The 61533-nt window shown below is 48.6% G+C and overlaps 1 protein-coding gene across 2 annotated transcripts; it reads left to right on the top strand.

Moving 5' to 3' along the window:
- The first annotated feature begins 4628 nt into the window (after nucleotides 1-4628).
- On the top strand, nucleotides 4629-37618 carry NCLN (nicalin). 2 transcript variants are annotated; one of them, XM_051972402.1, is made up of 15 exons: nucleotides 4629-4967; nucleotides 13866-14056; nucleotides 16364-16508; nucleotides 17463-17557; nucleotides 19574-19654; nucleotides 19753-19856; nucleotides 21524-21612; nucleotides 21786-21925; nucleotides 22113-22291; nucleotides 32559-32646; nucleotides 32729-32767; nucleotides 32869-33029; nucleotides 34112-34165; nucleotides 34264-34342; nucleotides 35191-37618. In XM_051972402.1, the coding sequence occupies exons 1-15, from the start codon at nucleotides 4784-4786 to the stop codon at nucleotides 35248-35250; spliced, it is 1689 nt and encodes a 562-aa protein (XP_051828362.1). In that variant the 5' UTR covers nucleotides 4629-4783; the 3' UTR covers nucleotides 35251-37618. The 2 variants fall into 2 exon arrangements, with proteins under 2 accessions (XP_051828362.1, XP_051828361.1); XM_051972401.1 differs by having other exon boundaries at nucleotides 32866-33029.
- The last annotated feature ends 23915 nt before the right edge of the window (nucleotides 37619-61533 follow it).

Below are 61533 nucleotides of genomic sequence, written 5' to 3'. Positions count from 1 at the left end.
ATGTGACTGTATGTTAAACTACTACTATTTGCGCATCTCCTTCCATTTCCCAGAAGGGAATTTCAGAGATGAGGCTCATCTACTCAGAGAAGGGGAGATGGGGCAGGTGAAGAGCCCAGGGTCATTCTGCCCACCTGCCTTTCTCCTGTCCCTTCCACCCTGGCCTCCACCTCTGTGACTTTGCCCCAGATGCTTGTCCCCTGTGTCCGAAGTACTCTCCCTTCTCGTGAAGGCCTTTGGCGTCCTCGGCTCCCCTTATGATTCACTTTGAACACTCCCTTCTTCGGGAAGTCTTTCCACCGGCCAGAGCTTCCACTCTAAGATTGTCTTCCCCGAATCTTGTATGTACCTTTTTTCCAATCGATAAAATATTTTAAGTAACTACTATGTGCCAGGCCCTGTGCAAAGTGCTGAGACAGAACAAAAAGCAAACAAATAAACCGACCAGGGAATGGGCAGGGTAGATGGGAAATAATTGACAGAAGGATGGCCCTGGCATTAAGAGGAGGAGGGGAAAGGCTTCCTCTAGAAGGTGGGATTTTAGTTAAGACTTAAAGGAAGAATCAGTGGTCGGAGTGGAGAGGGGAAGTGTTCTAGATATGGAGACAACAGAGGGAACGCCCAGATTGGAGAGATGGTCTTGTCCATGGAACAGCCAGGAGGCTGGATTTAAGAGTATGTGTCAGGAAGTAAGGCATAGGACCACTGGAAAGTTGGGGAGATGCGGTGCTAGGTTATGAAAGGCTTAGTCAAATGAGCATTTTGTATTTGATGCTGGAGGCAATAGGGAGCCCCTGGAGTTGATTGTTTGTGTGTGTGTGTGTGTGTGTGTGTGTGTGTGTGTGTGTGTGTTTGTGTGTGAGAGAAAGAGAGAGAGAGAAAGACAGAGAGAGGGAGAGACAGAGACATAGAGAAACAGAGAGACAGAGAGAGGGAGAGGCAGAGAGGGAGAGAGACAGAGACATAGAGAAACAGACCAAGAGAGGGAGAGACAGACATAGAGAAATAGAAAGACAGAGAGAGGGAGAGACAGAGAGGGAGAGAGATAGAGACAGAGAGAGACAGAGACAGAAAGACAGAGACAGAGAGACAGAGACATAGAGAGAGAAACAGAGAAACAGAGAGGCAGAGAGAGAGGCAGAGAAAGAAAGAAAGACACAGAGACAGAGACAGAGAAACATATATATCTATAGATATAGATAGATAGAGAAAGAAAGAGAGAGGAGGGAGGAGGAGGAGGAGGAGGAGGAGAAGAAGAAGAAGAAGAAGAAGAAGAAGAAGAAGAAGAAGAAGAGAGAAGATCAAACTTGTGCTTTAGGAAAATCACTTTCGTGCTGGCTGGAAGCTGGACTGGAGTAGAAAGAAGGAGCTGGACAGATCTCTCTCCCCGCAGGTTATTGCAATAGTCCAGGTGTGAGGTGATCAGGGGCTACCTGGAGGGACAACGTCAGAGGAGAGACTGGGGCATATGTGGGAGAAGCTGCAAAAGTGAAATGGGCCTGTCCAGGAAACAACTTTGTTTTGAGGAGTGAGAGTCAGTGAGCCCTCCAGAATAACCCCTAGGCTGGGAGCCTGAGGGATGGAGAGGGTGGTGATGTTCTTCATAGTCTTAGGGAAGTTAAGAAGGGGGAAGGTCTGGCGGGAAAGACACTGAGTTCTGTTTGGGATGAATGTGAGTTTAAGTCTTCGGGACATTTGATGAGAGGTCAGCAGAGAGGCTATGGCAGGGAAGGAATAGTTTAGAAACATCTGGATAAATGAATAAATAAATGATGAGATCATCAGGGGAAGTAGTGCAGAAGGAGAAGAGAAGAGCGCTCAAGTCTGTCCCCTTGGAGCACACGGTTAGAAGTTAGATCTGGAGGAGGATCCAGCAAAGGAGACAGAGAAGGTTCGGTCAGGGAGGTAGGAGGAGAACCAGCGAGGAGTTAGGTCCCAAAAACCTGAAGAGAGGAGAGTGTTGAGGAGAGAGAGAGCCACAGTGTAAAAGGCTGCAGGAGGTCAAGGAGAATGGGGACCGAGAAAAAGTCACTGAAGTGGGCCCCTAAGAGATGAGGAGAGAGCAGTTTTGTGGAATGTTGAGGTCAGAAACCCGATTCTAAGAGGCTGAGAAGAGAGTGAGAGAAAAGAAAATAAAGGTAAATAATCTAAGAGGCCTTTTGGATGAGCTTACCTATTTACAAGTCCTTTCCAGTTAGAAGAGCTCCTGGAGAGCCTATATATATATATATTACATATATAAATATATACCTGTTTGTTTTGAATATTTACATGTTCATTTGTCTTTCTTTTTATTCCCAGCGTTTAGCATAATGCCTAGAACATAGTAGACACTTAATAAATGCTTGTTGAAAGGTCCATGTTTTAGACATAAAGATTTCATAAATAAATTAAAGGAGAATGGAGAAATTACCCATCAGATTTATGGATGGGGAGAATTCATTACCAAGAGATGCAACTAGGTGGCGCAGTGGATAAAGTACCAGCCCTGAAGTCAGGAGGAAATGAGTTCAAATCTGCCCTCAGACACTTAACACTTCTAAGCTGTGTGACCCTGGGCAAGTCACTTGACCCCAATTGCCTCAGCAAAAAATAAATAAAAGAGATGGAGAGGTTCACAGGTGAAATGGGCAATTTTGGTTGTATAAAACTTAAAAGTTTTTGCCCTTTTTGAATAAAACCAATTCAATTAAAGTTAAATGAGAAACAGATAAGTGGGGGGGAAATCTTTGAAAGAAGTTTCTTTAATAAAGGTCTTATTTCTAAGACATATCAGGAATTGATTCAAATTCTTCAATCAAAAAACGGTCAAAGCACATGAACTGGAAATTTGCAGAGGAAGAAATCCAACCTATCCATAGCTATATGAAAAAGTCCTCTGAATCACTAATAATGGAGAGATGTAAATTGAAACTACTCTGAGGGATCATCTTACATCCATCAAAGTGACAAAGTTGACAAAGGAAAATGAGAAATTTTGAAAGGGCTATAGGAAAATAAGTATCACAAACTCTATTAGTGGAGATCTGAACTAGTCTAGCCATTCTGGAAAGCAATTTGGAACCATGCCCAAAAAGCTATTAATCTGTGCATACCCAGATCAATTCCTTATTAGATTTATCCCTCAGAAACAACAACAAAAAAGGAAAGGGACCCACATGTCCGAAAATACTGAAACGCGGTTCTTTTTTGTAGTGGGAAAGAATTGGCAGCTGAGGGACTGCCCACACGTGGAGAATGGCTGAAGAAGTTTTGGCACATGGAGGTGGTGCTATTGTGCTGTAACAAGTGATGGAGGGGACGGTGTCAGAGAAACTCGGGAAGACTTGTACCAACTGACGCAGGAAGAAGTTAGCGGAAGCCGAACAAGTGGTACAATAACGATGATACAAACAACTCTGAGAGACTTGGGAGCTCCGAAAAGGCGCCGATGCTCCCGAGGAAGCGCGCTCCGACCTCCTGAGAGTTCCTGGGCTCAACATGCAGACTGAGGCGCTTTTTGGGTGCGCGGGCAACGTGAGAATTTGCTTTGTTTGATCATCCCTGTTTATACGGGTTTTTCTTTTCTTGTTTTCTCTATAGAGTTTTGGGGAAGGTGGGAAGGAAAGAATATGGATGTGAAAATAAAATTGAATTTTTTTTTTAATTCATGGATTCACTGGACTCGTGGACAGGCAGGAAAGTATAAACAAATGAATTGCTTTCCAATGTTTTCTAGCCCTGCGCAAATGAGGGAACTTTTCAGTGCCCCGGGCAACGTGGGAAAGAAGTTGCCGGTTTGTACCGTTGGAGGGATTTTCCGGGCTGAGAGAATGATCCGGGGGACCCGTCTCCCACCGAAGGACGGCTTCTACACGTAAACCAGTCGTGGAATATTTCTTCAGCAGGAAGAAGGCACTTAAGCTTCTCGAGTCATTTGCCAAAATTCCTCGGCTCTTCAGCGACCGGGTTGGGAAGGGGCCCAGAGCCCTCATCCCGACACTTTGCGTTAGTTAAAAAATATGTATAAGATCTAGAAATCGGGAGGGAGGGAATGAAGCAGACCTTTATTAAGAGCGCGCTGCGTTAGTGCACTGCGAAGATTATATTTGGTTTGATCTTCAAAATAACTCTGGGAGTTGGGCGGTTGTTATTATAGGCACGTTACAGAGGAGGAAACTGAGGCAGGAAGGCGGCGGAAGCTGGTGCCCGAGGTCTCCCCCCGGACTCAGGGGGGCGCTCTCTCTACTTTGCCATCCAGACGCGCGCACCCCCTCACTTTGCCGATGAGGAAACTGAGGCCCACAGAGATTCAGTCACAGAATCGAAGGGCAGAGCGGAGTCGATCCTAAGCGCCACGTGGGCGCTCGCTCCGGAGAGCCTCTACCCCCCAACCTAAAATTAACTTTTGAAACTCCACGTGCTCGCTTGGGGCTGGGTGACCCAGCCACCTTGGCCAAGGAGACTACATCTCCCAACTGCGTTTGCGCCCGTCTGTCAACGCTTCGCCCTTCTCCACGGCCACCGTCGGCCCAGAGGACTACGACTCCCATGAGGCTAAGCGCGGCCAAAGAGCGCATTCTTTCTTCGGGGCCGCAAAGACTACATTTCCCAGGAGGTGGAGGCGGCAGCGGCGGCGGGGGTGTACGCGGCGTTGCCTGAAGGACCCCAGGGCAGTCCATGCCGCTGTGCTGCCGGCGGACCAGGAGTCCGAATTTCGGGAGCCCCAGCCCGAACCGCCGCCGCCGTCCGTGTCTGTGCCCGAGCCCCGCTGACCGCGGGCCTCCCCTGCCCGGCCGCCAGGATGCTGGAGGAGGCGGGCGAGGTGTTGGAGAACATGCTGAAGGCCTCGTGCTTGCCCCTCAGCTTCATCGTCTTTCTGCCCGCCGTGCTGCTGCTCGTGGCGCCGCCGCTGCCCACCGCCGACGCGGCGCACGAGTTCACCGTCTACCGCATGCAGCAGTACGACCTGCAGGGCCAGGCTTACGGTGCGTCCTCCCCCCGCCGCCGCACGGCCCCTCCCCCCGCCGCGACCCCCGCTCCCCCTCCCCCCCAGGTATGAATGGGCCCCGCCCCGCCAGCCCGAGGACGGCCGGCCTGAAGCCGCGGGGCCTCGGACCCGGGGTTGGAGGCCGCTCCCTCCCCCTCCTCTGTCCCCAAATCGGGACCCCCCTCTATCTTTCCCTCCCTCCCTCCCCTAGCGCGCGCCCCCTGTCCCGTTCCCTTCGCGTCTCTTCCCTACTGTGTTACAGTTGGGGCACCTCCCCCTCCCCTGTCCGGGCGCTTGCTCCCCTTTGTGACCCTCCCCACTGGTTTTAGAACTGGGGCCTCCCTGCCCCTCTCCCCTTCCCCTGCTCTAGAGCAGCCCCCCAGAACCTTGCCCCCCATTGTGTTATAGCTGGGGACCTTGTTCTAGAGCAGCCCCCCAGAACCTTGCCCCCCCATTGTGTTATAGCTGGGGACCCTGTTCTAGAGCAGCCCCCCATTGTGTTATAGCTGGGGACCCTGTTCTAGAGCAGCCCCCCATTGTGTTATAGCTGGGGACCTTGTTCTAGAGCAGCCCCCCAGAACCTTGCCCCCCATTGTGTTATAGCTGGGGACTTTGTTCTAGAGCAGCCCCCCAGAACCTTGTCCCCCTACTGTGTGAGAGCTGGGGACCCTGTTCTAGAGCAGCCCCCCATTGTGTTATAGCTGGGGACCTTGTTCTAGAGCAGCCCCCCAGAACCTTGCCCCCCCATTGTGTTATAGCTGGGGACCTTGTTCTAGAGCAGCCCCCAGAACCTTGCCCCTCTACTGTGTGAGAGCTGGGGCTCCCCCTTTCTCCCCCTCCTCCTCCTGTGTTGGGGACTCTCCCCTCCCCTGGTGTAGGCCCCCCTGTCCCCCAGCTGCCCCGACTTCTCTAACTGGAGCCGAGCCCGGCCTCCGGACCCCCTTAGGACTAGCTGGGTGGGAGCTCGGCCCCGGCCCTGGCCTGGCTCTGGGGGCCGCCCCTCCCCTCCCTGGCGCAGAGCTGGCCCCGCTTCTCTGTCCCCCGCGGTGGCCATCCCCCGCCAGTCTCCCTGGTGCCCCAAACTGCCCTCCTCTCTCCGTGACTTGGGCCCAGCCTGAGCGCTCTGGCCCGTGGCCTCCCCTCGGAGCTTCTGGGCTGGGCCCTCAGCCGTGTGGGGCCCCGGGGCCCGGGCAGTTCTCTGAGCCCCCCTGCCTGCCCCCGGCTCCGCCTGGCCTCCAGGAGCTCGTCCCGCCCTCCTTCCCCAGCCCAGAGCGAGCCCCCTGGGGGGCTGGGCGCTCGGCCCCCACTCTCCGGCGAGGCTCCGCGCTCTGGGTCTCTTCCTCAGGCTCCCCCTCCTCCCTTTCCCCAGGGTTCCCTGCAACCCACTTATTCACCTGCCCCCTCCTTTCCCCCCTGTCCCCCCATGGAAGTCGCCCTTCCTTTCCCCACAGACTCTCCTCTTTCCAGCTTCCTCTCCCCGGTCCTAGGCTCCCTGGAGGCTTTGGAGGTGCTTACTCCTTTGCCTGGACTCCAGCCTTTCCCTGGCTTGGGAGCTGTCCTTCCCTCGGGGGGTTCCGGCCCTTCCCTGGGGGGCTCCGGCCCTTCCCTCGGGGGGCTCCGGCCCTTCCCTCGGGGAGGCTCCGGCCCTTCCCTTTGGGGGCTCCGGCCCTTCCCCTTGGGGGGCTCCGGCCCTTCCCTCGGGGAGGCTCCGGCCCTTCCCTTTGGGGGCTCCGGCCCTTCCCCTTGGGGGGCTCTGGCCCTTCCCTCGGGGAGGCTCCGGCCCTTCCCTTTGGGGGCTCCGGCCCTTCCCCTTGGGGGGCTCCGGCCCTTCCCTCGGGGAGGCTCCGGCCCTTCCCTTTGGGGGCTCCGGCCCTTCCCCTTGGGGGGCTCTGGCCCTTCCCTCGGGGGGCTCTGGCTCTCCCAGAAGGGCTGAATTGCTAGCATGCCGGCTTCTCTGGGGGGAGGGGAGAGGAGGTGGGACAGCTGGCAGAGACGGGCAGGGCTTTGGATGTGCCGAGCAGGCGTGCCCAGAACCGGCCGTGTTCCTGCCCCTCGTGGCCCCGGGCTGGAGGCTGCACGTGTGTCTGTCTGTCTCCCTGGGCTCCTCCGGCTGTTGTCTTGGGCCCCCGGAGATCCCCCCGGCCTCGGGCTCCTCGGCCTGCTGCCGTGGGGCGGTAATTTGACCTTGGCCAGTTTGCGGACCGCGGCCCCGCGGCAGAGGGCGCTCCCAGGGCCTTCCTTCGAGGCTGCGGGTTCGAGGCCCCCCCCCCCCAGAAGCTAAGTGCCGCCTTCACTTCAGCCGGAGAGGCCGAGGCCCAGGGTGCCCGCGGGCAGCCGCCGTCGGGGAAGAGGCCGGGGGTGACCCGGGTCGTGGGGCAGGCGCCGGAGCTCGGGCACGTTCCTGGGCCCGCCTGGGCCTCCGGAACAGAGGCCTTCTTGCCCGGCCTTCGGGCGGCTGCTTGGCCCGGCCTGCCGAGGCCTTGGGGACGAGCCCTGGGACGCGGGGCGCCTGGAGCGGGGGCCTGGGCCCCGTCCCAGCTCTGCTGCCTGGGTGCGCTCGGACAAGTCGCCGACCCTCCGCCGGAGCGGTCGCGGGGGTCCCGACGGGCTGGCTTCTGAGGGCCCAGGCCCGGCCCCGTTGGAGCCCCCCACTCCCTCGTGCGTCCTTTGAACTAATTGGAGACTTCTTCCTCGCAGCTCCTGAGGCTGGGCCGGGCCCGCCCGAGGCCGCTGCCTCGTTTGCTTTTGGGGCCTGGGGAGCGAAGGCTCGGGAGACCTGAGGAAAAGGCAGGCTGTTTTTCTGGGCTCCGCTTAATTGGGTCTCCTGGGAGACTCCACAGCCCCGGGCTGGGAACAGGGTCCTGAGCTTGGATTTGGTTTCCTCCCCTGGGACCAGCCTGGCTCCCTCCCAGCTTTTCTGTGGCCTCTCTGGCTTCCCATCTTGTTCCCGACCAGCCCCTGGCCCCCACGGGCAGCGCCCTCCCTGAGGGGCTCCAAGTGTGCGTTGCAGTTACATTCAGCAAGCCCTCCTTGGGGAGGGCCTCCCAGTGCGTGTGGGCCCTGCGCTGCCCCCTGGGTCTCCGGGGCGCCCGCTTGCCCGGAGAGTTGCTCACTGCCTGTCCCCGCTCTCCTTGCCCTCTGACCAGAGAAGGAGAATTTGGGGTGTGCTCGGGAGAGGCCTCTGGGAAGGGGGTGCGGGTCTAAAGTCCCGGGCCCAGTGAGCGCTTCCTCTTTCTGCCCTCGCTGGGTGGCCCATGGCCCTCCTCTCTTGACTGAGTGGGAAGAAGAGGAAATGTTGAACGGTGGCGCCCGCCCGGGCCGCCCCAGGGAGGAGAGGGCCCCAGAAAGCTCGTTAGCGGCAGCCGGAGCTGGAGTGGGGGGAGGAGGCCCGGGCCATGTGTCCCCTCCCTGAGGGACTTGCCAGGGTTGCGCTCCCCGCTGCCACCTTTCCCCCATTCACCTCCTCCTCATTCCCAGGTCAGGCTGTAGTGCATCTTGGAGTGCCGGGCGTGGAGGTCAAGGTTCAGCTGCAGCTGAGTTTGAATAGAGGAGCCCAGGTGAAGTGGGCGGGGCCTAGGGCTGGGCTCTGAGTCAGGGCCCAGATTGAAAGCCGAGGCCTGCCCTCCGCACCAGATTCTAGGCTCATCCTTTCCTCCGCTTTGCCTCAGTTTCCCATTCGTAAAATGGGACGTTTAGACTTCTGAGAGACAGAGTGGCCCCAATGAGTTTTCTACCCCGTGCAGGGTCTGGTCCCTGAGGTGGCCCAGGGAGCCCGATGAGAAAAGGTTCTGGTTGCGGCCCCTTCAGAGAGGCTTGGGGGGAAGATGGCGGCTAAGGAGGGAGTTAGAGGAAGTGAGAGGCGCCCCGAGGGCTGGGAGCAGTCTCTCAGACACTGGCTGAAGCGCCCAGGCAGGCTTTGCCCCTGCGGGGCTCCGAGTCTGTTCCTCCAGGCGAAGTGAGAAAGTTCAGAAATTCTGTTACTATAAACTTGACAGAGTTTTTCTGTTTCTGAACACAAGTGGAAAGAGAAGATTGCATGTAAAACTGCAGCTCTTGGCGAAATGCTTTTAGTGAGTGGTTATTCCCATTTCTATGGCCCTGGAGAGGTGGGAAGAGCTGGGTTCAAATCCTGATTAGGCCGCATTGTGGCTGGGGGAGGGGACAGGACTGACCTGTGGGCTGGGCTCAGCAGGCGCTGGGTGGTATTTACAGATGGGGGATTTGGACGGTTGTCAGGGCAAGACAATGTCAGACCCCCTTTGCTTCTGGACTTCCATTTATCTTTACTGTCATTGTGCCCAGAGCATGGCTGGCTTCCCGATGAGCTGCTGGCAAATCCAGCTGACCAAATGCAAACAGCCTCTTTCCCCATGAATTCCCGTTGAAAAGCACCACATCATTTCCTCCTTTTCATCCCTTCCAAGTTCTTGCAATTAATATTTCATAGAATTGTTTTTGGGATTACTTTTCTCCAAGCGGAATGTTCCTTCCCACCGTCCCTGGGGTTTGCTAATGCTTGCTTGTTCCGTCTGTTGGGAGGTCAGCTGTTCTCTGCCGCCGGGGTGGCTGCCTGGGGCTGTCGGCGACAGCGCAGCCAAAGGGGACCTGGCCGAAAGCGGCCTCTTTCCATGTTTGTTCCCTGGAGGAGAGTAAAAAGGGTGTGTAGAGGAAGGGAGAATAATGATGGAGAATCCCACCTCTGTAGCCAGCCCCCTTAACTGTTTTGCACATGGTAGTCACTTAATGTTCTTAAATTCATTCTTTTACTATCTCACACCCGGATTGACTAATAAGACAAAAAGGAACATGTTGAATGTTGGAAGAATTATGGGAAAACTGACACTAATGCATTGTTGGTGGAATTGTGAACTGATCCAGCCATTCTAGAGAGCAATTTGGTACTTTGCCCAAAGGCACCACTGCCACGTCTATGTCCCGGAGAGACATCCAAGTAGAGGGAAAAGGACCTCTTTGTACAAATATTTATAGCAGCTCTTTTTGTGGTGGCTAAGAATTGGAAATTGAAAGGACTCTCCCATTAGGGAAGGGCTAAACAATCCGTGGTATATGAATGTAATGAAATATTGTTGTGCTTTAAAAAATGACAAGCAGGATGATTTCAAAAAACCTGGAAAGACTTAATGTGAACTGATACATAGTGAAATAAACAGAACCGGGAGAACATTGTACACAGTAACAGCAAAGTTGTTGAGTGAAGAATTGTGAATGACTTACTACTCAGCAATAGACTAATGATGCTATTTTTCCATTTTTTATTTTTATTTGAGGATTTTTGTGCAAAATGACTAATGTGGAAATGTTTTACACATGTATATTATTTATCACTGATTGTTTACCTCCTCAGGGAGAAGTAGGGGAGACAAGGAGGGATAGAATTTGGATCTCAAAAATAAAAATAAAAATTTTAAAACCTGTGGTGGGGGGAGGATTGACTTGCTTTACTATTTTAAAATGTACAAAATTACCTTCTTCCACAATGGCCCCAGGAAGTACTGAATACAAGTATTACTTCCCTTTTGGAAGATGAGTAAACTGAGTCTCAGGGACTTAGATTGCTATACTTGATGTTGATTAAAACATTTTTTTTTAACAAGCATTATCTCTCTTTCCTCTTCCCCTCCTCCCCCCATATTTGTTTTTATGAAAAAGCCTTCATATGCATAGTCTGGGAAAAACATTGATTATGTCTCTGTATTTTAAAGTCCACTCTTTTGGAACTAGATGGGTCTCCTGTGTCATCTTAGTTCTATGGGTTAGTGGTTTATTGTTGAATTGCTCTGAAGTCTCAAGTCTTTGAAAGTCGTTTTTCTCTATAATGTTGTTATATAAAATTTTCTAGTTCTGTTCCTTTTGCTTTACACCAATTTATAGAGATCTTCTCAGTTTTCTCTGAAACTGTCCCTCATTTCTTTTGGCCCAATTATATTCCATTTCATTCATATATCATAATTTATTTACCCATCTCCCAGTAGGAGAGCATCCTTTTAATTTCCAGTTTTGGAGTAGGCTATAAATAGTTATGTATATGTGGATTCTTTTCCTTTTTCTTTGATTTCTTTGGGATATAGACTTTGTAAATATTTTTGCTGGGTCAAAGAATATGCAGAGTTGAGTAAATTGGGGCAGTTCCAAATTGCTTTTCAGAATGGTTGGACCAGTTCAAGGCTCCAACAGTGTATTAGTGAAACTTTTTTTTTTTTTTTTTTGCAGTTCCTCCTCCTTTTATTATCTTTGTTAATCTGATAAGTTTGAAGTGGCCTCTCAGCCCTAAAATTTATTTTTTAACTTTATTTTTTAGCCCAAAGATTTAAACCCAGATCTCCTAATTCCCACCTTCTCTCTAAAGTAAGTACACATCTCTGTGAAATTCAGGGTTTTGGAGTGAACAATTTCTAAATTCCCTTCCAGTTTCTAGTAGTTTATGATTTAGTTGTACTGTTTAAAAGTTTTGAGAGACATAATTTCTGGGTGATTAATCATAAATAATATCAGCATTTTAATAGAAGAGGTCAGTGGCATTCTATTTCAAGACCGTCATGGGGCTTATATGCCCTTGGAAAAGTGGGTATTGTGAAGTGAATATTACAGTGAGAAGTGGGCTCATTAACATTAGGGGCTGAGAGAGTCACTCTTGGACAAAGCAGAATGTCTACACCCACCCCCTGCTTTGGACAATCTCACCAGACAATTTATTCCCCACCCAAACCTGAGTAGGACAGGATGAGCTTTCCCACCTTAAGTTAAATTCCTTCCAATTTTGGATGGAGTCTAACCAAGATGGAGGAGAGTTAATTTTATCTCATCAGTAATGTCCTTCAAGAGATTGAATTTTGAAATGAGGACTAGAAAAAAGGGGGAATTCTGGATTTCCCCTCATGTATTATAATCAGCATAAAGGAATGTCATGATTGGAATTCAGTAGAGGAGAATTTAAATGGAGAAAGGATCAAAGCCTGGAAAACTTTTTTTAAAATGATTTTGGCCTTCCCTGTGTGTTTGTTCCCTCTCTGGGAGGAGGGAGAGAGTGAAGAACAGTGAATGCTGTGTAATGGTGGCTACAGCAATAGCTGTTAAATGGCTAGTTAATGGTTAATGGCTAGTTAAAGCCTACAATAATGGCACTTAAAAGGCGACCCTTGCCTTCCTTTGAAGTTGTGAAGAGGCTGAACCTCTCCCGATTGGCCTCGGTGTTTAAATGCATCAGCTGGGGTGCCGGGACACCTCAAGTGATTTTATTTGGGCGTTTTTGCTTGTAGCGAACTATTGCCAGCTGCTTGTGTTAGCTCGGCCTTTGTCAGGCAGGTAGAAGTCAGTGCTGAGGGCCCCTGCTGGTCGGGGTGGTGCCCGTTTGCAGTGTCCCTGGCTAGTCGAGGTTCTAACCTCGTTCTTGGAGCAGCTGTAGCTCGTCCAGGTGGAAGGATGCTTAGAAATCATGAAGTCCAGCCGTCTTACTGGGAAGGAAATGAGTGGTCTTTGCCCTGGCCAGCAGCGAGTTAAGTTGGGTTTTCCCATGGATGTCTCAAACTCGGCGTGTCCAAAACTGAACTCACTTTTTTCTTCCACTTTCTGAAAAAGCATGACTGGTCTTCTAGACTCCCAGGTGTGTAACCCTGGCATTAACCTCAGCTTTTTACTCTCCCTCACCCCATGGAGCCAATTAGTTGCTACATCTTGTCTTCTCTGCTTCCTGGGCTTTCTCTCCTTGTCTCCACTCCAACAGCCACTGCCTTGGTGGAGGCTCTCATCATTTCTCGCCTGGGTTTGTACAGCAGCCTCCTAATTGGTCTCGCCCCGCGGCAGCCTCGTCCATGCCTTGTAGCCAGTGATTTTCTTTAAGCAGAGATTTGATCCCATGACTCTCCCGAGTCAGCTCCAATGCCTTCTTATGGCCTCACAGACCTGTGTTGGGTCAGTTTTTAGTCAGGTCCAGTTCTCTGTGATCCTGTTTGGGATTGTCAAAAACAGTGGAGCGATTTGCCGTTTCCTTCTCCAGCTCATTTTACGGATGAGGAAATTGAGACAGAGTGTGTCTGGGGTTGGATTTGAACTCGGGAAGATGAGTCTCTTTGATTCCAAGCCCAGTGCTTTATTTTCTCCGCCATCTAGAGGCTTAAGGATCAAGTATAACCTTCATAGTTTTTAGAAGTATATACAGCTTGGCCCCAACTTAATTAAAAATTAAAACAAGTTTTTTTCAGTTCCCAATTCTCCCTTTTCTATCCTTTCCCCTGCTCATAGAGAAGACAAGAAATAGGATACCCATTATATACATGCAGTCATGCAAAATATTTCTACATTAACCATGTCCAGAAAAAAAGGCAGAAAAATATATGAAGAGGCAAGTATTCTTTGGTCTGTTTCCTGAGTGCATGAGTTTGCAGTTTGGAAATGGATAACATTTTATAGTGTGAGTTCTCTGGAATTGTGTGGCTCATGGTATTGATCAGCGTCACTAAGTCCCTCCGCGATGACCTGTATAACATTGTTGCTTCTGTATGCAGTGGGCGCCTGGCTTTTGCATGGGTTCCTACAGGTGAACAGAAGCAGGTGGTTCTGAAACCTCCCAACCTCCCCTTTCCGTTTCCTGGACAGAGCTCCTTTCCTTGGGGTCTGTCTTCCAGCCAAACTGACCTTCCTTCCCCAGCACAGTCCTCTCAGCTGCGGGGCCTGGGAGCTGCCGCTCGGGCACCCCCTTCTGCAGGGAGCTTCCCTGACCCCCGTCCCCTTGTCTTTAGCTGCCTGATGTACACCTCCTGGGGGGGGAGGGTCCTGCCCCGTCAGAAGGTCTGTTCCCCATCTCGGGGTGCGTCATCCCTCCTGGGGCTCCTGGGGGCCTGGAGGCCTCTGCAGCGGCTCCTCTGCTCCCTTCCCGCAGGCACCCGGAACGCAGTGCTCAACACGGAGGCCAGGACGGTGGAGGCGGACGTGCTGAGTCGCCGCTGCGTCATGATGCGGCTGGTGGACTTCTCCTATGAGCAGTACCAGAAGGCGCTGCGGCAGTCGGCGGGGGCCGTGGTCATCATCCTGCCCCGGGCCATGGCCGCCGTGCCCCAGGACGTCATCCGGGTAGGTACCGGGACCCCGGGCGCAGGCCCAGCCCGGGCGGCCACTCCTTCCCGCTCCCCGGGTCTCCCCAGCTGTGAAGTGATGGAGTTGGACTGAGCGGCCTCCAGGGCTTGCAGCCGTCCCTTGCTTGTGGGCCGCCATCTTGTCGTCCTCGATCCCTGTTCTTCCCGGCTCCTCTCCCCCAGTCCCGTTCCCCCAGCTTGGCGCGTCAGCGTCTGTGCGCATCCTTTCTCTCTTAGTGCAGTCAGTCGGCCACAAGCAGGAAGTCGGTTAATAAATGTTTATTAGGTGCCTGATGTGCGGGGGAGACGCGTAGAAAGGCAACAGGCCGTCCCTGTGCTCATCCTTCCCTCTCCCCCCGCAGTCTGATGGGGAGCTCCATGCACAGGGCTTGGGACCCGGCGCTACGGTCATCGACAGAGGACAGGCTTTAGCTTTAAGGAGAGCGGGAAAGACTTGGGGAGACGGTAGGACTCGAAGCTGGGACTTAAGGAAACCGACCGCAGGAACAGGGAGGAGGAGAAGCGGAAGTTGGGGCTGAAATTCCCGGGCTCGGAGGGGTCTTGTTCAGGAACAGCCAGGTGGTCAGGGGCCAAGGTATAAAGGGCTTGGAAGCCCAAGTGGTCTCTGGAGGAGGCAGGGGGGTTATCAAGTCCGGGAGGGACACGTCCAGTCTGTGCTTGAGGAAAATCCCTTTAGTGGCCAACAGGAGAATGGGCAAGGGAGACCGGGGGCGGGCAGCCCATTTCTGGGGGGGTGGGGGCCTGCCTGGGGGGCCGGTGTCGCAGCAGGGAAGGGACAGTTGGCAGGCCTTGACAACAGAGTGGGTGTGGGGGGCGAGTGCCGGCATGGCTGGGGGGCTGGAGGGCAGAGACGGAGCCTGGGGGGGGCCTGGGAGGCCACCTCCCAGCCTGCTGCAAAGTCAATGCAGGGCAGTTTGCAAGGGCAGTTGCGGGCAGGGGGTGGGGGGGGGGTGGACCTCCTGGAGGTCAACCCTGGAGCTTTGGAGGAAACTAGGGGTTCTATGAGATGGGGGGAGGGGCTGCAAAATCCAGGTCTGGAGTGTGTGTGTGTGAGTGAGAGGTGAGGAGAAGGAAGGGGGTCGTGTACAGTAAGACAGGGAAGGCCGGAGGGGAGTGTGAGGGGGCAGCGCGGTCACAGAGTTTGCTAAGGCTTAGAGAGACTTGGCCGTGAGTGCAGGGAGTCAGGCTGGGGGGTGAGCAGGGGCCCGACCCCAAGCGTGTGGCGCCCACCCCTGCCCCTGCCCCTGCCCCCCGGCTGGGCCCGGCACACTTGCTTTAGCAGGCTCACTGCCCCGCTCCCCCCCCCGCCCTTGCTCTGGCCCCCTCCCTTGGTCTCTCTCCCCCGTGGAAGGCCAGCTCTCGAGGGCAGGACGCTCGCAACCTCCGCTCCTCCCCGGCAGGGCCTGCCTGGGGCTCGGGCTCTGTGCTCGGGGATCCCCCGCCTGCCCGCGGACTTCGCGGCATCCCCTCCCGCCCCGGGTGGCCCCGGTTACCCCGAGCGCCTCCGCGTCTTCAGGTCCCACGACCTGCTCCCAAGGCTACTTTGAGGAGTGAATGAGTGAACGTTGTCAGGTGAAGTGCCAACTTTTTTTTAAGGCCGTAGAAATGCCCCCCGTGGGGCCCCTGGGGGGCAGCGGGCAGACCCCCGGCTCGGGCAGGTCCAGATGTGGCCCCATCCTCACGTCCTCGTCACGCGGAGTCTGCTGCCCGGGCGTAGTCGCACCTGGTCTCCCGCCAGCCGCCCGGGAGCTCCCCCGCTCCTCCCAAGGGGTTGTGGCTCGCGGGGAGGCCCTGAAGTGCAGAGGAGCGTCGGGGTGACCTCCTCGGGGCAGTCCCTTCCCTTGGGATCCCGGCCGCGAGGCTCAGGAGCCCGGCAAGCGTCTCCCCGGGCCGCTGTCATTGGGGATTCTCGTTCTGCGAGGCCGGGGGCTCCGGGATGTGACGGTGTTTATGCCGGGCTCTGGAGAGCTGCCTTTGCCTTCCCAGCACGCAGCACACAGGAGGGGCTTAATAATTACTCGTGGGTTTGTCCTCCCAGGTCCCCATGAGGTCTGAGTGTGTACGTAAGTCACCGATAACTGAGACCAAAGCTGCCCGGGGCTGGTGACGGAGGGTTAGGACGGGGGGCGCGGCCTCTGGCTGGAACGTGGGCTCTCCTCCCGAGCCCTCGGCACTTCCCACCTCCCCTTCCTCGCCCCCCCAGCCTCTGCTCACCCCCTTTGGTGGATGTGGAAGCTCTCCGATGGGGTCTACTCTGAGCCCCGGCTTTTCCTTCTGTCCCTAGCAATTCATGGAGATTGAGCCCGAGATGCTGGCCATGGAGACCATCGTCCCCGTCTACTTTGCAGTGGAGGACGAGGCCTTGCTTTCCATCTACGAGCAGACCCAGGCGGCGTCGGCCTCCCAGGGCTCCGCCTCTGCAGCTGAAGGTAGGGGCCGTTAGGCGGGGGGTGACCTCAGGGCTCCTGGGTCTCTGTCAAGGGCATTTGGTCGTGGGGGGCGGGGTGAAGGGGCTGCTCTCTCTTCAGCTCGTGCGGAAAGCATCCGTGTGGGGGATGGTTGGACGTGTATTTATTCCAGTTCCTCCTCCTTCCATGACTCACCAATGGAACAACAATTCCATCTCTAGCTGGGAAGAATTGTTAAAGTAACGTGGACTCCTGGATTTTATATTTACTATTAATTTTACTTATTTACTTAATCAGTCAATACATTTTTAAAAAGTGACATCTTTTTATTTTATTCATTTTAAACATTTCAGTTTTATTGATGGGTTGATGGCTTTTTTTTTTTTTTAACATTAGTCTCTTTGGAGTCTTATAATCTTTTCCACATACACTCGCTGAGCTGTCCCTCTGACAAACGCAGTTAAGCGTAGCCAGCCCGCTTTGGGCGACCGCTCCTCCCAGCCGCACTGTCCCGCAGGTTCGGGGGCTTTCCCGACTCTAAGCCCCGCAGCAGCTCCCGGAGGCGCCTCCTCGCCTCCCCGCATTTGTTGTCCCTTGTGCCACGGCCACAGCGCCCAGACCACTTGCTCAGCACTTCCCGGGCGGCCCCCCTCTGGCTGCCCCGAACCTGCCGAGGCAGCATTTCTCAGTGACTGTCTCTCGCCTCTAATTAGCTGGCGGGAGCTCCGTGGGAGGCCGGGGTGTCTGTGTCCCGCGCCCCCAGGAGCCTCGCGCCCGTCTCTGGGATCCTTCGCCAGCTCCTGGCCGGGGGGGGGAACGGGGGGGGCACTGCCACATCTCAGAGGGGAGCTCTCTGTGAGGGTCTGGGGCAGAGGGGAGGGGGCCCTCCCCCCGCCAGCCGGGCAGTGGGCAGGCTTCCCGGGAGGGGGCTGGCAGAAGGGAGCACCGCGGCCTGACCCTGGGTCTCTTCCCCAGTGCTTCTGCACACGGCCACTGCCAACGGCTTCCAGATGGTGACGAGCGGGGCCCAGAGCAAGGCCGTGAGCGACTGGCTCATCACCAGCGTGGAGGTGAGTGCCCGAGATGGGCCGGAGCCGAGCCCGAGGAGAGGGGGAGGGATGTAGAAAAGGAATGCTTTTTACTGATCTAACATTTCCTGGTTTTCCTGGTGTGTTTTTGTCCCCTCTGGGAGCTGTCCCTTAAAAAGGAGAGAACAAAATCATGACGTCAGAATTTCAGGGCAGTGCCCCCACCCCCCACCGCTTGCCACCACTTTGGAGGCGGCAGCGGCGGCGGCGGCTGTCAGGGCTCCTTCTTCATTGACGGCTCTTTAGTTGCCAGAGGGACGTCCCCTTGCCAGGCATCATCCTTTGGGTCCCCCTTCCCCGCCCCCCAGTTGCAGGGGCACGTGCCCAAGAACCGCGTAGCTTGTGAATGCGAAGATAAATCTGGTGCAGACGTGTGGAGGTGACAGGTCCTGCCTGGACTCACTGGGCACAGATTCACGGAGAAGACTCGGACCCCCGTCTCCTTCCTCAGGCTCCAAATGCTCCCCTCCCTCTGCAGGGCCCCCTCCCTGCCCTCTTCTGGCGTGGAGACGAAGCTGGGCTTTCGGAGGCTCTTCGGATGGAGGGGACGGGCCGGCGGGGGGGCTGTGGGGGGGGGGGGCCGGCCCTCTGCCCCCCGTGTCTCACGTTCCTCTTTGCCTTCGCCCTTTGTGGCGGAGCCCGGAGATCAGAGGCTCCGTCAGGCCCTCCCCCGCGCGGTCTGCCTCGGCCTCCTGGGCCCCACAGCCAGGGAGCAGTGACCCTGCCGGGCCCCCCTGCTCGGGCAGATCCGTGGGCCCCGGAGGCGTCTCTCTCTGGGCCCGGCTGTTTGCTGTGAGCGGGCCCTTTGGGGGTGTGGCCGAGCGCTGCGGGGGCTTTGTGGCCAAGAAAAGGGATGCGGGAATGACTTTGTGCTGCTGGAGACGGGGCCTCCTTTAAGCTGGGAGCCCTCTCCAGGGGCCCCTGTGCCCCTCCCCGGCCGGGCCCCGCCCCTCACTCGGCTGAGATCCTGGGTGGGCCCAGAAGGGCAGCTTCCCCTCGGAGCTTCCCTGGGCGTGACCTGGGCGTGGGCCTGCCCCCCTCTCCTCCCCCTCCCGTGGTTCAGAGAAGAGCTCCCTTGGCTAGGACCGCTCCAGGGGCTGCGCCAGGGTGGTCTGTGCCAGGGGCGGGGCATGTCTGTGCCAGGGGCAGGTCTGTGCCAGGGGCAGGTCTGTGCCAGGGGCGGGGCACAGTCGGGGTGAGGCTCCATGCTCCTGAGGGTGGTTCTTCTGCAGAGGCAGGGACCTCAGGGAGTCCGGCCGCAGCCGGCGTGCCTGCCCCTCTCTCTGCCCCAGGACGCTTGGCTCTGTCCCCGCTGCACCCCGCCGCGTCTCGGGCAGCCCGAGGGCTTGGGCTCAGTGACCTCAGAGGGGGCGCCCCCGGGAGGATTCTAGGCTGGCTTGGTGGCCCTCAGGCACAGGGGTCTGGGCTCATCCTGCTTATAGAGAGTCCTTGAGGGGGCCGCGCAGGTGGGCGGGGTCAGGCGGGGAAGGCTGCGAGTGCCCGCTGTCCCGCGGTTCCCCTGCACAAGTCCCCGTGAGCCGGGGAGGTCCTGGGGCGCCCAGTGACCTCGTGGGCCCCTCACAGAGGCGGAGCCCTCGGTCCCAGAGTCGGGAGCAGAGCCGAGACGGGGCCCGGGCTCTTTGGGCTGTTTCCTCGGTGCTGGCCTGGGCAGCTGTGAGGGGGGAGGGGATGCACTAAGCCCGCGGAGGAGGGCCACAGCTGGGTGGCACCGCAGGGCACAGGACCTGGGTTCAAATCTAGCCTCCGACATGTACTAGCTGCGTCACCCCGGCAAGTCCCTCAACCCCTGCAACTTTTCCCCCAGCTCCTAAATGAGGGTGACGACAACCCCGAGGGTTGTGTGAGGAGCGAGCGAGAGACTTTGGGAAGTTAGCAGGGAGCCTGGTGGTGCGAGGACAAGCTGGGGCAGCTCGGGGTGCGGGCCCCTGGTTCCGGGGGAGCCCTGCCCCCCGCTGCTGACGGCCGTTGTCTCCACAGGGCCGGCTGACGGGCCTGGGCGGAGAGGACCTTCCCACCATTGTCATCGTGGCGCACTACGACTCCTTCGGGGTGGCTCCGGTACGTGCCCCCGCTTTCTCCCCGGCGGTTTCCCCCTCAGGGAGGGCAGGGTGGGGGCCGTGCTCCAGGCCAACCCTAAGGCACTGCCTCTGTTCTAGTGGCTCTCGCACGGCGCCGACTCCAACGGGAGCGGGATCTCTGTGCTGCTGGAGCTGGCCAGGCTCTTCTCGAGACTCTACACCTACAAACGCACCCACGCGGGGTAAGCGGCCCGAGGCTGCAGAAGCACCTTTGTGGGGAGCACGGTGGTCACTGCCTGGTGGGGGCCGCAGCCAGGAGGGCCCCCCTTTTCCTGCTCTCCCACCCTTGGCTCTCCCCGCCTTTCTCCTCTCCCTTTTTCTCTCTGCCCTCTCCTCTTCCTCCTCTCCCTGTTTTCCCACCATTAAGGCAAGCTAGATGCCCTACTCTCCTGCTTCCAGCTCTTTTGCCTCCAAGACTCCTCTTTCCCGACCCAAACCTAAAATCATAAATTCTTAGCACTGGAAGGGACCGTTGCACCCCATGCAGCAGTCTCCATGGCAACCTCCTTGACAGGTGGTCAGTGTCTGCTTGAATGCTTTTGGGGCTGAAACTTCCCTCCTTTTGGGAACCAGATAATGGGCGGGTCCCCTAGGAAGACAGGGCTTCCTAGGCTGGAGCTGAAAAGGCCTTCCCAACATTTCTCCTGCTTCTGTGCTAGCTCTGGTCTTTGGAGGTCTCTCGCTTCAGATCCAGGCTGTTATGTTATTTCTGCTACGCCAAGCTGGTTGTGTTCCCTTTTCAAACTTTACTCATGCATTCCCTTCCTTTCTCCATTAGCATATGATCTTCCTTTTAAACAGTAATAATAACTATTTTTCAAAATACATGGAGATAATTTTCAACATTTACCCTTGTAAAACCTCATGTTCCAAATATTTCTCCCTCCCTTCGCTCCTCCCCTAGACAGCAAGTAATCTAATATGGGTTAATATGTGCAGTTCTTTTAAACATATTTCCACATTTATCCTGCTTCACAAAAAAAAATCAGATCAAAAGGGGAAAAAAGTGAGAAAAAAAGAAACAAGCAAACAACCACAAAAAAGGTGAAAAGGCTGTGTTGTGACCCACCCTCAGTCCCCACAGTTCTTCTCCGGGGGCAGATGGCTCTCCATCCCAAGTCTTTTGAAATTGGCCTGAATCATCTCCCTGTTGAGAAGAGCCACGCCCATTAGCGTTATCACATGATCTTGTTGTTGCCGCCTACAGCCTTCTCTTGCTTCTACTCCTGTTCCTAATGCCCAGTGTCCACAAATACATGTAACAGGAGCTATGGGAGTCCTTAGAACACAGAACGTTAGGGCTGGGAGGGGCCCTTGGCATGGGGCCCAGCTCCTGAGAGCTCCCTTAGTGTTGGTTGACTTAAGTTGGTGGAAGAACTACTGCAGTGTCCAGACCTCTCCCCAGCTGCGGGGCACTCGGAGATTCCCATTTCCCCAGCACCACAAAGGGGCCAAACTTTTCTACTTTCAAGCACTTTCTTGGTGTCTGAATTTGGGATACTTTAGCACAAAATTCACAATAGTGGAAGAAACCCTTGAATTAGGAGGCAGTTACCCTGATGTCAGAGTCAGGTCTGCTGTTAACTCATGTCATGACCTTTATCAGGTCATTTCCTCTCTGAGACTTAGTTTCTTCATCTGTAAAATAAGGCACTTGAATTAGATTATTTCTGAGGTTCCTCTTACTTGTGACTTTCTGGGTTCTAAGGGCCCGCCCAGTCCTGACCTCCTGGGCTCTAAGGGCCCTCCCAGCTCTGACATCCTGGGTTCTGAGGGTCCTCCCAGCCCTGACCTCCTGGGTTCTAAGCTCTGACAGTCCAGTCTAATAGTTTTGTTTTTCACCTGGCAGGTACAACCTGCTGTTTTTTGCCTCAGGTGGAGGCAAGTTTAACTATCAGGGTACTAAGAGGTGGTTAGAAGACAATCTGGATCACACAGGTGAGTCGGGCCACGGTTGGGGTGGCTGAGAAAGGGGAAGGCCTGGAGGAGGGGCTGGGCAAAGGCCTGGCAGCAGTGGCCAGATGCCTCGAGAAAGCTGGTCTCCTGTTTGACCTTCTCTTGCTGGAGCTCTCTTGGCTTTTCCCTATCACCTGTGTCTCCCCATCTCTCAGACTCCAGTTTGCTGCAGGACAATGTGGCTTTTGTCCTCTGCCTCGACACTCTGGGCCGAGGGAATGGCCTGCACCTGCATGTGTCGAAGCCCCCCAAGGAGGGGACCCTGCAATATGCTTTCCTTCGAGAGCTTGAGATGGTAACTGTCTGGGCTGGGGGCATGGGTGGGGTTCCTCTTTTGCTCTGCCCCTGCCCGTCTGCCTTCTGGGTTGGTGACCAGTGCCCCCATCGCCTGGGGAGGCTCACCCCGCTGGCTGTCCGGCCCAGACGGGAGCTCTGCAGCCTGGCCCTGTCTTCAGCCACACAGCTGCCTGCTCTCTCTGCAGGTGGCTGCCAGTCAGTTCCCAGAGGTGAGGTTTTCCATGGTGCACAAGAAAATCAACTTGGCAGAGGACATGCTGGCTTGGGAACACGAGCGCTTTGCCATCCGCCGGCTCCCGGCATTCACAGTCTCCCACCTGGAGAGTCATCGCGATGGGCTGCGAAACAGCATCATGGACGTCCGGTAAGCAGGCTCGGGCCGCCGGCTCCTCTCCCTCCTCCTCCTCGCGGCGTTCTCCTGGCACAGCCCAGAGCTGGGGAGCTGGGGGCCCTTGGGAGAGGCCCAGGAAGGTTCACCAGGTCGGAGGCGGGTTGGCAGCACAGGGCTCCTCAGCGGCCCTCCCGTCCCCCCAGGGCAGCTGCTTGCGTGGCCCCTGCTGCCTCCAGCCTGGTGCAGACAGCCCCCAGAGAAAGTCCCCTTCCTTCCTGAGGGTTCTCCAGCCTCTAGCTGGCGCTTCCCTGGTGGGCGTGAAGGGGCCTGGCCGTCCTGGGGCGTGGGATTGGGGAGATCCCCAGCCCTAATGAGGAGGGGGGAAGCCTGTGGTTTGGGGCAGACGGGGTTGTTCATGTGGCCATGAGCTGGTGAAGTGAGAGGCTGAGGCTTGGCCCAGGGAGGAGTGGAAGGAGCTGCTCCCCAACCTGGCATGGAAAGATCTAGAGGGCACAGACCCCTCCTCAGATGGGGGGAACACTGCCCAGCGCCGCCTCCCCTGGGCAGAGAGGGCCTGGAGCTCCTCAGGCTGGGCTGGCAGAGAGTGGGACAGTTGGAGGAAAGAGTGTGGGACTCTAGACAGGGTGAACTTCAGCGGTTGCTCCAGGGGGCCAAGTGCCCCAGCAGATGAGGCTTCTTCCAGAAAGCCGGCTTCCTCCTCTGCCTCCCCACACGACCTCTCACTAGTGGGAAGGGAGGGCTTGCAGACCCTCCCCAGTCTGTTCCCCTGTCCCCAGGGCTTTGGGGGCAACTGCTCTGCCTGCGGGCTGCCTCGGAGCCTGCCACTAGCGTACACTGCTGGAGCTGTGGCTCCCGGACGTGCAGGTTCCCCTGCACAACCAGCTCCTCTCTGGGTCCTTGTGTCTGGGATGTCCGGAGACTCCTGGTCACCAGAGCTCTCTCCAACAGCTTTGATGAACCTGAAGCTTTTTATTCTCTACAGAGGGTGACTTTCATGGCAGAGCAGTACAGCAGCGTTGGAAGATTAGTGACGTTTAAAATAGGGTTTTTGTTTCGAAGGAAACCTGGGGTCCTTGAGGGCCGTTCTCCCGCGGCAGGCCCCCCTGCTCCCTTCTGGGCCCCCTTGTCCAGTCCCAAGTCTTTCCAGATGCACCCCCTGCATGTGGCAGGCAGTCAGCACCCTGGGGGTTTCCTGTGTAGGTGCTTCAGCCAAACACTTGGGAGAGAATCTCTCCCTCCTTTGGAAGGGTCTGCTGCTAGGAAGGGCAAACCCAGGAGCATCTGGAAGCCCTCATCGTTGCTAGGGAACCCATCCTATCTAGAGTGATGGACAGCCTCCAGGGCAGCAGCCCCGGCTGTGGGGAAGCACACTCAGGCCTTGGCCTTGGGCCTTGGCTCTCCATCAGAGGTGTCCCTCTCGCTTGTTCAGAGAGTCAAGACCTGGCTTTGACACTTCACAGGAGGTGCCTTCTTGGGGGAGAGCTTGTCCAGCAGCAAATTAAATCTCTCTTGTCAGCCAGCAGTATACAGGGTTGCGTCTTTTGGTCAGTTGTGTGACTAAAGATCTAGGAAGCAGTGGAATAGGGACTAGAAGCCGTCCTCCTCTCTGCAGTGCAGGATCACCAGCTAGCATGGCCCTGGCCGTCCTGGCTTGGAGGTCACCTCTGCCCTCCCTACTCCCTGCTGGCTCTGATGTGCGTGGAAGTTTATTTTCATGAAAGTTTGAAAAGCTGGGAAAGTAGCCATATGGGTATGTAGTTATTTGCATTTTCTTGGCCAGCTCTTTGTGGTAATGAGCTCTGTGATTCTCCTTACCTCCTGCCCCCAAGCACGTGGTGTCTTTCCTCCTTTCGGCTGTCTTGATGAGCAGTCCCTCAGCAACCTGAGAACTGGGTCCCCTGTAGCCTCCCCCACTGTGTACACCTGCTCTTTTCTTCCTGATTTTCCCCTTTTAATTTCTTTGGCATCTTTTCTGCTGCCACCCTGTACAATACTTAGGAGATCGGGACTTTAGGCTTCAGATGTGTATGAGTTTCACTGTAACTGGTGGGAAAAGGTTGTTGTAGAAATGTTGACAGGTCTTTTCCATTTCTTTGCCTTTTCTTTATTTTTCCAAATGTCTCCTCAAATATCCTCTCAACCTGTCCTGTTTTGGTTGGGTCTCTTAGCAAGCTGACTTTAAATTTATTTTTCTCTATATTGCTTCTTGATAAGTTTTATGAGGTGAGATATGACTTGTGTTCTTCCACTGTCATCCTGTCACTTTTTACACATGAGTTTATGTGGTTTGCCAGTGTTGGCTTTAGCTACCATCTTTCTCAGGTTGGTACAAAGATGGACCATTTTTTTTGGCCAAGATGATTCTTGGATACTAATGTGTGTGGTTATTGCTTTTACATCAGTTAGTGCACATCTGTTCTTTTATTTGTTTACCGTTTTTCTATAATAATAGATTGTTTAAATAGGTCAGGTTGGAGTTTCCTCATTTGCTTGTTTTATCTCCTCATTTTTAATCTTCACATTTTGTGTTTGATATTTGCTCTCACAAGTTGGTGGCCAAGAACATTGATTTGGAAATGACTCTCACTTTAGAATCTGAAGGTTTCCTGTCTTTGTTTTAATTTCAAAAATTTGTTCGTTTTGAGAACATGACATTCAGCAACAATTATTTCACTTGTAATATGGTATTTTAATTTAAAAAATTTTTTAAAAATACAATTATTAGTATCTTTCGTTTTTACATCACCTATATCCCCCCCCCCCCCACTCTCGTCCAGGGAGCCATCCCTTTTAAGATAAAAAATAGAAAAAGGAATAAGGAAAAAATGAGTTACGTACAACTAGCTGACATATGTCAAAAAACTAGTGCTTTTGCTGTGCTTCACACCCATGATCCTGCACATCTGGAAAGAAGTGGGAGTGTGTGGAGGGAGGATCCACTGTTTGGTGTTCATTCTGTCCACTCCCACCCGCCTTCTGGCTGAGAGAAAACGTTCATGATGGGTAGGGTTTTCAGTGTTGTTTACAAGCCTTTGGTATCTTTGGTTTCTTATTCCTGAAACAGGTTCCCCAACATACCTTTCACTGTTTCTTGCCCCCTCCACCTTTGCATTGAAGTCACTGAGTATAGGGGAAGGAGCACAGTTCTGAAATCAGAGGCCTTCTGTTCAAATCCTGTCTCCGATCCCCTTCTTTGTGATCTTAGGAAGATCATTTCAGCTTCCTGGGCGGCCTCGGTTTCCTCCTCTGTAAAAAGAGGGGATTGGGCTTGATGGTTTCCGAGGGTCCTCGCGGATCTGGAATTGCAGGTGCGGGTTTTATTCAGGAGGTCTTTGGAATTTCTGTGTCTCCTCGTCCTGGGCAGTAGATGTTGGCCTGTGGCTGGCAGTTATCTTTGTAGTCATCTTTTTGCTGAGGTCTGATGACCAAGATCAGATAACCAGAAATGAGATTTCTTTTGCCTTTGACTACCAGATAAAATCTAGCTCCTGGCTCTTTCCTGTGCCTTTCCACACAGAACCTTCCAGGCCCCAGGCAGCGGCTGCTTCCTTCTGTCTTTTGGTTTCATTCATGGGGGAAGATGTGATAGGTTTTAGTACCTCCCCTCTTAGGTTTAGTACCTAGTACCTAAACTGTAGGTCAGCTCTTTGTTCATTAGAGAAAGGTCTGCCATTTCGCATGTCGGGATTCTCATTAGTATTCATGGATGATTTAAAAACTGTGGGATTCTCTGCCCCCGATCATGGCTGGAGTGGGAAGGGGCTTCCTCTGTTCCCTGGGGGGTCGTGGCTGTGGGATCATCGCTCTGTGACTGACCTGCAAGTCGTCAGCCTCTTTCTACTTCAGCTGGGAGCTTGCTCTGTTTCTAGTCAGATAAGAACCGACAGGCTATGCATTCGGATGGGCTGCTCTTGGGTCGCTTCTGTGCCGTGCGAAATCCATAGCAGTCGCGGAGATTCGAACACGGAGCTGGCCTTTGTAGTGCAGGCCCGAAGTCCCTGCCGCTGGGCAGGCTGAGGCTGGGGGCCCCTGCACTCGGGAGTTCTGCCCTGGAGGAGGAGCAGCTCGGGCCCGGAATGGGCTGAGGGCTTCCTTGCTGGTCTGGCCTGAAATCCAGCCTGGGCTGCCTGCTGGGCAAGAAAGGAAGGACAGGAGAGGAGTATGTGGTACATAAGGAAAAGAAAAGGACGGTGAGAGGCTGGGATTTTACTGGTGTAGGGATGTCCTAGGGGAGGGTTCCCTCTCCCTGTGCAGGTCGGCGCCTCCTTTGCAATTTCTTCAGCTAAAGTGTCACATGGTTTGGATGGGCATGGCATATTTACATTGGTCTGGAATCAGTGAACATGTCTGCCAAATCATTCCTTCCAGTGGCAGGAATTTGAATCCGTGCAGTCATTCCAGGGTATTGTTATCTTAGCTGCCCAGAGTGCTGACAGGTGCTCTCAGCCAGCAGGGCCTTGGAGCCAGCCCTTGCGCCTCTGAGGGACTATGGAAACATGATCAGCTGAGGAAGAGACCCGGGGGCTTTGGGGCAGAGCTGGCATCCGACCCTCGGGCTTTAGCAGACCTCAGCTTGGACCAGCGAGTGGTCACCGGTTTCCTCATCTGTACTGCGAGGAGGCCGGACCAGATGGACCCCTGAGCTTCTCCAGGCCTGGCTCGAGCATCCTGGCCAGAGGCCTTCTCACACTGGGCAGCGGCTGTCACTCCTGGCCCCTGCCCGGCAGCAGCCCCCCTAGGAGCTTTGGAGAGATCTGAGTGTGAGAGCTGTGAGGGAAACAAGCTGCGCCCCCACCCTTGCCCAGAGCCGCGTGGGCCCGTCGCAGCCTGGGCAGCGATCTCATTTGGCAGTGCCCCTGGGCCTCTAGCCTGCCCTGTGCTGGAATGGCTGCGGGCAAACCTGGTTTCTGGCCAGGACCTGTATAAGACAGAGGGGTTTGAGTGAGGGGTCAGAGGTAAGGCGGGGAACCCAGAGACCAACTGGCCATGCTGTGTTCCCGTTCCTTCCCCTCTCCCCTGGAGTTAGAGCAGAAGCCAAGGTCCAGGGGAATGAAGACAGGGCTCCTCCGGAGTACAAAGCTGGCCCGAGAGGGATTGAATCACAGGCTTCCTTTTTTGGAGTTTTGTTGGTAATTGCTTGAGCTTTGGGCTTGTTGAAGGTAAAATGGGATTCTAGGGCAGGAGCGCCTCTCCTGTGGTGGGAGTTTGTTATCTCCTTGCAAGTCATGTGCACTGTTACCTGGACAGGAGGCCAGTTTAGGTGGGTAGTGTAATGGGTGTGACTGCTGGCAGCGTCAGGCTGGCCCCTCTTACCAGCATGCAAGGCCGGTGGTGACCTGAATCTCTGTGTGCACAGGTGATGTCATTCTTTTATTCTGCGGCAGAGTGCTCTCCCTCCCCCATTGCCACTGTCTCCCTCAGTCTCAATTTCTCCAGGTACCTCCTGTCCTCAAAAACCCCCACTTGTTTTATCCGTCCCCTTAGCTATTGCCCTATATCTCTTTTCTAATGCGAGCCCCCTGCAGAGATCTGGAAAATAGCTCAGACCAAGTCTTCATTGGGAAATTAAAGGGAAAAAATCCCAATATGTCATTTCCTCCCCAAGTCAGTATAGGGAGAGAGAGGTCTCTGTGGATGCTGGGCGTAGGCTCTAGCTGGAGGTGCACCTTGATGTGTTCCACCATAGAGGGACTGGAGGGGGAGGGGGCAAGCAGAGGTCCCGGGTCTATCTAGGGGACCCTGGTCTTGTGCAGGCTGCTACAGACCCAGTGTGGGCTGTGAGGAGCACTTGTGGACCCCAGGCCGAGTGCTGAGCTGGGAATAAGTCCTGTGAGCGGCCCAGGATGGAGTGGGTCTCAGTTTTGGTCTCCAGCCTAATCTGATGCCTGCAGTGGAATGTCTAGAGTGGACTCTCAGACCGACTCTGCACCCACAGAGCTTCCCAGCTGATTTGGACCACAGTGTCCTGGAATTTCTGACAGACTTCTAAGCCAGAAGTGTGGACAGACCCAGACCCAGGTCAGGGACTTGCAGGGGGAAGGGAGCACGCGTTGCTTTGGATCAGACCACTTTAGGAAGATTGACAGCTTTTGGGTCCCCACCTAAGCTCTCCCTGAGATCTTGGACTAACATAATGCTTAGGAAGCAGCAGAAGGACTCAAGAGGACAAAACCTCAGTTCAGACATTTCCCTCATGGGTGAGCAGAGCCTAGCTCTAAAATGAAGTCCAAGCTTAGGAAATAGACTGAAGGAAAGAGCAAATAGAGGGGAAAAGGGCACCATGAAGAACTATGGGTAGGTGACGGGGAAGTTCAAGACACAAGTTCATAAAAAGAGCATTCTCTAGATGATCTCCAAGCAAAGCCTTAAAAAAAAATTGCTTAGACACAAGTTCAACTACAATTTCTGGACAGATGAAGCAAATATTTTTTTTAAAAGGGCTAAAAATTATTTTAAAAACAAAATGGGAGCACAAGAGGAAAAAATAGGGGGAAAAACAAGAGCTAAGGAAGAAAGATTTGAAAAGAGAATAATTTGGAACAAGATATAAAACATAGGAAAAGAAACTAGGGGGAAAAAACTCCCATAAAACTAGAATGGACCAAATAAATAGAAGCCAGTGACTCCATGAATCAAGAAATATTAAAAGAAACTCAAATAACTGAAAAACTAGAAGAAAATGTAACATGTCTTATAGTAAAAACAATGGTTCTGGGAAACAGGAGAAATCATTAAGAATCATTGTGTACTGTACCTAAAAGCCATGGCCCAAAAAAAAAAAAAAAAAAAAAAAGAGCAGAGACGACATTTTAAGAAATTATAAAAGATGTTATTTACAGAAACAAAAAAACACCACTTGAAACAGAATTAAAATTAAAATGCTAAAGCAGAATTTAATATGATTTCAGTTGATTTAAAAATAGATACTAAATCCTGATTGCCCTCTTTATCTTCTCTTCTCCCCCCCAAAAAAAGGACACAGTGGATAAAGCACTGACCTTGACGTCAGAAAGACAAGAGTTCAAAGCTGGTCTGAGGCACTTACCATAGATAGTGAAGTAATATATTTAAAAAAAAAATTATAATAACTTTCTCTGATTAAGAAAGACATCATTTCTCAAACATAGAATGGAGTTAAATATATAAAAATAATATTTTATAATTGATAAATGGTCAAAGAATATGAACAAGTAATTTTCAGAAGAGATCAAAGCTATCCATAGCCATATGAAAGTTCTATGTCCCTATTGATAAGAGAAATGCAAATTAATTGAGATACCACCTCACATCTATCAGAAAAGACAATTGCTGGAAGGGATGTTGGGGTGGGGAGGGAAAATGATGCACTAACTCACAGTTGTTAGTAGTCTGAGTTCTGGAGAACAATTTAAACTGTACCCAAATGGCTATAAAATTGTGCATATCCTTTGAGCAACACTACAGTTAGACCTTTTTCCCAGTGACATAAAAGGAAAAGGATATATCTGTATGAAAATAAAGCTAGTTGTTTTTTATTTTGTTTTGTTTTGTTTTTGGTGATGGCAAAGAATTGGGAATCAAAGGGGGTGCTCATCAATTGGGGACTAGCCGAACAAGCTGTTGCATGTGATTGTGATGGAGTATTGTAGTGCTATGGGAAATAGAAGAGATGTGGTTTCAAGAAAAAAAATGGCAAGCTTAAATGAACCGATGCAAAATGAAGTGAGATGAACTGAAAGATCATTGTACTTAAGAACAGCAATATTGTAATGATGATCAACTTGTAATGATGATCCAAGACAATGTTAGGACTGATGATGAAAAAATGCTATCCACTTCTAGAGAGAGAACTGATGAAGTCTTGGGTACAAATTTGAAGTATAATTTTTTTTTCGCTTTTTCTTGATTCTTTTTTAACAGTATGGCTAATGTGAAAATGTTTTGCATAATTTCACATGTATAATTAATACCATATTATGTGCTTTCTCAGCTGTGAGGTAGAGGTAGGAGGGAGAGAAAGAATTTGGATCTGAAAATTACAAAAGAAAAGCATGTTAAATAAATGAAACTTATACAGAAAATTGGTTCTGTAAAGTAGAAATAGACTCTGCTGATCATCTCCTGAAAGAAATTCCAGGATGAAAATTTCCAGTAATGCTATATCCCAAATCCAGAGCTTTTAGTACACAGGGAAAAAAAACCAGCAAATATCCAGGAAGAAATTCAAGTGCCAAGGAGCCAGTCAGAATCATGTATGATTTAGTAGCCATCACAGTGAAGGAGTGCAGGGCTTGAAATACAGGACAACACTGGGGTAAGCAGAGAGTGGAAGGAGGGGGAAAATGATCTCACATAATGGAGCTGCACAAGTGGAAATCTATCTGTCCAAACAAGGAGGGAATTGTGTGGAGTGAGGAACCCTTGAATTCCACTCCCAAGATTGGTTAAAGGAGAGAAAAACACATCCCAGATTGAATACAGAAATACATTTTACTTAATAGGGAAATAGGAGAGGAAAAGGGAAAGATTAGTCTTAAGCAAAATAAACTCTTAAAGAAGGAGCAGGAAACAAAGAAAAAAAAAAAAGAATGAGAATAAATGAGGGAATAATGCAATTAATGATATACTATGAATGTGGATGAGATAAACTCACCTTTAAAATTGGGGGACAGGAAAATGAATGATTAGGAAGCAGAATTCAACAGTGTTTACAAAGACACAGGGCACAGGTAAAAAAGAAAGATGCACATGGTTAAAATGGGGTTGAAGCATAAGGTAAGGTGTCTTATACGGCAGAACATGTAATTAAAAAGCAACCAAAAAAAGACGGTAGCAATCATGATCTTAAAATAATAGTATAACTGATGAGATAAATAAGGAAGCTACATTTTGCTGAAAGTTACCATAGTCAGTGCTAAACATATATTTATTAAATAGAAAATAAATACTTAAAGGAAAAATTAAATGAGTTATAAGAATGAATAGTAAGACTAATGTGGGACCTCAGTGTTCTCCTGTCCCCATCATACCTCGATAAAATTAACACCAAAAAATGGATGACCATGATGCAGTGAAGACTTCATTGAGATTAATTTTTTTTTCTGATGGGGGATAGGTTTCTTAATAACATTTCATTGCTGATCTGTAATAGCTAGCTTTAGAGCAAGCATTCTTCATTTTTAAAAAATTTCTTAGATCCTTACACCAATGAGTCTGGAACAGCCTATGGACCTCTTTTTTATTTCTTTTTTCAATCTATAAAATAAAGTACAAAATATTACAAAGGAAACCAATTATATGGAAATGAATCTGTCAGAAAAAAGAATGTGTCCCAGATTTTGAAGACATTTTAAAAGTTTTCCTGGGAGCACTGAGAAGTCAGGTGACAATTTGGGGTCACAGCCAGGATACATGAAACTGACTTCCTGAATGCTCATCATGGTGGAGAGACGCCTTTGGTTGCTTTGTACAGAGATGATAGAGATGAAATTCAGGGGTGATAAATAGTGTGATGTGTGAATGACAGCGGACCAGAGACAAGGGGCTTACAGGGGGAGGGCTGTGGTTGTAGAGTCCATTCTGTGCAGGGGTGACGAGGGCTTCATGAGCCAGGAAAGGCCAGCGGGACAAAGCTGCTGAAAGTTTCTATGAGAATGATGAAGGATGGTTTGTGGGCGAATAAAAGGAAGGAGATTGTGATCAGTGAAGGGGATTTCAGATTTTGGATTCAGGAAGGTGACACAGTTACAGATCTAGAGCATGACCCACTGGCACTGTAGTGGAGCCAGCTCATACTGGTTGAGAGAGCTGGTTGTTAAATTTCCACAGGGAGCACTTAGGTCTTGGTAATTAGCAAGAATGCTATTTAAGAAAAAGCTGGAGAAATGTTAATGATTCGGATTCAACTACAGTGTATTGCATGGGAGATCTTGGTCCTAAACACTTTCCAGCATAACCTTGTGACCATTCCTGGATTGAGGTTATTGCCATTGGCTACAAATCTACAAGTGACCTTAACTGCGTGACCTTGGGCAAGACCCTTTATGGGACTAACTCTGCCTCCCTCCCAAGGTGGTTGTGAAGATCAAAAGAGGTGATATTTTTGAAAGCACAGAGCTGGTGCCTCTGAGCCTGTGGTCCTTCCCTGGCCCATCCTTGAGGGGGATGTGAAAGCGGGCACCGCAGCCCTGAAGAGGAGGATGGGGGTGCAGCCTCCCCTGGGGGTTTCCCTGAAGATGGAAGAGTGAAGAGAGATGTTCTTGTCTGGCCCCTGAGCAATTTTCCCTCTCTCCCTTTGAAGGTCACGTGTAGATTCCAAAACCCTGACCCGTAACACTCGAATCATCGCAGAAGCCCTGACCCGGGTTATCTACAACCTGACCAAGAAGGTAGGAGAGCCCAGAAGTCCCTGTGCCCCACGCCCCCAGCCCCATCCTCCCCTCAGCACGCTCCCTCCCTGTCTCTCTGCAGGGCACCCCCGCCGATCTCCAGATCTTCACAGAGCAGATGGTAAGGGGGCCGGGGGCCTGCATCGGGCAGGAGCCAAGGGGCGGGGGGAGGTGGGGGGGTGGTGCAGGCCGAGGCTCTGGCAACCCGGCTCTTCACAGCAGATCCAGCAGGAGCAGATCGACTCGGTGATGGACTGGCTCACCAACCAGCCCCGCGCTGCCCAGCTCGTGGACAAAGACAGTACCTTCCTCAACACCTTGGAGTATTACCTGAGCCGTTATCTGAAGGACGTCAGGCAGCACCACGTGAAGGCAGACAAACGGTGAGAGGAGGGCCCGTCAGCAGCCGGGAGAGCGGGGGGGGGGGGGGGGGGGGGGCGGCTTTCTTTTTTTACACACCCCCTTTTGTTTCTGAGTCTATCTCTCCTGGCCCTACTCGGCAAACCATTCCTGATAGAGAGTTTGAAAAGCTGGGGGAAGAGTAGCCGAGTAACCAGTGCATCCCTCGGCCCAGAGAATGTCCAGGATCCCACAGCCTCCTCCCTCTCCCCTCCCTCAACCCCATTAGTGTCATGTCTGGGTGTCCAGCTTCACTCCCAGCAGACCCACTCTTTCCTTCAGCTATGAACTTTTGGTGTCCAACTTCAGGATCCTATCCTTGTTCTTTGTCTGCAAACAGAAGCTTTAATTCTTTATTCGTTTCTAGCTTTTTTGTTTCCTCCATACGCATTTTTGGGTCATCTTTGTTTCATTTAGTTCTTTATTACTGGATGACTTGATTTTTGAATTTACTTTTAAAGGATATGATGACTTAAGCACGTCAGTCCCAAGCTGTCCTGTTTCATTGAGGCTTCTCTCCTTTCCTCTCCTCCTCTCCATCACCAGCCCCCTTCTTCCCTTTCCCCTCACCCCCCCCCCCCCAAAATCCCTTGTAACAAGTGTAATCAAGGCAATCAAATCCATGTCACTATGTCTGAAAACGTATGTCTTGTTTCTTGGTTCTGGTCCATCATTTTTCTTCCAAGAAGTGAAACCATTTGCTTCTCAGTAGACCTTTTACTCCTCCGTAGGAAAGCCATTAAGTCTCCGTTTTCTCTTCTTGTCTCTCCCCTTTCTTTTTTCTTTCTCTTCTCTCTTTCCCCTCTTCCTCCCTCCCTTCCCCTCCCCCTTTTTCTTCCTCCTCTTTCTCTCTTCCTCTTTCCCCTTTTTTCCCTTTTTCTTTCCCTTTTCTCCCTCCTCTCTCCCTTTTTCCTTCTCTCCCCCCTTCCCTTTGCATGCAGAGTTCCTTAGAGTTCGGTGATAGCTAGGGAAGGGAGAAGCCCGGGTGTCCTTTAGCAGTGGATGAGGCTGAGGGTGTTAGGGGCCCCGCTTCGGTTCTGCTGAAAGGCCACTTTCTCCCCTCCAGGGACCCCGAGTTTGTCTTCTACGACCAGCTGAAGCAGGAGATGAACGCCTACAGGTAGGTGGGCTCCCGGGGAGGTGGCGGCATCTCCAAGCCTGCTTCCAGCAGCCCTGGCTTCTGTCTTGACCCGAGCTGGCTTCCTTCCTTCCCCTCAGGGTCAAGCCGGCCATCTTTGATCTCCTCCTAGCCCTCTGCATAGGAGCCTACTTGGGAGTGGCTTACTTTGCCGTCCAGGTGAGTTGGGGGAGGGAGAAGAAGGGAGAAGAGGGGAGGGGGCTTTCCTGAGCCCCCCACGACCCCTCGGACAAGAGGAGGCCTGGTGTTCCAGTAGCTTCCTCGTCCCTGCTCAGAGAAAGCTGGCCCCGGCCCCGGCCCCGGCCGGAATAACCTCTTGGGTTTGAAGCAGAGAACGAGGCTGGCGCTGGGGGCTGGGGGGCAGGGGGGCGTTCAGCCGGCCACCGGGGCCTGCCATCCCTGCCCTGGGAGAGCGCGGCTCCCATCTGTCTGGCCCTTGTGGCGCTCACAGCCCGCGGGAGGCTGGGGAGGGGAGGCGAGCCTTTAACAGGGACCAGCACCCCGGGATGGGACGGGTGTCCTGGAGAGATGCAGAAAAGGGATCACGGGTACGCAGTCTGGGAGGGCTGCCTGCAGGAGGAGGAGGTACAGATGAGGAGGAGGGGCACCAGAGACATAGGGAGAAGTGAGGGAGGGCCCGGCGTGGCCCACTGTGGCTGCAGCCGAGAGGGGGCGCGCGTCAGCCTGAAGAGGGCCTCGAAGGCCGGGCAGAGGGAGATGGGAACCCCTGCAAGTGTCCAATCAGTGCAGTGAAGGTCAAGCCCTCCGGCCGCCCGCTCCCCTGCCCCAGGTCACCTTAGGTGTGTCTGCATGTCCCCACCATGCAGGGGCCGCTTTTGGGGCTTCTTTGCTTCTCTGATTCCTGTACACCAGAGGTGCTTAATCAGTGCTTGTCCCGGGGCTGTGGCCCGCTCTGGGTCTGGGGGATTCCGGCCTCACAGAGGGTCCGAGGGCCCCAGGGCCCGGGCTGGCGGCCATGCCCACCGAGCGCTCTCCCTTCCTCCTAGCACTTCGGCCTCCTCTATAAGACAGTGCAGAGAATATCTCTGAAGATGAAGCAGCAGTGAGCGCCCTCGCTGCCGTCAGCCGCACTGAGCCAGCGCCCGGAGGGAGCAGCAGGAGCTCCCCCTCAGCCCAGCCGTCTCCGCCCTTTTGTCCCCCAGCCCCCGCCGGCTCGGGCCGCCTCCTGCTCTTCTCTCCAGAGAAGGGGCGGCCGGGGACCTCCACAACCGCTCAGGCCCCCCCTTCCCCGGCCCAGGCCCCGCTGAGACACTGAATCGCAGGCGTCCTGGAGCTCCCCGGGAGAGTGGCCGGGGGGTCTCAGCCCTCCGGGACCCACGGGCCAGGCCCGTCCTGGCCGAGCCGAGCTCTCCCCCTTGACCTCGGAGCTCATGTTAAAGTGCACACCTGAATTAAAGAGAAGCGGAAACTTGAGGACTCCTTTCCAGGCCAGAGGTTCTGGCCAGGCTTTCTCTCTGCCTTCGATCGGAAGGCCTGGGTGCCCAGGAATGGGCTGGGGCCGAGGCCGAGGCCGGAGGCCGCCCGGGAGGAGACTGACGGAGACTTGGGAAGTGGGGCGTGAGCCCCATCCTGGGGCCCTAGAGATCTGGCAGCTTGGGGCTTATGATGGGAAGGCAGGCTCTGAGTTAGGAAGGGGGCCCGGCAGAGGTGGGGCCTTGGGAGGGAGGGTGGTCCTGCCCCAGGAGGTCTCTCTGGGGGCTTCGGAGGCGATTGCCCTTCGGGGCACTCTGAGAGAAGTTCCCTTGCGGTGGGCTTCAGGCCTTCTCTGACTTTCCTGCTCCCCAATCTGTCTCCATGGGAGGGCAAGTACCCCATACAGCATCCCTGAGCCTTGGCCCCTGGGCACCAGTCTGGGCAGCGGGGGAGGCCCAGGTCCCTGTCTCTAAACCTGTCTCCTCTAAAGTGAGGGCGTTGGACTGGATGACCTCTATGGTCCCTTTCAGCTCTGACCTCCCGGCTTGGTTGCTCCCTTCTTTCTACTCCAGGGGGTCCCTTCCTCTGGGACACGGGGAGGAGGAACGGCCAAAGGAAAACTGGCATTTCTGCTTTCAAATAGCTGAGCCCCGACAAGGGGTGTTGGCGTTACCTTGTGTCTCAGAAAGGGGCCCCAGGTGAGTGCCACCGAGAGGCGGGCCACGGTTGGCTTTCAGGGAGCTGCCCAGGATGGTCACCCTGTGAGGTGGTGAGGTGCCCGTCACTGGAGATGTTTTGAGCAGGAGCTCTTGGGAAGACTCTGGGAGGATTGCCTGGAGCTGGGAGCGCCGGGATGATTCTCTCCTGACCCCGTCTCTCCTACCAATGGGGCTCCCGCACCTGTGCATCTGGACTGGGCCCGTGTGGGCTTGTTTTGGGAGGGTCTTCCCAGGAAGTCCTGGGCCTGGCTCAGCTCCTTCCCAGCTCCTACCTGCCACTTGTACATACAAGTACATACACAGTGGAGATGGCCTGCCCTGGAAGAGCTGGGTTTAGGTGGGAGCAGATTGCCCAGGGAGGTCCCCAGAAAGGCAGGAAAAGAAGGGGTGCTTGAGGAGGGGGCCAAGGGCTGCCCTCTTTGCTGCGCCTCCTCGGCTCCAGGCAGAAGCCCCAGAGGCTCATCTGGTGCCAGCCGATGCCTCCTCCATTTTCCTGCTCAAGGCTCAGAATGGCCTTGTTTTCTACCTGCCCCCCCTCCAAACCCAACTCAGGCCAGCCAGCCCTTGGGCTGGGGTCACCGTTTGCATAATCCTCATGTCTCCCGCCTCACTCCATCCTGAAGGTGCCTCTTCTGCTTCAGGGCTTCAGGGTGGGCCTGGAAGGCTTTTCTCTGGCCCTCCAGCCTGTCCTACCACAGCCTCTGGCCTTGTTTGAGCTTCTCATTGAGCCCTTGGGGCATGGCGGGCCTACCTGGCGCTGCAGCCCAGCCTAAGGGGAGCCCTGGATGGCATCGGGAGGGCCAGCTGGTGAAGGCCCTTCGTGCCCTGGACGAGCTTTCTGCAGTGATTGCCCCCAGGGCCCTCCGGCTCCGACTTGATATGTTCTTGCTCTGAGGTGAGATTTCTGGGGGAGGACTTGGAGGGAACAGTGGGGCAGAAGGAGCTGCCCTGTTTCCTGCCACACTTCTAGATCCCTCCTTCAACACACCCTTTACACAGGTTCCACTGTGGGCGAAATGGGCCCTCCCTTCTGGAGGTCTTTGGGTGACCCAGCTAGCCCTTTGTCTTCCTGGGCCTGTCCACGCGGAGGTTGGACCCAGCTCCCACGGGGTGGTTTGGGGGCCTCCCCTCCCTTTCTATTGTTTTACATGAGCACTGATGTGTTTGGGCTAAGAAGTTTCTGCCTAGGATTGATCAGTAAGGTCAATGGATTGATTAATTCAGGGTCCCTGCAAATTGTGGGAAGAAATAACTTGGAAAAATAAAGCCATATTGAAAGATTTTCCTTTGAGTCATGTTTTAGAGGCTGAGGACTCCAGGCCAAGGATTTTTGAGGGGTTTTTGTGTCCCAGACCCTTTGGGCAGTTATGAGTGCGGTGGATGGTGCTGGAGTCAGGAAAGTACCAGTTGGAATCCTCTGGAGACGTGCTCCTATCCAAGTTCACGGGCTCTGAAAGATCTTTGCACAAACCCTTTAGTGTTTGTGAACTCCAGGTCAAGGATCCTTGGTCTGGAGGGACATGTGCTGCCTCCGGGAATCTTACCTGCTCAAGGGGGTGCGGATAAAGGGGTGCAGAAGTTTGGGCACAGGGGGAGTCTGTAGCCTCGGAAATCTGCACTGCTCAACTTTCCAAACAGGTTGGTGCTCCCCACAGAGCTGGATGGGGGAGGTGATTGTTCCTCAAACTCCCCCAATGCACACTTGGCTGCTGGAGGATTTCATCATTAGGGGCAGAAAGGGGCCTGTTGCGGAATGGCTGATGGGGAAATTGGAGGTTTTTTAATACCTCTCCCCCAGTTTTTTGCCTTTTCTCAGGGCAGGCTTTGCACACAGTCTGGAGTGTGAGCAGATCCCAGCTCTGCAATGCAGGTGGAATAGGTGGGAGGGTTACCTGCCTCCTCTGAGGCTTATTTGAATAGCTGCCACTCTCAGCAGCATTCAGCTGAGCTCTGGGACTCGGCCTTCCATCTTGTTGCTGCACGATTCCGGCTCCAGACAGCCCTGAAAGCTTGGTGGCTGTTGAGTAAGAAGAAGCACCTCCAAGGAGTTCCCTCCCAAGAGCTTTCCTAGTGTAGAAGGGCAAAGGATCTGGCCGAAACTCAGCACGTTGTTCCAGAGAAAGGAAAGAGCAGTGCCCTTGGAATCGGGAAGAATGCTGTGGCAATGGGCAGATCACTCGGCTGAGTAGGAATAACACAGGTTGTAGAAGTTGTAGAAATTGGAGCTGTAAGAGTTCTGACTTGGCACTGGGTCCAGAATCAGAAAGCCCTGAGTTCAGATTCAGCCTCAGCTGTGTGACTCTGGGCAAGTCACTTCCCTCTGTCAGCCTTGGTTTTGTCATCTTTCAAATGAGCTGGAAGAACCATTCCATTCCAACCATTCCAGTGCGTCTGCCAAGAAAACCCCGATGGGGGTTGAACACAACACTGTCATGATTGTGGCTTGGCCAACTAATGGCTGGGTGCCCTCCTCCACACCCCCAGCAACTCACTTAACTTTTTAATTCAGTAAATATTAAACACCTACTATGTGCAAAACATTCTCAAGCCTTGCAAAATAGAAACAGTCCCTCCCTTAAGAGGCTATACTCACCTCGGGGAGGAGGGGTAGGACACATAATGCCTATTCTCTCCATTGTCCTCCCCACCTCCCACCTGTGTCCTAATCCAGAACGGCCCGAGCCTTCCACTCTAACCTCCGGAACTCTTGCTGCTCTGTAATGAACAAATTTCCACGTACACCAGACTGGCTCCGTGCATCTTCCTTCTAGCTCTCCCCGAGACCTGGCTCCCCCAGGATTACAAGGACCAGTTTATTGCTTTTCTCATTTTTTCACTTCTCCATCCAGGTGACAAAAGTAAAATACATCTTGCCTGCCCTGCCCCCGTGGCCACATCTGGACTCTCCATCACCCAGGAACCTTTTCTTTGAGCCTCACTGGGTCTAACAATATCTTGATGATATTTCTATTAATTTGCCACTGGGGATAATCTCCCTCCTTTCTTAGTGAGTTCAGTCCTGGGTATGCAGTCTTCCTCGTTCAACTCCTGTTCTCTTAGTAAGGAGGAAAGAAAACATGAATTTATTAAGCATCTGTGCTACTCTTAAGAAAAAAAGCTTCACATTTGATCCTCACAACATCCCTGAGGTATAGGTGCTCTTATTTCTCCCCGTTTTAAAGCTGAGAAAACTGAGGCAAAAGTCACTTGCCCAGTGTATCAGGCTGGGTTTGAATTTGGGCTCCGGGCTCTCTCCACTGCCAGCTACCTGCCTCAACACGGGCTGCTGTTCCCTCACCTCCCACTTACTTCCTCAGTCTGCGCTGCTGCTTCTTACCTTATTGTAAATCATTCCTCGTCCAGCCTCTTGTACCTCTTCTATTCCTGCTAAATAGTGTGGAGAGGAAATAATGAAGTCCCGCAGAGTGGGCCCACTCTGTCCCAACTGAGGGGCCCTTGAAGCCGGACCATCCTGCTCCCTGGTTCTTGATCTTGAGCTCTGTACCCACTGCTCCAGTCATCTCAAGCTGGCAATAATCCCTTTTCCCATCTTCTCAGCTCTACAGATTTCAAGATTGTTCCCTTTCTCTTTTTACCATCCTTGCTATCACCCCCCACCATTTCCTTCTTTAGGAAGGCACCTGGGAGGAGTAGACAAGACGTAGGCTGCAGAGGACCTGAATTTGAGTCCCAGCTCTCCCACTGGCTGGTTTGAGCATGTCACAACCTCTGGATCTCTGTTTCCCTGGCTGGAAAAGGGGGTGGGGCTGAATGAGCTGAGGTTCCTTCCAGCTCTAGACCTGTGATCCCAGGATAGCCTCAAGTCCCACTGAGGCCGGGCCACATCTGGAGTATTTCATTCTGGGCGTCAAATTTGAGGCATGCACAAGCTGGACAACGGCCCAAGGATCCTCCAGGCTGGATTATTCCTCACAATAATCGATAGGAAAAGACGCCGATATTAAATTAAGTCTGCTTGAGAGAAGATGCAGGGGGTGTAGCTCTCCCAGCTGCCTGGGTCTGTCCCCAGGGGAAAAGATCAGGCCTGCCCTGGTTCCAGGGCAATGGGTGAATGTGGGGAATCGGAGGGAAGCTGCAGTTCAGACTGGGTCAGGGGGAAATTCCTAATAATAAGAGGCTGCTTCTGTCTCTGAGGAGAAAATTCTCCTCACGGGAGGTTTTTAATCAAAAGGGGGATGACCTCTCCTTGGATATGTTGTATCCTTTGAAGCCCTTTCGTACTCTTGTTTTTATTTTATTTTCTCCCAGGGAATCCATTTTCTTTCCCTGCCAGGTCCCCAGGATCCCTGTCCACTCCCTTCCCCCCAAAGTCGCTTTCAATCCTATAATCCGTCCTCTTGGGTTAAGGCCGGTGGTCTTTTCTGCCCCCTCCCCCCAGATGCACAGGGGTCTTGCAGATGCCCAGGTTGGAATAAGGAGGAAACCCCAGCTTTAGGGCACAGGTTCCTTTCCACTTTAGATTTTCCATCCCTTTGCTTGGTCCAGGGGCTCTCCTTGCCCTCTGGCGCCCCCTCCTGGAAGCCAAACTCAGGACAGAGCATTGATGATTGAACCTGTTAGCAGCATTGGCCAGGTGAGTGATGGCTTCCCTGAGTGACAGGCCCCTTGCTCCTTGCCCTCTGGCGCCCCCTCCTGGATGCCAAACTCGACAGGGCATTGATGATTGAACCTGTTAGCAGCATTGGCCAGGTGAGTGATGGCTTCCCTGAGTGACAGGCCCCTTGCTCCTTGCTCTCTGGCGCCCCCTCCTGGATGCCAAACTCGACAGGGCATTGATGATTGAACCTGTTAGCAGCATTGGCCAGGTGAGTGATGGCTTCCCTGAGTGACAGGCCCCTTGCTCCTTGCCCTCTGGCGCCCCCTCCTGGATGCCAAACTCAGGACAGGGCATTGATGGTTGAACCTGTTAGCAGCATTGGCCAGGTGAGTGATGGCTTCCCTGAGTGACAGGCCCCTTGCTCCTTGCTCTCTGGCGCCCCCTCCTGGATGCCAAACTCAGGACAGAGCATTGATGGTTGAACCTGTTAGCAGGATTGGCCAGGTGAGTGATGGCTTCCCTGAGTGACAGGCCCCTTGCTCCTTGCCCTCTGGCGCCCCCTCCTGGAAGCCAAACTCAGGACAGAGCATTGATGATTGAACCTGTTAGCAGCATTGGCCAGGTGAGTGATGGCTTCCCTGAGTGACAGGCCCCTTGCTCCTTGCTCTCTGGCGCCCCCTCCTGGAGGTCAAACTCGGGGCCAGATAGGACCTGGATGAAGATCCAGCAAAGGAGATAGAGAAGGACCTGTCGGATGGGTCGTGGGGGACCCAGAAGAGAGCAGGCAGGTAGACCTGGGGAGAATGACACGAAAGGGGAGATCACATGTCAAGGGGCTGCAGAGAGGCCGGGGGGAGGGAGATGGAGAAAAGGCCCAACAGGTCCTGGCTCCCTCTGCAGAGCAGGTGGAAAACCTGAGACAAGGTTCTGAGCTGAGAGGGCAGAACTGGGAGAAGTCCTGGGAGCTCAGAGTTGGGATAGAATAGTGACTCAGTTAGGGAGCGGTAGGATGGCCCCAGAAACAAGATTGGATCCAGTTCCTCTTTCTACCGAAACATGAAGAAGCGGATTTAGAGAAATTAAGAGTTCACTGGTCAGTTAGAAAGCATCTCAGCTGGGATTCAAAGCCAGTCTTTCTCATTCCAAAACATTCTGCAGTGTATTATGCCGCTCTCCTGGAAATCAGCGTGGTCTACTCTGTGTTATGGTTACTTGGGTCCCGGTCTTAGCTCCCCATAAATAGCATCATGGCGTAGCCAAAAGGGACCTAGGGAGCTCAGCGGATGGAGTGCCAAGCCTGGAGTTAAGAAGCCTTCTCTCCCTGAATCCACATATTAGTTGTGTGACCCTAGACAAGTCATTTAACCCTGTTTGCCTCAGTTTCCCCATCTGTAGCTTCCCCAGCTGGAGAAGGAAATGGCAAAGCTGTCCTGTATCTTTGCCAAGAAAACCCAAATGGGGTCACAGAGAGGGGCGTAGCTAGGATTTCCTGGAAAGCAGACTTTTTGGAATTGTAAGCCCCCTCCCATCCATTCTCCACTGTCCAAATCACTCATAGTAACCTTAGGCTGTTTATACTATTTGTTGCTTCTCTGGAGGGACCACAAAGGCCGTCCTTGTGTATCCCAGAGGCACACTGCTTAGGAAATCACCATCTTCCCTTCCCGTCCTCCCTTCCCTCCTCTAATGAGAAAGGAAGACTTTAGGAACATTGCCCATGAGATCCCCTCTTGGGCCCCCTACTTCTGCAGGAACGCTTGCTGTCTCTTCACACCCTGGCTGCTGCCATTCTGGGGGGTTGGGAAAATTCACTGCCAGTAACTGAATCCTCTGGCCCAATGGGCTGGAGGTTATGGATGGGCTTCCATGTGCTCCTGTTCAAGGCAGCCAGGGTTGGTTGCTGGGGGGAGGTGACTGCCTATGAACAGACTCCCACCTCCCCCATCAGAATCTTAGAATCACACAAGATTGGAGACCTAGAGCGGAAATTAACTTTGAAGTTCATCCTTCTCTTTGCTTAATAGATGAAGATCTAGAGTGGTCAGCTGGATTATCCTGATAGCATTTGAGCCCATCTGCCCTTATTTTAAGTTGATTTGATGTCTTGGACTTTATTCTATCCTCTGGACAGAAAACAGCATCATCCAGCAAATCACTTGGGTTTTTATTGACTACAAACCAAGAGTTCTCATCATTCTCTAAACATACTTCATGGGGAAAGAGGTGTGCTTATCAATTTGATTGGGCAACTCCTCTGATCTACCTTCCTTATTATTATTGGACTCTGTCCCTCCTTTAGGGTCTAACTCTACGGTCAAATGCCTCCCTTGAGTCTCTTTGATTGCATCAGTGAAGAGACTTTCTGTTTTAAGGAGGTTCTTTAGACTGACTGCAACAAATATGATGAATAGAAAGTTGATACACAAAAGAAGTGACCATCTACTTGCTACTGCTGAGATTGTTGCCTGGCCCAATTGAACTTCCTTCTCAAGTACTGAAAGAATTGGGAAATGGAATTGCCGGGACATTGTCAGAGCTTTTTTTCCTTTTAAATATAAATATATTTTTTTTACCAGTACATGTAAAGGCAATTTTGAACATTTACTCTTTTTTTTATTTTTTTATTATAGTTTTAATTTACAAGTTATATGCATGGGTAATTTTTCAGCATTGACAATTGCAAAACTTTTTGTTCCAACTTTTCCCCTTCTTCCCCCCACCCCTTTCCCCAGATGGCAGGATGACCAATACATGTTAAATATGTTAAAGTATAAATTAAATACAATATAATTATACATGTCCAAACAGTTATTTTGCTGTACAAAAAGAATTGGACTCTGAAATAGGGTACTATTAGCCTGCGAAGGAAATCAAAAATGCAGGTGGACAAAAATAGAGGGATTGGGAATTCTATGTAGTGGTTCATAGTCATCTCCCAGAGTTCTTTCCCTGGGGTAGCTGGTTCAATTCATTATTGCTTTATTGGAACTGATTTGGTTTATCTCATTGTTGAAGAGAGCCATGTCCATCAGAACTGATCATCATATAATATAGTTGAAGTATATAATGATCTCCTGGTTCTGCTCATTTCACTCAGCATCATTTCATGTAAGTCTCTCCAAGCCTCTCTGTATTCATCCTGCTGGTCATTTCTTACAGAACAATAATATTCTATAATATTCATTTACCATAATTTATTCAGTCATTCTCCAACTGATGGGCATCCACTCAATTTCCAGTTTCTGGTCACTACAAAGAGACCTGCCACAAACATTCTGGAACATACAGTTCCCTGAACATTTACTCTAAAAAAATTTTGAGTTCCAATTTTTCTCTCTTCCTCTCTCACCTCACCCCCCAAAAAGATAAGCAATTTGATATAAATTATATAGGTTCATCATGCAAAACTTATTACCATATTAGTCATGTTGTGAAAGAAGATATAGACCCAAGAGGGAAAAATAGGAAAAAATTAGAAAGTGAAATATTATAATATGCTTTAATCTACATCTAAGCTCCATCCGTTCTTTCTCTGGAAATGAGTAGCATTTTTTAGTCCTTTGGAATTGTCTCTGATTCTTGTATTGCTGAGAATAACTAAGTCATTCACAATTGACTGTTGTTATAGTATAGCTGTTACTGTGTGTAGTGCTCTTTTGGTTCCATCCAATTTACTTTGCATCAGTACATATAAGTCTTTCTAGGTTTTTCTGAAATCAGCTTGCTCATCATTTCATACATGGATGTATACATATATATGTGTGTGTGTACAAAAATATATACATGTAATATTCCATTATAAGCATATACAACTTGTTCAGCCATTCCCCAACTGATGAGCATCCCTTTAATTTCTAATTATTTGCCACCACAAAGAGTTGTCACTAATTTTTTTCCTACTAAATTTATTTATTTTTAATACACATTACTTTATGAATCATGTTGGGAGAGAAAAATTAGAACAAAAGGGAAAACCAGAGGAAAGATTAAAAAAAAGAGTGAACATAGCATGTGATGATTTATATTCAGCCTCCATATTCTCTCTCTGGATGTAGATGGCATTTTCTATCCAAAGTCTATTGGGATTGCTTTGGATCATTGAACCACTGAGAAGAACCAAGCCTTTTTATAGTTGATCATCACAGATTCTTGCTGTTATCGTGTACAATTAATTCCTGGTCCTGCTTATTTCACTCAGTATCAGTAAGAGATGTAAATCTCTCCAGCTCTTTCTAAAATTAGCTTGTTCATCATTTTTTAGAGTATATTGCATTACCTTTATATACCACAACTTATTCAGCCATTCCCCAATTAATGGACATCTGCTCATTTCCCAATTCTTTACTGTGATGACCGTGTATTTTAAAATTAGCCGGAGTCAGGAATTCAGGTTAGGGGAAAATCGTTGATCTTTATTCTTAGTAGAGGTGAAGAAGGATCGAAGGTGAAGGGGGGGGGGTCGCGATAGCAATGTGAGTAGTTGTGTCCAAGAAGCCAGCCAGCAATCTCTCCTGCCGCTTCCCTTTCCACTCCCCTGCCTCCACCCACCAAAATCGTCATTTCCTATACGACACATCAGGACTTGCACAATGAGTGGGCGGGGCCATTCTTTCTCCAAGCTTATATATTAATAGGGTATGGTCCAATTACTATTTAGGCTCATGTGCTTGGGACCTCAGTGCATCAACTCAAGTCTCAGCCCATTATACTTTACTACCACAAAAAAAGCTGCTACAGTTTTGTACATGTGGGCCCTTTTCTCTCTCTCTCTCTCTCTTTTTTGGCTGAGGCAATTGGGGTGGCAAGGGTCACATAGCCAGGAAGTGTTAAGTGTCTGAGAAGAGATTTGAACTCAAGTCCTCCTGATTTCAGGGCTGGCCCTTTGTCCATTGCCCCACCTAGCTGCCCCTCCTTTTCCCTCTTTTATGATTTCCTTACTATACAGACCCAGTAATGGTATTGCTGGGTCAAATGGTATGTAATTTATAGCCCTTTGAGTCATTTTACAACTCTACCAACAATTATCAATTAGGGAGTGACTTGTATTCTTATAAGTTTGATATACTTCTTTATACATTTTAGAAATGAGACATTTGTCAGAAACACTGACTGTAAAGATTTTTTTCCCCTTTTAGTACTTCCCTTTTAGTCTTGTTTCAGTTGGTTTTGTTGGTACAAAACCTTTTTAATTTAATGTAATCAGAGTTGTCCATTTTGCCTTTCACAATGTTCTCTGGTCATAAATTCCTTCCTTCTCCAAAGAGCTGATTATCTAATTATCATCCTTTATGCCCAAATCATGTGCCCATTTTTGACTTTATTTTGGTATGGAGTGTGAGATATAGGTCTTTACTGAATTTCTTGTTACTAAATTTTCAAAGATAATAGAGAACAGGGGCAGCTAAGTGGTGCAGTGGATAGAGCACTAACTCTGAAGTCAGGAGGACCTGAGTTCAAATCTAGTCTTAGACACAACACTTCCTAGCTGTGTGATTCTGGGCAAGTCATTTAACCCCAATTGCCTCAGGGGGAAAAATTATAGAGAATAATAGAAACATTATAATACTGGAGAAGAGAAAAAACAACTTAACCCAATACCAAAGAGCCAGTGTGGCTCCATTTCATGGGATCAGTCACGCCTTGCCAAATCTCAGTGGCTCCCAACATCATCTTTTTTTAGAGAAATAATTAAGGCCATTTTCCATAAGTTCCTTTTTTTTCCCTCTTCCTCATCTCATATCACTAAGGTGCCTCCTGTCACACATTCCTTCTTTACTCCTGTCTCACAAGAAGAGATGACCTTATTCCTTACCAAGGCTAACCCCTCTACCTGACATTTTTGGTTCCAGTTCAGTTACAAAGTGATTTTCCTAAAGCACAGGTCTAACCTTGCCACCCCCATACTCAATAACCTCTAATGGCTCCCTATTGCTTCTAGGATCAAATGCAAAATGCTCTTTTTAGCATTCAAAGCCCTTCAAAACCTCCAATACTGCCCCCCCCTCACCCTTCCAGCCTTTTAGCATCTTATTTTCCAAGGCATAGTTTTCAATCCAGAGACACAAGCCTCCTGGCTGTTCCATGAACAAGATCTTTTATCTCTATCTCTGAGCATTTCCTCTGTCTGTTCTCCATGCCCTGCTCTCCTTTCTCAGTTCTATCTAGTGACTTTCATGGCTTCCTTTAAGTCCCAGCTAAAGCATCCCTTCTGCAGGAAGCCTTCCCCAACCCCTCTTAATTCCAGTGCCTTCCCTCTGTTGATTATTTCCTATTTATCCTGCATAAAGTTTGTGCACAAAAGGAGCAGCTGATAATGCAGTAGATATAGCTCTCGTCCAGGAACCAGAAGAATTCAAATCTGGCCTCAGACACTTAATGCTGAGTATCATTTGAAGGAAGATGCTGAAACTGGAGCAAAGATGTCACAGTGGGACAGGACAGCAGGCTTGAGTTGTCTGAAGGGTCATTGTGGAGAGAAGGGATCATATGTGTCCTGTTTGGCGTGGGGCTAGAAGGAGGAGCAGAAGGTAGAACAACAAAGAAGAGATGTAGGCTGGATGGCAGGAGGAACTCTAAAGGTTGTCCTGACATGCAGGGAACTAGCTTGGAAGTCAGTGGGCTCCCTCGATGGAGTTCTTCAAGCAAATGTTGGATGGTTCCTTGTCCGGGGTGGGAGTGGAGAGAGAGAGAGAGAGAGAGAGAGAGAGAGAGAGAGAGAGAGAGAGAGAGACAGAGAGAGAGAGAGACAGAGAGAGATATGGAAGAGAGAGAAAAAGAGGAAAGGAGAGATAGCAACAAAGAGGGGGAGAGAGACAGAGAAAAGGAGAGAAAGACAGAGCCAGAGACAGAAGAGAGAGGGAATGAGGGAGAGAGAGAGAGAAAAAGACAAACAGAAGAGAAAAAGACAAAAAGAGAAACAGAGACAGATGGAAGAGAGACAGAAGGAGGGAGGAAGAGAAAGGGAGAAAAAGCAGGAGACAGAAGAGGGAATGAGGGAGGGAGAGACTGAGAGACAGAAAGAGACAAATAGAAGAGAAAGAAACAGAGAGACAAAAAGAGACAGAAAAAGAGACAGAGATGGAAGACAGAGAAAAGGAAGGAGGAAGAGAAAGGGAGAAGTAGAAGGAGAGAGACAAAAGAGAAAGGGAGTAAAGAAGGGAAAGACAGACACAGTGAGAGAAAGAGACAAGACAGACACAGACACACATACAGATAAAGACAGAGACAAGCAGAGAAGAGAGAGACTTTGATTCTTGCACTTCACCCCTTTTGTGATTCTGTGATCAGGTGCAAAAAGAATCATACCCTAGTCTTTATGTTTATGGGAGCGCTTATTCCTTCTTCCATCAACATATAATAAATGCTTGCTGTGTATGGAACATTATGCTGATGTAATGGGGTCCTTTTTGCTCTGCCTCCCCCAAACTACTCAGGTAGATATTCACCTGTTACTAATGGATCATATGGGAGTTCAGGGGGCAGGAGGAGGGGAGCGCCTTCTGGCCATGTAGGACTCCCTGTTGTGTGTCTCCTGATTGGCTTTTGACTTGGAAAACTAAGGATGTGGGGTATCGCACCTGTAGTAGAAGAGATAATTGCTGGGTCCTCTTGGATGCAGTCCTCCAGGTGACAAGTCTTTTCTTTTCCCCTTCATCCCTCCCTCTCTTTTTCTCTGTCTCTGTCTGTTTTTCTTTTTCTTTATCTCTGTGTCCCTCTTCTGTCTCTTTCTGCCTCTGTTTCTGTCTCTTTCTCTCCCTCCCTCTCTCCCTCTCTCCTATCACCCTCTTCTCCATTCCTCCCTTTCCTCCCTCCCTCTCCCCCCCTCTGATACTTTTCATGTTTTCTTTAATTTTTTTAAAAGAAGAATTTCTAAAGGCCCAGAGCCAGGAACATAGAAGAAGGGGGAAGTTGGAATGGAGAGCACAGGAGCCAAGTTGGACTCAGTGTTAGGATCCTTTTCTTCCAACCATGTGGCTTCCCTGAATCCTGAGTCCAGCTGTTCTATCCTCTTCTCTCATCTCCTAGGTAGTGAGACTGAGAAGAGAAGCACAAACCTGTTATGTCCTGTTTCCACTCTGAGGAAAGTCCCATAGGTTTCTTAAACTCAGTATATCCAAAATTGAATTCATTATCTTTCTCCCAAACCCTCCCAATGATAGAGTATAGCTTCTAGGGGGAAATACAGCAGTAATCCTGAGGTTCCCTGACCTTAGAGTGCTATTGTTCTAACAATCTGTCAATGATACTGATGTCCCCTGGCCTTGGAAATATAATAATATAGTTATATATTTCTTCCCCTAGACTTTAGAGAAGATATATAGCAGTGATCCTGAGGCCTTCAGACCTTAGAAGTGCTATTGTTCTAATAATCTGTTTGTGAATGATCCTAAAAGTCTCCTGGCTTTAGGAATACTATCGTATAGTTCTAGAAACTTTGCTGACTGCCAGATAACAATCTGTGGGTCAGTGATAACAGGGTTTCTGAGACAAAAGGTGAGGTTCACACCAGCCTACGCCTTAATTCTACTTCTAAGCCACAAAATGAGCACTTCAGTGACATGAAGAACTGGATCTCTGTCTTTTCTCATAAATTTATCTTCTTGTTCCTGGTTCTTTGCTAAATTCTTTTGTAACTTCATGTGCTTCAATTGGCATTACAATTAAAATAAACTTTGCCCCTTGACTTGAAGATGGGTTCAAGCCTGCAAATTCTTTTGAGATACCTCCTGATACCTGTCGGCAACTCCAACCTTTTGGGGTCACCCCTTCCGAGCGTCTCTGTCTCTGTCAAGGACATCCCCATCCTCCCAGTCACTCAGCCTCCCAATCCAGGAGTCATCCTTTATTTATATATTTCTCTGGCTGTTCCCCCACGCCTGGAATTCTCTCCTTCCTTATCTCCTCCCTCAGCTTAAAGTCTGTATTCTAAAAAAAGCCTTCTCCCAGTCCTTCTTAATCTTAATGCCTTCCCTCACTAGGTTATCTCCAATTTATCCTGCCTCTGTCTTATTCACACATAGTTGTTTGCTTTAAACTCTGAACTCCTTGAAAGAAGGACTGTTTTTTGTCTTTCTTTGTAGTCCTAGCGTTTAGCTAAGTTTAAACTTAGTACTCAGTGTATGACATTATAGGAGACACTTAATAAATGCTAGTTGACTGACTGACAGTGCTTTATAAACAATAAGTGCATAACAAATATTTGTTGAGTTGCTGATGACTTTGGATTCCAGGAAGATCCAGGGAGCTTTTAGGAAAGAGATACTTCTCTTCTTCCTCTTTCTGAAATGTATGGAATTCTTTCTCTGGGACTTTCTGTGAGGGTGGGGAGATGATCTCTCATCCCTTCTGCCTTCCCTCCCTTGATTTCTCTCCAGGTGGCAGTCCTGGCTCCTACAACTCTACAACTTCTTCACTTCAATGATGATAATGTTATGTGCATTTTATAATTATACAATTAATATTATATATATTATATAATCATACATATTAAATAATGATGTTATATATTATACAATTATGCATTAGACAATGATATCACATATAATCATATTTGTATTAATATATTATGTATTATATGTATATTGTGTGTTATATATAATATATGTGTATTATGTATTATGTGTATTTTATATTATATGCATTATTACATATATGCATTATATAATATATAACTAATGTTATACATGCTCTATAATCATATACATTAAATGTTATATATTATACAATGATGAATTAAACAATGATATTCATATATTATATAACCAAACATGTATTAATATATTAAGTAGTATATGTATGTTATGAATTATATGTATATCATATGTAACGTGAATTTTATATGTATTATATCATATGATATATTATATAGTACACATATGTTATATAATCAGACACATCAGATAATGATTTATAGACATTATATAATTATACACATTGATTATCTTATGTTTATTTGTTCATGGGCTACAATGAACCTTTTGTATCTTATTCACTTCCTGTGGTCAATGAAATAAGTGTTGTTTCATATCTAATTTTAAAAAGAATTGAAGGATGATTGAGACTCTCCACTGGAAACTTCCTTCCAAATTGACATTGACCCAAAAGAACTTTCTATGACTTGTCAAACTAGTGATTCTTGACCATGTTTGATGGGCAAGAATATTGTCGAGGTTAACAGTCTTTAGGGAGAAATTAAAGACACTGATGGGAAGCGGGAGGGGGAACAAGTAGGATTTTCGCCACTGTTGTCAACTGAAGTCAAGGGCTTGACAAGGGAAAGACCAAGTTGGGAATGTGAACAGTTGGTTAAGAAGATGGTGTCTGAGAATGGAATTTGGGCTGTTGGACCCCCCCTGCTTCAAAATATAGAAACAATAGACTCTTGGCTAGGAAGGGAGTGCAATAAACAAGGGATGGTAAGGATGAATTTGCTTACAGTTTTGCAAATCTAATTAAAAGGGCTTTAAAATTGAAAAAGAGAGGGGAGAAAAAAATCCATATCGCTCTAGCCACTGAGCACAAAACTAGAGAAACTATCTTCCACATAAGAAGGATGGCAGTGGATGCATGCAGAAATTTATGAGGGGAAAAAATCCAAGTAATGAGGAAACAGGGACACCTATGGCCTTAAAATGTTTATACAAATTGGAAGTGAATTAGGTGAATTAGAGATCTGATTCAAGGAAGCAAATTTGGCCTTATGGACAACACTGAGATTTGGTAACAGGAGATCCTTGATTGTAATGTAACTTTGGTTGGGTAACCCCCAGTTCAAATGGAACAAGGTGGGTATAGGTCATGGTGGGTGGGTCATGGTATCAGAGTGTCATTATACAATTAATAATGTTATATACATAATATAATTATGTATTAGATAATATATATTATTTATAATATATAATATATATTAGAATTTATAAATTAGAAAATGTTATATGCATTATCTAATATATACATAGTGATGTTCTATGCATTATATAATTATGCAATTAGATAATGTTAAATACATTATATAATCATGCACATTAAATTATGTTATATAAATTATATAATTATACACATTAGATAATGATGTTATATACATTATATAATTACACAATTAGATAATGATGTTATATACACATACATTTATATATGTGTGTATACATATGCATATATACATATATGCTTATGTAATTTATATAGTATTACATATATTATATCAACATATATATTAGATAATGATGTTATAGACATGATATAATTTTACACATTAGATAAGGATATCATGCACTATATATATATAGATATACATATGTGTAATGTTTTACATACATATAATTATATATCTTAGATAATAATGTTACATGTATTATATAATTCTATGGATTATATAATATATAATAAGAAAGTATACCCACGTGAGGAAATCTGGGAATCAGAGAGAGGAAATACAAAATTACAGTTTCAGAGTTGGAAGATGTTTTAACTGACATTTAGTCCAGTTTATACAGGAAATGTATAATCCTAACAGCTTAGCTGATAAGGCTTGTCTAACCTCAGAAGGTCTAAAGAGGGACCACCTACTACCTCTTTAGGCAGGCAATCAATAAGTTCTTATTAGGAATTGCTTATGCTCCAGGTACTATGCTAGGAGATGAGGATAAATAAACTAAAAAAGACAATCATTTTTATTTTCATTGATCTCCCTCTTTTTTGGGGGGAAGGCGACATGCACTATATAAACATGACTCTAGACTCTGGGAAGATCCAGTGAAATTTTAGGAGAGCCTTTTCTTCTCATCCTCATCTTCCTCTTTCTAGAATATGTGGAATTCTTTCTCTGGGGCTTCCCTTCTCAAGGATGACTGCTTTTTTTTTTTTTTTTTTTTTTTTTTTTTTTTTTAACTTTGCGTTCCTTTTTCTGAAGATTGGTGACAAATAGTGATCTTGAGGAGGATGTTTCCAGTGACAATCTCATGAGTTTGAGAGAGTGGGAGCCATTCCAATAATGTCAGCTCTTCTATGGCTACTCTGATATTGGACTGACCAAACTATAGGCTCACAGTATTAGATGGGGGTGGGCTCTTGGTACATAGCTTACCACTTCTTTTTATTGATGGGGGAAGGAAGTTAAATAGAGTCAGCACTAGAATTCAGGTCTCCTGATTCTCAGTCTAGGGGTTTTTTAAGCCAGGATTTTTTTTTTGTATCAACTCTTTAAATTTTTAAAATTTTATTAAAGCTTTTTATTTACAAGATATATGCATGGGTAATTTTTCAACATTGACCCTTGTAAAACCTTATGTTCCAAATTATCTCCTCTTTCCCCCCACTCCCTTCCTTAGATGGCAGGTAGCCCAATACATGTTAAATATGTTAAAATACATGTTAAATCCATATATGTATACATATTTATGTTATCTTGCTGGACAAGAAACATTGGATCAAGAAGGAAAAAAAAACTGGGAAAGAAAACAAAATGCAAACAAACTTCTTATCATTAACAGAAAGAGTGAGGATGCTATGTTGTGATCCACACTCTGTTCCCACAGTCCTCTCTCTGGGTGTAAATGGCTCTCTTCATCACTGAACAATTGGAATTGGTTTGAATCCTCTCACTATTGAAGAGAGCCACATCCATCAGAATTGGTCATCATATAATCTTTTTATTGTGTGTACAATGATCTCCTGGTTAAGTTCACTTCACTCAGCATCAATTCGTGTAAGTATCTTCAGGCCTCTCTGAAATCATCCTGCTGGTCATTTCTTTCAGAACAATAATATTCCATAACATCCATATACCACAATTTATTCAGCCATTCTCCAATTGATGGGCATCCACTCAATTTCCAGTTTCTGGCTACTACAAAGAGGGCTGCCACAGACATTTTGGCACATTCAGGTCCCTTTCCCTCCTTTAAGATCTCTTTGGGATATGAGCCCAGTAGAGACACTGCAGGATCAAAGGGTATGCACAGTTTGATAACCCTTTGAGCATAGTTCCAAACTGGTCTCCACAATGGTTGGATCCATTCACAATTCCACCAACAATGTATCAGTGTCCCAGTTTTCCCACATCCCCTCCAACATTTGTCATTATCTTTTTCCTGTCATCTTAGCCAATTTGAGAGGTGTGTAATGGTATCTCAGAGTTGTTTAAGCCATGATTTCTCCCGAATCTTCATACCTGGGTGAGGATTGGATCAGGAATAGCATACAGTGTTTCCTGCATCTTCCTGGGTCTATAGTTGTGGGGGCAGGAAATCTCCATTCTGCATATACTGGCTATTTGTCCCAGAGGTAGTGAAGTGTGGATAGAGTGCTTATCCTGGAGTCAGGAAGAACTGAATTCAAATCGGGCCTCAGACACTTACTAGCTGTGTGACCATGGGCAAGTCACTTCATTCTGTTTGCTTCATCTTCCTCATCTGTAAAATAAACTGGAGAAGGAAATGGCCAACCACTCCAGTGTCTCTGACAAGAAAATCCCAAATTGGATTATGAAGAGTCAGACGTAACTGAAAAAAAATTTCCAACACCATCTTGTTTCCTTCCTCCCTCCCTGACAGGCTCTTCTCATAGCTTGAAAATTGATTTCTCAGAAGTTTTAAAAATCTGTCACCTCCATCGTGTACTTATCTTTAGTTTGTCTGGAAGCTATTCCTACCTTTGTTTTCTTTTAGAGCAGTGCACTTCAGCCTGTGAACTTGAAAATTCAAGTGGGGTCATTCTACTATCATTGATGGAGAAAATAGTTCATTTTATGTGCATGTGTATCTATTTAAATATACATATACATACACACAGATATATATATACATAAATACACACAGAGAGAAGATAGCTAATCTTATATATATATAAAATCTTCACAGATATTTTCCATCCCCCCATTCTTATACTTTTAATTTCTATCTTAGATGTACTTAGGATGATCTTCTGGATTTGGAGTTTCATGCCAAATTTTCTGTACACTCCACCACTGTTTCTGGTGGTTTTATGGGATGATCCAGTTTTTGATCTTTTATTCTTCTCTTCTTATCATTAACTTTATATTTGAAACCAGTGTTGCTCTTGATTGTCCTATTGCTCTGTTTGTCAACAAGGTTAAGTATTCAGAAGGTGGTTGTTCAGCCATTTTATTCAGGTCCAACTCTTGGTGACCCCTTTGGGGTTTTCTTGGCATAGACACTAGAGTGGTTTGTCTTCCTTCTGCAGCTTATTTTACAGATGAGGAAACTGAGGCAAAAAGCATTAAGGGTCATCTAGGCAGTCTGAGGCTAGATTTGAACTCACGAAGATATGAACCTTTCTGATTTCAGACCCAGCCCTCTATGCACCCTGGTGCCACCTAGCTGCCAAGGCTGAGAAGGTTAGCAGGCTCTTTTGACTTTGTAATATATGGATTCATTCTGAGACCTGCTGAAGACCTGAGCTTAAAAAGGCTATCTCCCATTTGCATCCAGGGCCATCTTCAGTCATATATCTGATCTTTATCTGGCCACTGGACCAAGATGTCTCTGGAGGGGAAAGTGAAGCAAGGAACTTACTTAAATACAATTCACTTGCCTGTCATAGAATTGTTTTACACTGGCAAATGCAAAAGCCCATCTTCCATAAGAAATGGAAGGAATCCATGTTGATTTCTGTTCTTTTATCTATTTTCTGTTTCAGTTTTAATTAGGTTAGGTTAAAGTTGTTTTGTTGAAGTTCCTTTATTTCCCTTAAAAAAATTTTTTTTTTAATATTGATGCTTTTAACCATACCGTATTTTTTCAGTGGTCTTCTCCTAGTGGAATTTTCTCTTGTAAAAAATAACTTCAGTTAAGCAAAATAAATGATCATGGCTCATGATTTAGGCTCTTTCCACACCTTGAGTCCAGGAGATGGGAAACTTTGTGCTAAATCTGGCCTGCCACTGTTTTTGTAGGGCTCCTGAGCTAAGAATGGAATTTAAAGTTACATTTAAATACAACACAAAATTGCTGTAACTATATGCAAATATTTAAACGCAACTTTATTTAAAGATGGGAAAGCTATTTTTGATTTATGGCCAAACAAAAAGACTCCCAGATGTAGTTTGCTGACTTGTTGTTAATCCTCTATGCAGAGGAGGGAGAATAGCTATCACTTCTCTGGGACTGAGATCAATCAATTATTCCACATACTATTCTCATTTTTATTCTTTCATCCTTGCTCCAACAAGCCAATGGTCTATACACAGGCAGGTGATTCAGAAATGACTCCCTTATGTACTGTCTGTTAGGACATAGGTATTTTCATTTTGTATGGGCATGTGTGTGCATACATTAGTCATAGCCATTTATGTTGGATTTCCTACTTGAATAAAATATTCATTAAACTTTCATAAGGTTTTTGCATAGTTTACAATTCCTTGCCTATTGTCCTCTTTTATTTAATTCTTCCAATAGCTGGTAAATTTGATAATTACTGGACAAAGGTCTTATATGTAGAGTACTAATCAGTCAATAAACATTTATTAAGCACCTACTATGTGTGAAGCACTATGAGAAGATATTTCCTCCTTGAAATGCAAATTAAGACAACTCTGAGATACCACTTCACATCTGTCAGATTGGCTAAGATGACAGGAAAAGATAATGATGAATGTTGGAGGGGATGTGGGAAAACTGGGATACTGATGCATTGTTGGTGGAGTTGTGAACGGATCTAACCATTGTGGAGAGCAATTTGGAACTACGCTCAAAATGTTATCAAACTGTGCGTACCCTTTGACCCAACAGTGTTTCTACTGGGCTTATACCCTAAAGAGATCTTAAAGGAGAGAAGGGGAACCAAATGTGCAAGAATGTTTGTAGCAGCCCTTTTTGTAGTGGCCAGAAACTGGAAAATGAAGGGATGCCCATCAGTTGGGGAATGGATGAATAAGTTATAACATATGAATGTTATGGAATATTACTGTTCTATTATTTCAGAAAAACCTGGAGAGCCCTATGTGAACTGATACTAATGAGTAGAATCAGGAGATCATGGTACACAGCAACAAGATTATTGATGATTAACTCTGATGGACTTGGATCTTTTCAACAATGAGATGACTCAGGCCAGTTCCAGTAGACTTGTGATGGAAAGAGCCATCTGTGCCTAAAGAATAGCCTATGGGGACTGGATGTGGTTTACAACATAGTATTTTCACATTTTTTGATTGTTGTTTGCTTGATTATTTTCTTTCTCTTTCTTTCTTTTTTTATCTGATTTTTCTTGTGCAGTATGATAAACGTGGAAATATGTTTCGAAGAATTACAGATATTTAACCTATAATGGATTGCTTGCTGTCTAGAGGAGGTGAGGAAGAAGGGAAGAAGATTTTGCAAGGGTGAATTTTGAAAACTATCTTTGCATGTATTTTGAAAAATAAAAAGCTATTATTAAAAAAAAATCTCCTCCCCCCAAAAGCAAAATATAGTCCCTCTTTTAAGGAGCTCACAATCTAATTAGGTAAATTATATGCAAGCAACTGTATACAAACAAGAAATATACAGAATAATTGAAGATCATCAACAGAGAAAAAACATTACCATTAAGGGGCATCAGGAAAGGCTTCTTGTATAAAGTGGGACTTGAGCTTGAACTTGAAAGAAGCCAAGAGGCAGGTAGAGAGAGAATCCCAGGCTTGGGAATGGCCAGTGAAAAAACCGAGTCAGGAACTGCATTGTCCTGTGAGAGAAATAGTCAAAGGTCTGTGCCATTAAGTTCATGGGAATAAGTAAAGTGTAATAGGACTAGAAAAGTTGTAGGAGGACAGGTTATAAAGGGCTTTGAATGCTAAATTTGTTGTTCTGTAGTTTTTCAGTTGTATCCAATTCTCCATGATGACCCTATTTGGGGCTTTCTTGGTAAAGGACTGGAGGGGTTTGCCATTTCCTTCTCCAGTTCATTTTACAGATGAGGAAACTGAGGCAATCAGAGTTAAGTGACTTGCCCAGGTTCACACAGACAGTAAATATCTGAATCTGGATTTGAGTTCATGAAGATGAATCTTCCTGACTCCGGACCTGACACTCTATCAACTACACTGCACCAAATTTTTGAATGCCAAATAGAAGATTTTAAATTTGAACCAACAATTAAGTTAATGTCCATAAATTATCTAAGATCTGTGTGGTTCTTAGCATCCTCTGTCTCTTTTCCCAACATAGTGTCATCATTGCTGCTGAAATGAAAGAGTTGAGAACCATTTAATGTTTTTCCTTTGTTTCAGGGGTTGCCATGGACAACCAAAGGATTTTTCACTTAGCCTATTGGTCGCGATGAATCTCTCCATGTTTCACTAGGCTGCTTCTCAGAATTCAGACAAGGGCTATCACCATAGCTATCCTCAAGGCCATTCTAGCTTGGAATCTGGGAATATAAGCACTTCATTCCCACTGGCATAGTCTTTGGGAGCCTAGAGTCATCTATACTTTTCTGGAGGCATCCAGTTTAATTGCTATTTGATAAGAATATGTATTCAAATTTACATAGTTTCACGTGTCTTATAAACTGCAAATGGTTCATGAATGTTCATGGATTATATTTGCTTGCAATGCTGTGAAGGGATTATCTCCTCCACCCTCCCAATCACAAGCTGCTGCTGCTGGAAAGTAAGGCAGATCAAGCTGTCAAATTCCTATTAGTGGGGGTCCCTGACTGAGCATAACGAGGAAACTCTGTACCTCTGGGTGGGGAGGGCTTCTCTAGCACTCACTTCTCCTTCAAGGATATGGCTTTCCTTTTCTTTGGTCCATTCTTTGCTCTGCCTATTGGCAATGCATGTGGATGCTCAGGGAGCCTCCTTCTGGAAATGCAGAGATGGAATAGCCTTATAAATGTCCACTAAAAATGGCAAGAGCTCGGGCAGAGATTGTGCCAGAGTGAACCTCATGAACGGCCTGTTTGATCTAACTAGCCAACGATCCAGTTGCCAAGACTTTTGTCCCCTGGCTACACTGCATTTGGAAATGAACTTAGTGGGAGAAATATTTGCAGCAGTCACTTTAAGCTTGAGCCTACCTCAGAGAGAAAGGTGGTAGAGGGGACAGTATGTTCCAATTTGGGGTAATGCTTATACTCCCTATTATGTCTTTTTAGTGAGAATCCCTGAAAGGGTGGAGAGAGAATAAATAGAGGGGCAGGATGGAGGAAATTACACAGTAATCATAACTGAAAAAAATTTTTACAGCAAATTTTTCTGATAATTTAAACTGAGTCAAATTTATAAGAACACAAATCATTTCCCAATTGATAAAGCAAATGTACAGGCAGTTTTCAGATGAAGAAATCAAAGCTATCTATATGAAAAAGGCTATTGATTAAAGAATCACAAATTAAAACAACTCCAAGATATTACCTCCTAGCTATCAAATAGAAAAGGAAAATGACAAATTTTGAAGGGAATGTGAAAAAATTGGGATATTAAAGCACTGATTGGTAGAGTCCTGTACTGATTCAACCATTCTGGACAACAACTTGGAACGCTACCCAAAGGGTTGTAAAATTGTACATCACCTGTAACCCAGCAATACCACTACCAAGTCTGTAATCCAAAGAGATTTTTAAAAGCAAGGAAAGGATTTATATGTACAAAAATATTTATAGTATCTTTTGTGATGGCAAAGAATTGGAAATTGGGGGGCTGCCCATCAATTGGGGAATGGCTGAACAAGTTGTGGTATATGATTGTGAAAGAATACTGGATGCATATGGGAAGTGATGCAAAATAAAGTGAGCAGAACCAGGGAGACTTTGTACGCAGTAACAGCAACGTTGTATAATGATCAACTATGAATGAATTAGGTATTCTCAGCAAAACAATGAGGCAAGATAATTCTGAAAGACTTAGGATGAAAAAATGTCTTATCTACTTCCAGAGAAGGAAACGATGGAGTCTGAATGTGGATCAAAGCAAACTTTTTTAAACTTTATTTTTATTGTATTTTTGGTCTATATTTTCTTTTATAACATGACTAATATGAAAATATGTTTTACATGATTGCACCTGTATAGCATATCAAGTTGCTTGCCTTGTCAAGAGGGGAAAGGGAGGGAGAGAAAGAGAATTTGGAACTTAAAATTAAAAAAAACTTCGTTTCCTCTCTATATCCCTTGTTACATGTATAATATGTCCATTTGCATGCACACAGACTATTATGAGAAAAGGGTCAGCAAGAATTGAGAGAATGAGACAAGAGGAATGTGGAAGCTCCCAGCTTTAATAGGTCTTACTTTGCAGGAGACACCATCTGGGTCCAAAAGCATGCGCTTGCCACTGAGAAAGGATTTACTAGACAGTTCAATATAATGATAATAACCCTCTCCTTTCTTAACCTAGAGCAGAGTATTTTTTTGATTGCTCAAAAGTGCCTTTTTCTTTTTTTACAATAGTTTTTTTTATTTTCAAAATACATGCAAAGATAGTTTTCAACATTCACTCCTGCAAAACCTTGTGTTCCATATTTTTCTCCCTCTCTCCCCACCTCCTCCATCTCCTAGACAGCAAGCAATCCAAAATAGGCTAAACATGTACAATTCTTCTGAATATATTTCCACATTTATCATGCTGCACAAGAAAAATCAGATAAAAAAGAAAAAAAGAGAAAGAAAACAAAAAAACAAGTAAACAACAACAAAAAGGTGAAAAAACTATGTTGTGATCTACACTCAGTCCCCATAGTATGGCTCTTTCCATCACAAGTGTATTGAAATTGGCCTGAATCACCTCATTGTTGAAGAGGGCCACATCTATCAGAACTGATCATCACATAGTCTTGTTGCCATGTACAATGATCTCCTGGTTCTACTCGTTTCCCTCAGCATCAGTCCAGGCCTCTCTGAAATCATCCGCTGGTCATTTCTTACAGAACAATAATATTACATAACATTCATATACCACAATTTACCCAGCCATTCCCCAACTGATGGGCATCCACTCAGTTTCCAGTTTCTGGCCACTACAAACAGGGCTGCCACAAACATTTTTGCACATACAGGTCCCTTTCCCTCTTTTATGATCCCTTTGGAATATAAACTCAGTAGAAACACTGCTGGATCAAAGGATATGCACAGTTTGATAACCCTTTGGGCAGTTCCAAATCGTTCTCCAGAATGGTTGGATCCATTCACAATTCCACCAACAAAGTATCCATGTCCCAGTTTTCCCACATCCCTTCCAACATTTGTCATCATCTTTTCCATCATCTTAGTCAATCTGAGGAGTGTGTGGTGGTACCTCAAAGTTGTCTTAATTTGTATTTCTCTAATCAGTAGTGATTTAGAGAATTTTTTCATATGATAAATAGCTTTAATTTCTTTGTCTGAAAATTGTCTGTTTAATCTTTTGACCATTTATCAATTGGAAAATGGTTTGTATTCTTACAAATTTGATTAAATTTTCTACATATTTTATAAATGAGGCCTTTACAAGAAACTGGAAATGGAGAGGATGCCGAACAACTGGAGAATGGCCAAATAAATTGTGGTATATGAATGCCATGGAATACAATTGGTCTGTAAGAAACGACCAGCAGGATGATTTCAGAGAGGCCTGGGGAGACTTACATGAACTGATACTAATGAATGAGCAGAATCAGATCACCATACACTTCAACATCAAGAGTAACAGACGATCAATTCTAATG

This window comes from Antechinus flavipes, chromosome 1 (assembly GCF_016432865.1).
Source record: "Antechinus flavipes isolate AdamAnt ecotype Samford, QLD, Australia chromosome 1, AdamAnt_v2, whole genome shotgun sequence".
Taxonomy (NCBI): domain Eukaryota; kingdom Metazoa; phylum Chordata; class Mammalia; order Dasyuromorphia; family Dasyuridae; genus Antechinus; species Antechinus flavipes.
This window is presented reverse-complemented; position numbering and strand designations above follow the sequence as displayed.

Bases quoted from the DNA above. Each gene is read 5' to 3' on its own strand.
- NCLN (XM_051972401.1), top strand. From the start codon at position 4,784: ATGCTGGAGGAGGCGGGCGAGGTGTTGGAGAACATGCTGAAGGCCTCG. The intron at 14,057-16,363 runs GTAGGTACCGGG...TTCTGTCCCTAG, and splicing joins TGCCCCAGGACGTCATCCGG to CAATTCATGGAGATTGAGCC. The intron at 34,343-35,190 runs GTGAGTTGGGGG...CCTTCCTCCTAG, and splicing joins TGGCTTACTTTGCCGTCCAG to CACTTCGGCCTCCTCTATAA.